The 51,361-nt window shown below is 40.0% G+C and overlaps 1 protein-coding gene across 2 annotated transcripts; it reads left to right on the forward strand.

The window, feature by feature from the left end:
• The first annotated feature begins 5,270 nt into the window (after positions 1 to 5,270).
• Positions 5,271 to 35,756, forward strand: LOC122641109 (potassium channel AKT1-like). 2 transcript variants are annotated; one of them, XM_043834430.1, is made up of 11 exons: positions 5,271 to 5,494; positions 10,053 to 10,415; positions 10,612 to 10,669; positions 10,762 to 11,079; positions 11,368 to 11,613; positions 11,706 to 11,804; positions 11,967 to 11,999; positions 12,121 to 12,306; positions 12,520 to 12,714; positions 12,822 to 12,897; positions 34,764 to 35,756. In XM_043834430.1, the coding sequence occupies exons 1-11, from the start codon at positions 5,307 to 5,309 to the stop codon at positions 35,612 to 35,614; spliced, it is 2,613 nt and encodes an 870-aa protein (XP_043690365.1). In that variant the 5' UTR covers positions 5,271 to 5,306; the 3' UTR covers positions 35,615 to 35,756. The 2 variants fall into 2 exon arrangements, with proteins under 2 accessions (XP_043690365.1, XP_043690366.1); XM_043834431.1 differs by lacking the exon at positions 5,271 to 5,494 and adding an exon at positions 9,080 to 9,303.
• Positions 35,757 to 51,361: the final 15,605 nt, after the last annotated feature.

Raw genomic sequence — 51,361 nt, forward strand, 5'->3', positions numbered from 1 at the left:
TGTATAGGTATATTTAGATGAGGGTGCAAGCATATTTTAATCAAGAAAGACAGGCCATTTCATATTTCACATCCTTTGTTCCAATAAACCTTGATATATATAGGCGTACTTTGTGCACAAGGCTCCCACCACTGCGGGTCTGGGAGGGTCATAATGTACGCAGCCTTACCCATGCTTTCACAAAGAGGGTATTTCCATATTCGAACTCGTCACCACTACGGTCGTCCAATCGCGAGGCCGCGTTTTTTCGAAACACTATGATCATATTTTCGTGATTTTTGGGGAATTCTCGTGTTCTGACTTTCTTCAAGGTTCATCCAATTTTGAGTGGGGTGTCGATGGTCGCCCATGTCCCGTTTATCGTCATCGTCGGGGATGATAATTTTTCAGCGTCTACAGGTACTTGAAGCATACTATTGACCATGGTCTCTACTTCAGCAAATCCACTGAACTAAATTTGTCAACCTTTTCTGATGCTGACTAGGCCAATTGCCCTTATGATCGACAGTCCACGAGTGGATATTGCATTTTTATGGGCCCCTACTTGGTGTCTTGGAGCTCCAAGACACCAAGTAGAGGCCCATAAAAATGCAATATCTCCAAGAAATAACACACTATTGCCTAATCTAGTATAGAGACCGAATACCGGGGTCTCTCCTTGGCTACCACTGAACTAACATGGATTCACAATCTCCTCAAAGAATTGCATTTTCAACAGCTTAAACCTCCTATTCTATGGTGTGACAATCTAGGGGGTACTCATCTCACTGTGAATCCTAATTTCATATACGTAGGAAGCACGTTGAACTGGATTTTTATATTGTGTGTGAAAATGTTTTGAAGGAGTTGGATGTCTGACTAATCTCCACCATCGATCAGCTGGCCGACATCATGACTAAACCGCTCTCCTCTACTAGATTTGTTGCACTTTGATCCAAACTCACAATGACGTTCTCGCTGTTTCGCATGTGGGCCGGGTGTGTTAAGGATAATGATGCTGACCATGTCAAACAGGATCACATCTCTTGTTGAACGGACTCTACTGATGTAAACATTATCACTTTGTAACTATTGTAACGAATTTGGATCCTCTACTGCCGAGCTAAATTCATATTCCTATACGTTGCAAGGGAATTAATTAAAAGGAAATGAAATTTTCAAACCTAAAAACGAAACTTTTATAATCATTACCCCACATAGTTATATCCCAAACTCTAAATCATTCCATATTTGGCTATTAAATTTCATTTTTATTTTGCATCCAAATCCCTTGGGTTTGAAAAGTAAAATAAAAATTACATCTAAAAAACATCACTATTAAAAATGATACAAATTTTAAGTAGTTTATAAAAGATAAAATTACTTGAACACCCCCTAGACTATGACCATTTTACTTATTCTCCCCAACTTTTTAAAGAATTACTTGAACACGCCTTTTAGTTTACCATTTCTTTCAAGTTGCCTGTGTGTTAGTCAGTCACTGTTATCATAGGTTAAATATTTTATAAATGCCTAAACTATCCTTAAAGGGTATTGAAGTGACCGATTTACCTTCTTCTTCTTCCAGCAACAAAAAAAAAAAAAAAAAAAACCTACAGCCATGGCTAACGGGTCTTGAACTTTTTTGCACGTTTCTGTTTTGGATTTTTATTAAAAATCTAACGGATCTTGGCATCACAGCAAGGGAAGCCGTAGAAATTGCTTCCGTGTTCGGTTTTTTTTCCCCCCTTTCCAGCGAGACCTCGTTCCATGACACTGAGTTATGATACAATTAATCAGGTAACTATATCTTGTCAATTTCTTTGTTATAATTTCAAAAACTTGTATATTGATCTGGATGAGTTAGGCATTATTCCCCATATTGCAAATCAGTTTTGGTTTACTTTTACTTTCCTGTAGTCCTAAATCTGTCCAAGTGTTTAAAACCTACTATTAATTCTTTTCTGGTAAACCTGCCTACTATTAATTCACTTAGCTAAAAAGTTTCTCTGAAATTCTCACTCTTCTTATATTCTATTACCATCAAAATATTTCATTCCTCGCTATGTTGCCATTCAAGCTTTTCAATTGCTGAGATGTTTTTTCATTCATTAAAAATCAACAATATACATCCAAAAAAAAAATTTTAAGTAAAATTTGATCATTAAACGCATCACATTTTCATAATACATGTTTAGAAGAATTGAAATGTGAAGGACTATATGAAACAAGTTTCTATGCTTCTTTTAATGTAATCACAAAAAATAAATAAATAAATAAAGTCTATTATTTATTTTAGAGGAGATACATCACTACATTAGTGGAAGGCAAAATTCAAAATTTACGGGTGACCCTTTAGAGGGAAAAGGAAAAATGCTGAAACAATTAAAATGCAAATAGAAATAGTTTATAACAAGGGTAGTAGGAACACCCCTCTCAATAATCAGGTATTGAAACATTACTTGAAGAATAATAGACAAACACGGAAAAAAAATCCTCTCCAATGCCCCAATGGTGCAGCATGGTGCAGTTTGGGGTGAAGAGGTCGATACCTGGCTGATGCGACATCCAATAGGGCCAAGTTCGAAAAAAAAAATGGATCAATAAGCTCGGACTGTTGGATGTGGCATTTGCCAGGTGTCGACCTCTCCACCCCAAGCTGCATCACACTACACCGTTGGGGAATTGGAAAGGATTTAAATCTGACAAACACAACCCAAGGAGGAGAAGGAGTGTGAGAGTGTAGTACATGGAATATTTGGCTGACTGTATACCGATTACTCTCGATTCTAGAGTAGAGCGACAAATATATTGAGTAGAATAGGGGCGACAGGTGCCTTGGAAGATTGTGGATATTCTCAATGATTGTAGAACTCTTTCTACCCATTTCATCAGTATTTCCTTCATTCATACCCTTCGTGAGGCGAATTGTGTGGCAAACCGTTTGGATACTTCAAGCGCATCGTCTCAAACTCATTGTATTTCGACTCTCTTCCCCGACCCCCTCGTGTATTTCTCTCTTGTTGTATATGACGATTCGTCTGGGACATTGTTCCAGCGTTAATAAATTAGTTTCATAAGAAAAAAAGAGATTGAGTATAGAATCAGATTGGCTGATTCCTTTTTGTTTATGTGATGTCATTTCCTTTTGTGGTTTTTTGGTAGAAGTGATGTCATTTCCTTTAATATCTACTATATAACACTTCTAAAGAATATTTACTTGAAAAAATATACACTTCTAAAGAATTACCAAAAAAAATATATACACTCTGATGTGCTAAATAGATGATAAATTAAACACGAAATTTTCATCAGGAGGGACCAATCTAAAGGTTACTTTATATATCTAATGATTAGAACTCGCCGCATCAACCCTCCATATTGAGGCTTGCCAAGAGTTAGGTCAGGGGATAACAACTGCTTGGTTGGTGCTTTATAGGTAGAGATGTAAATGGATCGAATTATGTTAGATGATAGCGATTATCATATTCGTATCCATTTATATTGGACGGATTCGATAATACCCTATAGCTTTTTAGACGGATTCGAATAGTTTCCGAATAGTGATTTTTTGAATACGGATTCTCTTAAATAGATATGAACGCGGATTGGATACGAATTTTCAACTATCCGTTGACATCTTCACCATTTTTATGATGAGGGTTAGGGTTGAGACTTGAGAGTTCAACAACTACCCTTTCTTCTACTCTTCTTAGTCTTTGATTTTTTTCACATAGATATGTGATTCTATGTATCACATTGCATAAACTATATACGGGAGAATGTTCTCTATGCCGCACCACAGCCTGCGGCTAGGCACATGGGCAGCCTGTGCAGGGGGTAGGATGGTCATTGCACCCACCCCCATGTGCCTAGGCGTAGGTTGCGTTGCGGCACAGAGAACATCACCCCACTATATATATATATATATATATATAAACCAATAGAAAATATAGAAAATAGTCACATTATCTTAATTTATAAAATTAGAAAAATAAGATAACAAAATCCAATAAGGTAACTTAAAAGGATAGACGGACACAAAGATATATTTCAGATATTTTATTACCGTTGGATTGCTAAACGAATTGGATAATAATCGGTCAGATAGGGGGATTATCATATTCGTATCGGATTAGTTTCGGATGGATTCGGATTCTCCTAAATGGATACAAACACGGATCGAATATAGATTTTCAAATATCTATTGACATCTCTACTTATCGGTATAGTGCGGACTCCTAAAAGAACATAGGTTGGATTCTCCGGCATAGTTTGAGGAATTAGTATCGGACCACTTGAAACAGCGATTCATATTGGAATTAACGGTCGAGACACCGATTTTATGGTGATCCCAAATCTGTGGATCCAAATGGACTAACGATATGGAAAAAAAAAAAACATTAATTTTTTTTTTTTAGAAATAAAGGTAAAGTCGTTCAATCCAACCCGATTGAAGGTTATATGGATTAATATCCGCCTATACCAATACCAAATACTATAACCATTCTTTCTCATTAAAAAAAAAAAATACTATAACCATTCAATCCAATCTTCACCTATGTCTTGTGCCATAAGATACCCTTTTCCCGTTCGTAACTTTTTCCCTCTTGTAGCTGTAGTTTTTTTTTTCGGTGAAAGCTGTAGTTAAAGTCTAATGATGCAGCTTAAGAGTGTCAAAACCTAACCCGAATTGATGAAATCGAGCTGAACTGTCCGAAATTGCTATGAGCTGATAAGATTGGGTTTTGTAAAACCAAACCGGACTGCACTGAAAACCGATGATATTGGACTGAACTTAAAAAACCGAACCAAAACTAATACCAGCCCAAAATTCATTAAAAATACACATTTTCTTCGTACTATTGAATATATTTACAAGGCAATCTGCTAGGAAACTGCTAAAATAAATCAAAATCAAATCAAACTAAAACTAATTCTCCTTTATTGGATCATGTTTTGGACTCACTCATTCTCACATCAAAACGGATGAAATCAAACCAAAATCGGTCCAAACCTATGGATTGACACCTCTAACTGCAACAAGACAAGTAGGCCCAATAAAATAAAAATAAAAACAAATAGAAGGGTAAAACTGTCATATAATATTTTGCCGAAAGAAAAACTACGAGACAGTCAAGAGAGTTGCGAAACAAGTGCAATGGATGTTTTGCAAGAAGAGAGGAGAAATTAATGCGGAGAGAACCAAAATGACGGAAGCGAAGTAGAGAGTCACAACGGCATTAGAAACAGGGGAAGAAAGGAACATATAGAACAGAGACCATCGGCATTGGGACTTGTTTGGCTGTTATAATTTTTTTTCAGCGATGAGGCCTAGGGGTAAAAATCGTGGAGTTTTCTGTATCTCTACCTGTAATCAGGAGATCGAGCAGCTATCAAGAGAAAGTAGCCGATACAGCCTCTCTAATGGGCTTCTTCCTTCACTTGGAGCCAAAAACAGTCGAAGTGTTAAGTTGCGTAGGTTCATTATTTCGCCTTATGACCATCGTTACAGGTGATGGGTCTCTTCCCTTTCATCCTATTCTCTTTCCTTTTGATTTTCTTGAAATGGGTTCTTTCTTTCATTTTTTAATGATTTGATGGCCTTGCTAAAAACCCAAATTTTCACCTGCTGTGTTGGTGGTTCTTTTTAGTAATATTTCTTTGTTGATTTTGGGTTATCACATTGGAGAGAATTTTTTATCTGTTGGAAATTTTCAAAAGAATGCTAATTTTAGATGTGTGATCTTTTATATGATTCTTTTTTTTTCTAGCGGAAGCTTCTCAGGTTTTTCTAAGTTCGTAAGGATTGTGTTTTGGGGTACTCAATGCTAAAAATCAAGATAGCGAACATGTTGTTGTTTGGATTTTGGTTGATTAATGGAGAGGAGAAATTTAAATTGTTTTGTAGTTGATTAACTTATTCTATTTAAATTATGTGACGAGTAAAGATTTGTGGCTTCTTGCTCGAGCTGCTTCATTGAGGGATTTGTTATTGTATATTGAGAAATGCATGATGAATTTTTTTGGTTTTGGGATGGGGGAGAAGGAAAAGGAAAACGTCAATAAGTCCTTCATCATAAATAAATAAAGTCTATTATTTATTTTAGAGGAGATACATCACTACATTAGTGGAAGGCAAAATTCAAAATTTACGGGTGACCCTTTAGAGGGAAAAGGAAAAATCGCTGAAACAATTAAAATGCAAATAGAAATAGTTTATAACAAGGGTAGTAGGAACACCCCTCTCAATAATCAGGTATTGAAACATTACTTGAAGAATAATAGACAAACACGGAAAAAAATCCTCTCAATGCCCCAATGGTGCAGCATGGTGCAGTTTGGGGTGAAGAGGTCGATACCGGCTGATGCGACATCCAATAGGGCCAAGTTCGAAAAAAAAATGGATCAATAAGCTCGGACTGTTGGATGTGGCATTTGCCAGTGTCGACCTCTCCACCCCAAGCTGCATCACACTACACCGTTGGGGAATTGGAAAGGATTTAAATCGACAAACACAACCCAAGGAGGAGAAGGAGTGTGAGAGTGTAGTACATGGAATATTTGGCTGACTGTATACCGATTACTCTCGATTCTAGAGTAGAGCGACAAATATATTGAGTAGAATAGGGGCGACAGGTGCCTTGGAAGATTGTGGATATTCTCAATGATTGTAGAACTCTTTCTACCCATTTCATCAGTATTTCCTTCATTCATACCCTTCGTGAGGCGAATTGTGTGGCAAACCGTTTGGATACTTCAAGCGCATCGTCTCAAACTCATTGTATTTCGACTCTCTTCCCCGACCCCCTCGTGTATTTCTCTCTTGTTGTATATGACGATTCGTCTGGGACATTGTTCCAGCGTTAATAAATTAGTTTCATAAGAAAAAAAGAGATTGAGTATAGAATCAGATTGGCTGATTCCTTTTTGTTTATGTGATGTCATTTCCTTTTGTGGTTTTTTGGTAGAAGTGATGTCATTTCCTTTAATATCTACTATATAACACTTCTAAAGAATATTTACTTGAAAAAAATATACACTTCTAAAGAATTACCAAAAAAAAATATATACACTACTGATGTGCTAAATAGATGATAAATTAAACACGAAATTTTCATCAGGAGGGACCAATCTAAAGGTTACTTTATATATCTAATGATTAGAACTCGCCGCATCAACCCTCCATATTGAGGCTTGCCAAGAGTTAGGTCAGGGGATAACAACTGCTTGGTTGGTGCTTTATAGGTAGAGATGTAAATGGATCGAATTATGTTAGATGATAGCAGTATCATATTCGTATCCATTTATATTCGGACGGATTCAGATAATACCCTATAGCTTTTTAGACGGATTCGAATAGTTTCCGAATAGTGATTTTTTGAATACGGATTCTCTTAAATAGATATGAACGCGGATTGGATACGAATTTTCAACTATCCGTTGACATCTTCACCATTTTTATGATGAGGGTTAGGGTTGAGACTTGAGAGTTCAACAACTACCCTTTCTTCTACTCTTCTTAGTCTTTGATTTTTTTCACATAGATATGTGATTCTATGTATCACATTGCATAAACTATATACGGGAGAATGTTCTCTATGCCGCACCACAGCCTGCGGCTAGGCACATGGGCAGCCTGTGCAGGGGGTAGGATGGTCATTGCACCCACCCCCATGTGCCTAGGCGTAGGTTGCGTTGCGGCACAGAGAACATCACCCCACTATATATATATATATATATAAACCAATAGAAAATATAGAAAATAGTCACATTATCTTAATTTATAAAATTAGAAAAATAAGATAACAAAATCCAATAAGGTAACTTAAAAGGATAGACGGACACAAAGATATATTTCAGATATTTTATTACCGTTGGATTGCTAAACGAATTGGATAATAATCGGTCAGATAGGGGGATTATCATATTCGTATCGGATTAGTTTCGGATGGATTCGGATTCTCCTAAATGGATACAAACACGGATCGAATATAGATTTTCAAATATCTATTGACATCTCTACTTATCGGTATAGTGCAGACTCCTAAAAGAACATAGGTTGGATTCTCCAGCATAGTTTGAGGAATTAGTATCGGACCACTTGAAACAGGCGATTCATATTGGAATTAACAGATCGAGACACCGATTTTATGGTGATCCCAAATCTGTGGATCCAAATGGACTAACGATATGGAAAAAAAAAAAACATTAATTTTTTTTTTTTAGAAATAAAGGTAAAGTCGTTCAATCCAACCCGATTGAAGGTTATATGGATTAATATCCGCCTATACCAATACCAAATACTATAACCATTCTTTCTCATTAAAAAAAAAAAATACTATAACCATTCAATCCAATCTTCACCTATGTCTTGTGCCATAAGATACCCTTTTCCCGTTCGTAACTTTTTCCCTCTTGTAGCTGTAGTTTTTTTTTTCGGTGAAAGCTGTAGTTAAAGTCTAATGATGCAGCTTAAGAGTGTCAAAACCTAACCCGAATTGATGAAATCGAGCTGAACTGTCCGAAATTGCTATGAGCTGATAAGATTGGGTTTTGTAAAAACCAAACCGGACTGCACTGAAAACCGATGATATTGGACTGAACTTAAAAAACCGAACCAAAACTAATACCAGCCCAAAATTCATTAAAAATACACATTTTCTTCGTACTATTGAATATATTTACAAGGCAATCTGCTAGGAAACTGCTAAAATAAATCAAAATCAAATCAAACTAAAACTAATTCTCCTTTATTGGATCATGTTTTGGACTCACTCATTCTCACATCAAAACGGATGAAATCAAACCAAAATCGGTCCAAACCTATGGATTGACACCTCTAACTGCAACAAGACAAGTAGGCCCAATAAAATAAAAATAAAAACAAATAGAAGGGTAAAACTGTCATATAATATTTTGCCGAAAGAAAAACTACGAGACAGTCAAGAGAGTTGCGAAACAAGTGCAATGGATGTTTTGCAAGAAGAGAGGAGAAATTAATGCGGAGAGAACCAAAATGACGGAAGCGAAGTAGAGAGTCACAACGGCATTAGAAACAGGGGAAGAAAGGAACATATAGAACAGAGACCATCGGCATTGGGACTTGTTTGGCTGTTATAATTTTTTTTCAGCGATGAGGCCTAGGGGTAAAAATCGTGGAGTTTTCTGTATCTCTACCTGTAATCAGGAGATCGAGCAGCTATCAAGAGAAAGTAGCCGATACAGCCTCTCTAATGGGCTTCTTCCTTCACTTGGAGCCAAAAACAGTCGAAGTGTTAAGTTGCGTAGGTTCATTATTTCGCCTTATGACCATCGTTACAGGTGATGGGTCTCTTCCCTTTCATCCTATTCTCTTTCCTTTTGATTTTCTTGAAATGGGTTCTTTCTTTCATTTTTTAATGATTTGATGGCCTTGCTAAAAACCCAAATTTTCACCTGCTGTGTTGGTGGTTCTTTTTAGTAATATTTCTTTGTTGATTTTGGGTTATCACATTGGAGAGAATTTTTTATCTGTTGGAAATTTTCAAAAGAATGCTAATTTTAGATGTGTGATCTTTTATATGATTCTTTTTTTTTCTAGCGGAAGCTTCTCAGGTTTTTCTAAGTTCGTAAGGATTGTGTTTTGGGGTACTCAATGCTAAAAATCAAGATAGCGAACATGTTGTTGTTTGGATTTTGGTTGATTAATGGAGAGGAGAAATTTAAATTGTTTTGTAGTTGATTAACTTATTCTATTTAAATTATGTGACGAGTAAAGATTTGTGGCTTCTTGCTCGAGCTGCTTCATTGAGGGATTTGTTATTGTATATTGAGAAATGCATGATGAATTTTTTTGGTTTTGGGATGGGGGAGAAGGAAAAGGAAAACGTCAATAAGTCCTTCATCATTGTTTTTCTACTCTTTTCTTTATCTGAAATAGAATTTTCTTGTTATTTATATAATCCTGATAAATCCAATTCGTGACCAAACTAATAATTTTTATTGGATGGTTTCAGAGTTTTCACACCCTAATAATAAAATTGAAATTTTCTTATTACTAAATTTATCCTTGATTGAATTAATACTTGCAGGGCCTGGGAGACTTTTCTGGTTGTTCTTGTTGTATATATTGCTTGGGTATCTCCATTTGAATTTGGATTCCTTAAAAAAGAGAGGGGACCTCTTGCAATTGCTGATAATGTAGTTAATGGGTTCTTCACTGTGGATATTGTGCTGTCATTTTTTGTCGCCTTCCTTGATAAAACTACTTATCTCCTCATTGATGACCATAAGCAAATTGCTTGGAAGTATGTGAGCACCTGGTTTGTCTTTGATGCCATATCCACAATCCCCTTGGAAGCGCAGAGTATTTTTCCTCCACCTCTTAATTCGTATGACTTCTTCAACATGCTTCGTCTCTGGAGACTCCGAAGAGTCAGTTCCCTTTTTTCTAGGTATGGTGGGTTTTGAAGCCCCTGAATGAACTGAACCACTCCCCTCCCCTTGCCCCCACCTCCCCCCCCAAAAAAAAAAAAAAAAAAAAGAAGAGAAGAAAAAGAAAAGAACTGGCTTATTTTGGTACCAGAATACTAGAATTGTGAACTTTGATATCTGGACCATAATTGTCCACCTTGCACTTTATTTTAGCAGATTGGAGAAAGACAGGCATTTCAATTACTTCTGGGTTCGATGTGCAAAACTAGTATCTGTGAGTTTCTATCATAGATCTGTGTCTGTTTTATAAAGGGTAGCAGCTCTTTAGCAATTAGCTAAGTTACCAGGTTTTGAATGTTCTTGCAGGTAACACTCTTTGCAGTTCACTGTGCTGGGTGCTTCTACTATCTTCTTGCTGCACGTAACCATAACCCAAAGTCTACATGGATTGGAGCTTCTTATGAAAATTTTCTTGATTCAAGCATCTGGGTACGTTATGTGACATCATTGTATTGGTCCATCACTACGCTCACAACTGTTGGCTATGGTGATTTGCATGCTCAAAATACAAAGGAGATGATCTTTGAGATCTTCTACATGCTTTTCAACCTTGGATTAACAGCATATCTTATTGGAAATATGACCAACTTGGTTGTCCATTGGACCAGTAGAACTAGAAAATTTGTGAGTGATATTTTCTTCTTTTGCCTATATCCAATATCTGCTAAGAAGTCTAGACTGATGAAAGTTGCAAACACAATTCTCCATTCATATGTTCAGTGTTAATATGATAATGTATTGTATACTGGATATTGAACATTCTTTCTTGTTGCAACCTATTGACAAGTTATTATGGTATTGAGGAGTATTTGAGTATAAGAATGATTTGTTTGGTCTTGACTTTTGATTCTGCGGGGTGAGCTCTTTTCTTATCCTCCTTTCATTGTTTATTATGTCTTCATGGACTGATAGAGGGATACTATTCAAGCGGCATCGGGTTTTGCACAACGGCACCAACTACCAATACGCCTGCAAGAGCAGATGCTTGCCCACTTGTGTTTGAAGTTCAGAGCAGACTCGGAGGGACTGCAGCAGCAAGAGATTCTTGATACCCTGCCTAAAGCTATCCGATCAAGTATATCTCATTTTCTCTTTTACTCTCTAGTCGACAAGGTCTACTTGTTCCATGGAGTGTCAAATGATTTGCTTTTTCAGCTGGTAACATATTAATAACACTCACTAAACTTATCAAATTTGTGATTAATGTGTTTTTTCTTACCTTATCATCTACTATTCTATAAAATTTTCAGGTCTCCGAGATGAAAGCCGAGTATTTCCCCCCCAGGGAAGATGTGATCTTGCAGAATGAAGCACCAACAGACTTCTACATACTGGTTACTGGTGCTGTGGTGACTACTTTACTTCTGTTATGCTTTTGTCTTCTTATATCTGACTCTCAAAATTAAATTGATGCAACGATTAATGGATTATTATCAGTCTATGATTGGGATATTTTACCCCTCTTTGAATTCTTCCAAATAATGGCTTCTGATGTTGGAATTGCCCTCCAGGATCTTGTGATACTCAAGAATGGAATGGAACAGGCAAGTGTGATTACCAAAAGCCTTCTTGATAAATATATCATAGCAGAAAATTTCTTAAAAGGAAAATAGAATTGTAGTTCTAATAAATAAAAGACTGAGATGGACCAATGAATGAATACAGGTTGTTGGGGAGGCAAAGATTGGGGATGTCTTTGGTGAGGTGGGCGTACTCTGTTACAGGCCACAACTGTTCACGGTCCGCACTAAACGATTGAGTCAGCTGCTGCGTTTGAATCGTACTGCATTCTTGAATATAGTCCAGGCTAGTGTTGGAGACGGGACCATAATTATGAACAATGTCCTTCAGGTTTGTAGAGCTGGCAGCCGTGATGATAATGTTGTTCTATTTAGATGGTTACAAAATGAAACCCATCTAGAGATAGAAGTATATGGGCTCTCATAGAAATACTATTGTGTGACATCAAAATAAGCTAGTAAGAGGTTTTTGGTATAATATTTTGTTTGTGCATAGTTGTGACGTATATATGTGGTATTCATATTTCATTTATGGGTGGCGCAGTATTTGAAGGAGCTGAAGGACCCAGAGATGCAACGAATTCTAACAGAGACAGAGGACATGCTAGCTCAAGGTAGAATGGACCTTCCACTCAGTCTATGCTTTGCAGTGTCTAGAGGAGACGATCTATTGTTGCATCAATTACTAAGAAGGGGCTTGGATCCCAATGAATCTAACAACAGTGGGCGCCCTGCTCTGGTCCATATTATTACTTTTGCTTCTACAATTGATTTAAGTATTTCATGTTTCTCTATAAAACTCTTATGTGGAACCCCTTTTTTTTTATTTATTTTATGTATAACCAGCATTTAGCAGCATCCAAAGGATATGAAAACTGCGTCCTACTTCTACTAGACTATGGAGCAAATCCCAACAGCAGAGGTATGTTAAGCTGACAATCAATTAGTAGATGGGCCCATTTATGTTAGCGAAATGCAGTCGATGCCCTCCCTCCCTACTGTCTGGACTTGCCTGCCCTTGTATTCTGAAAGGGAATTCTAAGGCAACCCTGGAGTTTCTTTAGGATGCATTAATTAATTTTAAATGTTGAGCAGGAAAGTGAAGAAAATTCCCTCATGTTAAAATCAAGTCCCCTCTATATTCTTCTCCTCACACTTTGTTCCTCGCTGGACTGTTTTTAATATTTTGACATTGTTATAATATCAGAAAATAATTAACCAGACCAGAGGTAGAAGAAGAAGAAAGAAGAAGAGAAGAGAGGAAGAAATCCACGCAAACCCCAATAGGGAAAAGGGCCTGCGGTAGAACTGAATGTTCTATCTTAGGTCATTGACTGAATTTATTATGTTAAAACAATAATACTGATGGGACAGAATTGCCCCTTACATAAACCGATATAGTAAAAGGCAGAAATAAATAGGAGTAGAAAGACTTATTTGCCCCTATAAACATTTATTTTAACTAACATTAGTTTATTTCTTTTGTCTGTTTGCTTGTTTAATCAAGATAGTGAATTTTTGTTTTCACATCTTTTTAACACTTTCATCTCCTCATGTTCACTCTTGTGGGTGGGGTAGTGCTGCTGTTACAAACACAGATTCACTAGTCTTTTTGTACCTTTATGGCTCTCTATTTCTTCTAATTGGTTCTTGCATAACTTCCTGAAATTGTAGAGAGAAAAGGAGGGTTGGGTTGGGGTGGGGGTGGGAATGGGTTAATTCATGCTTTGGATATAGATATCAAGAGTTGGTGTGCTAATAGAAGCTTTGTTAGTCCACCTTATAATCTTTATCAACAGCTGCAAGTCTAACACAATACCCTTCCTAGACTCTCTAGTGGGGACTTCTACAATCTTCTACATCAGTTTAGGGTTTATTTAGATTTTGTGCTTATTAATGTGATCTTTAGAAGGAAGGTTGTGCTTGGCGCGTTGGTCAAGTATTCACTTGCTGAATTCTTGGTTACGGGTTCAAGTCCTGGAAACAGCCTCTCTGGAAACAGGGGTAAGGCTGCGTACATTTGACCCTCCCCAGACCCTGCTAAACATGGGAGCCTTGTGCATTGGGTACGGCCCTTTTTTTTTTTAATTTAATCTTTAGAAGCATATTAAGAGTTTTAGAATTTCAGTTGAGAAGAAGAGTTGAGAGAATAGATTGGTTTGTCAATAGTGATAATGCCGTTTGTTATTTATAAGTTGAATAAAGGTAATGTAGTCCTAGATAGACAAAGGTCTACTAGGAGCCAGGCAAGTTAGGATCTTCTAAAACAGCTGGCCGATTGGGCAGAATTGTAGTTTTAGGTAGCCGATTGGGCAGAATTGTAGTTTTAGGTAAAAAACTAGGTTATGTTTAGGGTAGTGAGGTTGAAACTTATTTTGTAATGATAGGCCGGTCTAGGGGAAGCTAATAGTGAAGGTTGGAATGATGTTTAAATAAAAAAATTAAAATTCAGAAATTTAGGGTTAGGGTTTCGAGTTTTGGGAGACAAGGGGGTGATGGATTTTAGGGTTTAGAGTGAGAGATATGGACTGGGGTTTGGATCGAGTACTAGGGACAGTGTGGGGGAGATTCGGTTGTAGTTTGGAAGGTTTTGGCTGGTTGAATAGTTCTAGACAGATTTTGGGCTTTTGGGTTTTAATGGGGATGAGGGGGGATTAGGGTTTAGTTGAAGGTTTGGGGTAGAAGCTAGGATCGAGTGTAGGTAGGACTGTGAAGGTACTGTGATTGAAATTTGAGTGTAAATTGATGGGGGGGGGGGGGGAATTGGGCTGCACAGGAATTTTAGGGTTTATGGAGTTAGGGTTTAGTGGGAATCGATTGGGGAAATGTAGGTTTAGGTTGGAGGATTAGGAGAAGAAGGATAGTTGCAGGAAAATTAAATTAACTTACTGGATTTTGGGTTCTTCAATGGCAGCTTGAAGATGAACTTGAGCAGGACCTCCCGATCTTAATAGATGCAAGGAGTCGATCGGAGTCCACCAATCCCTTTCACCTTGATATGATTCACAAGGCCTCCTTGATATTACCCACAGGGAACATTCTCAAAGAGCTGAACAGCAGCAGCAGCAATGGAAAACGATTTTTTTTAAGTTTGAATAATTCTGTGGGGGAGCCTCCCACGTTTTATTAATATAATAGGCCTAAGGGCCTGATTCCTAAAACATATCTGATTCCCGCTCTCTTCAGAAATTGTGGAGAGGTGGGAATAAACAACTTAAAAGCAATTAAAACGCCTAAAATCTAAAAGATTCCTAAGTAGCCAATAGGATATAAGATCCTAACAGCCAATAGGAACATTTCACTTAAATTGAACCAAGTATGAACTGTTTCAATTAAGTTTACAATTAAACAAAAAAAAACTAAGTATAGAATGCAGAAAATTAAAACTAAGGCTAAAATAACTAAGCATAAAACTATTCTAAGGCTCCAACACTAGGCCCTATGATTAGGGCATCTTGACTTCCTTGCAGATGCTTGGATCTGCATCAGCTCTCCCCGTCTTAAAAACATTCATCTCCGATGAATGGGTGAACTTCTTGCAACCATCTGCAGGATTCCAAGTGCTGTCCTGGATTGAAGAAATCTGACCTCGAACTTTATGTTGATGAGGGGGAAACAACATGTGATTAGCAGCTTTAACACTTCCTGGACAGAATTCTGGTGAGGCTAGAGCAGTAGGAATAAAGTTTTCAACTCGTGGAGCCTTCTCTTCAAAGAACCAAGGTGGCATAACAAACTCTATGTGTTCAACCTCCATAGAGCCTTTAGTGTTAATAACCTTCTCATCGAGCTCCACCTCTTCAAGAACAGCATCTTGAATGTTATTGTCTTCCTATGGAATGCCCTCAACCACCTCTTCATCTTCTGCCACTTCAATCCATCAATACTTGAGTAATAACATGAATACCTTGAGTATCATCACCCAAATCTTCATAGTAACAAACTTCGTTATCATCATCGGATGGGGGATAAGCATGTAAACCTGGTTCATCATTATCATCGGGGGTTTCATCTGCTTTTGCAGCCACATTGACATGTTTATGCTTTTATGGGCATTCCCTGGCATAGTGTCCATATTCATTGTAGTGGAAACACTTGTGAGGATCACTATTGTCCACGGGGGCTTTACCCTTATGATCAACATGTGGAGGAGTTGTAGGGCGGGAAGAACTACCAACATAATAGCCTGATTGAGTAGAATCAGCAGCAGAATTTCCAACTCGAGTGTGACCATTGGTAGTAGACTTGAATGCTGGAAAAGCTTTGTTGGTGTCTTTAGTAGAGGAATCAAATCTTCTATTTCCAGCCAATAATTCTTCAGCCTTCAATGCCTTCTCAAAACAGTCCCAAATATCTCTAACATCAGCTTCTCCAATACCTCTGACAATATCAGCCCTCAATCCCAGTCGAAACCGAGATAACATCTGAGTAGTACTCTCTCTCTTGCCAATGCGAGAAGATAGAGCATCGAAGTTTTGCATGTACTCAGATACAATCATGATCCCTTGGCGTAGGAGTTGAATTGATCTTGTACCTGTGCTTTGTAATGCCTGGGCAAGTATTTCTCCCTCAAATCATATCTCATATCAGCCCATGTAGTGGGAGTATGATCATCATGTTCCATGTCCCTTTCTGCAGTTTGCCACCATTCTTGGGCAGGGCCAACCAACTTGGTACGTGCCAATCTCATCTTCTTGTCTTCAGGCAAGTCATACCAATCAAAATAGTCATCAAGGGCAACAAGCCAATCATAAAATACCTAAGGATCATGGTTCCCATCAAACTCTTTCAACTCGAGCTTCACCTTCTGGGTGTCATACCTTCGATTAGGAACTTCATCACTAGTGAAATAGGATCTCATGTACTCTTCAAAGTTCGGTCTTCTAGGTTCTTCTCAGTTTCTGTTCCTGTCTTCTCTATGCCCATCTCTGTCATTCCTATCATATCTGCGTCTATCCCTGTGATATCTGTCATCTCTGGAGTAATCTTTGTGATATCTGGAATGATCTCTGTGATCTCTGGAATGATCTATGTAATCTCTGGGTTGATCTCTATGAACTCTGGAGTGATCTCTGTGATCTCTGGATTGATCTCTGTGATGCCTTTCTCTTCCCAGAGTTCCATGCTCTTCGGATTGAACTTGAAATCTGTCCTCTAATAGGGGATCATTGCTGTCCCTAAGAGGTGCAATCTGTTTTTGCTTAATTACTTGCAGCCTTTCAGTGATAGTTTTAATCTCTTCAGTAAAGGTCTTCTGATCAACAGTAAATTTCTGAAACATCTCTAACATTGCTGCCATAGGATCGGTGGGGGGGGGGGGGTGTGGCAATACTGTATTTAGAATTGGATTGCCATGTTGATCCATGGCTCTGATACCAATTAATGTAGTTAGGATCTTCTAAAAGAGCTGGCAGACTGGGCAGAATTGTAGTTTTAGGTAAAAAACTAGGGTTATGTTTAGGGTAGTGAGGTTGGATCTTATTTGGTAATGATAGGTAGGTCTAGGGGAAGCTAATAGTGAAGGTTTGAATGGTGTTTAAATAAAAAATTAAAATTCAAAAATTTAGGGTTAGGGTCTCGGGTTTTGGGAGAGAAGGGGGTGATGGAATTTAGGGTTTAGAGTGAGAGATTTGGACAGGGGTTTGGGTCGAGTAATAGGGACAGTGTGGGGGAGATTCAGTTGTAGTTTGGACTTTGGAAGGTTTTGGCTGGTTGAATAGTTCTAGACAGATTTTGGGCTTTTGGGTTTTAATGGGGATGAGGGGAATTAGGGTTTAGTTGAAGGTTTGGGGGTAAAAGCTAGGATCGAGTGTAGGTAGGACTATGAGGGTACTGTGATTGAAATTCGAGTGCAAATTGATTTTGGGGGGGGGGGGAATTGGGCTGCCCAGGAATTTTAGGGTTTATGGAGTTGGGGTTTAGTGGGAATCAATTGGGGGAATGTAGGTTTAGGTTGGAGGATTAGGGGAAGAAGGATAGGACAATTAAATTAAGGGTAAAATACACGTACCCCCCTATAATGCACCCAATATTCCTCGTACCCCCCTAAGCAGCTCAATATTCCACGTACCACCCTTCAATATTCCACGTACCACCCCTGCTTTGCACCCCAAATGCCAGATAGGTCCAATCCGTTAAATACCACCATTAGATTCCAAAATTTTGACCATTTTACCCTTTGCTCCATTTTCTTAAATCTGAAAAGACTTAATTACCCTCACTTCTTTGTTGCCCTAAACTAATTGAAAATGACCATTTTACCCTTTGTTTTATTTTTATAAATGAAAAGACCTAATTGCCCTCAGTTATGTATTACCCTAACCTAATTTGAAAAGACTATTTTAACCCTATATATTTGTTCCTAAAAACCCCAAAATGCCCTCATCTTCCCCAAATCATCATCTTCTTTTACATACCCACCACCATCTTCTTCTTCTTCTTCTTCCGCCGCCAATCCTGCTGGAGCACAACCCACCCCACTTCTTATTCTTCTTCTATCATCCACTCCCATTTCATGAATCCTACTGGAGATAGGAGGAGGACGAAGCGTTGGCATCATAACGAGAAGGGCTTGGGAAGGAAGAAGAAGCTGGGCTTGCATGGTAAGAAGGAACAGGGCTTGGGAATGAAGAAGATGCTGGGCTTGGTTGGTGCGAAGAACATGGACTGATGTTGGTTGAAATGCCTGCGGCTTCAATTTGGGGTGGCTTGCATCCCTGTTCAAGAAGAAAAAAAAAACAGAAATTTAAGCAATGTTGTGAGAAGAATAGCATGAATGACTGAATGGATTGTTCAAATGGGTTCATTGATTCCTCCCTTCTTCAGTCCCAAATCCTATTAAACTTGGGAAGGAACCAGAGATCACAGACTTTCAATTCCGGCCAAGATTGTTGTCAGATCCAAAACAGAACACCAAAAAGGGGGAAAAATCATCGGAATTTTCAATACCATCCATTTCAGCTCACAAAACGGACAGCAAAATAGGGATTTTGTTTTCAAGAGCCAAAATATACAAGATCTCCTGAAAACGATAAGTTTGCTAGCGATTTCCAAACACCAAAGCCGAAAAATTCGAAGAACATAGGGAGGAAATGTTAAAAAGGGGGAAATTTTCCAACCTCCATACGAAAACCAATAAGAGATTGGCCAGAAACCATTTCATGTTCCCAAATTCGAATTACGTCTAAGACCTTACATATACACTAATATGTTTTTGCGGATCGGAGTATCCGACTCCTCTACTGTTGATTCTGGCAGATGGGTCAGCTTCCAAACAGCAGCATCACCACCTTTTGCAACTCTGGCGTCTCCTACGTTCAATCTGGTGAAGCCCCTTGTGGCTCAGATGAACTCGACCCATTACGACCCCGCTACAGAGCGTGGAGGGATAAGTTGGAAGTGAGGACCGGAGTTCGAGTTTGAGGGCATTTGTCTTAGAACCCAAAGCCAATGGTGGGTGGTGGTGGTGGTGGGTATGTAAAAGAAGATGATGATTTGGGGAAGATGAGGGCATTTTGGGGTTTTTAGGAACAAATATTTAGGGGTAAAATAGTCTTTTCAAATTAGGTTAGAGTAATACATAAATGAGGGCAATTAGGTCTTTTCATTTATAAAAATAAAACAAAGGGTAAAATAGTCATTTTCAATTAGTTTAGGGCAACAAATAAGTGAGGGTAATTAAGTCTTTTCAGATTTAAGAAAATGGAGCAAAGGGTAAAATGGTCAAAATATTGGCATCTAATGGTGGTATTTAACGGATTGGACCTATTTGGCATTTGGGGTGTAAAGCAGGGGTGGTACGTGGAATATTGAAGGGTGGTACATGGAATATTGAGCCGCTTAGGGGGGTACGAGGAATATTGGGTGCATTATAGGGGGGTATGTGTACTTTACCCTTAAATTAACTTACTGGATTTTAGGTTCTTCAATGGCAGCTTGAATATGAGCTTGAGCAGGCCCTCCCGATCTGATGCAGGACAAACCCTAGAAGCTAGGGAATCTCACAATAGAACAGGTTCACAGGTGTAACACCCTAGTGGAGACTTAAGACAAGGGCTGGAATTCGCACAACGCCACATTCAACATGAGACATAAAAGAGCAGAATTTACTAATGGCAATCATCAATAGAAATCACATGAATGAACACCAATAGGTCTTAGGAATCAATTCTAGCAACCTATATGGTTAATTCCACAAGGCTAGGCAAGTAAATTCATGGCATTACATTCAAGGATTCAGTAAGCATGCGTGGCAGTCCATATAAGATAAGAAGCCATTGATAATGAGCATTAGAAACATACACAAAACCAAAACAGCACAACTAGGGTAAAATAAATACTGTTTCAGGTCTGAAATTAGTGAGAAAGTCATGCAAAGATTATCAAAATAAAGTTCTGTTCTAGGTTTAAAGAAAGGGTGGGTTGTAGGGGTTAGGTTGGGGTTAGGGTTTCAAGGAGAAGTCTGGAAATGGGGAAGGGATGGTTAGGGACTGGTTTAGGAAGGGGAAACAAAGGGTTTTGGCTAATAGGAAGGAGGGGAATGGAGGGATTAATTTTTAATGGGGCTGGGGTGCTTCAGTTACAAGTACAGGGAGGGGAAAAGGACTCTCGACAGCAAGGGGAAGGGGGGTGAAAAAGGGCCACGACAGCAGCAGGGTGGGAGGGAATGATCTCACGACAGCAGGGGGGGGGGAATGGTCTCACGACAGCAGCAGGGTGGGGGAAATAGTCTCACGACAGCATCTGGGGGGAAATAGGGACCACGACAGCAGGGAAAAAGAAAGAAGAGAAAGGGGAGACGTGGGGGAAAGGGAAGAGAAAGAAAGAAAGAGGAAGAGATGAGAGGGAGAGAGTTCGTACCTTTGAGAGGGAGAGAAGTCGTAAAGAGGAGAGGGAGGGAGTCACAGCAACTGCTTGCAACCTTTCTTTTCTTCATTCGTTTTTTTTTCCAAACATAGTTTCAATACACTTAAATAGAAACTAAAACAGTCATATGCCTAAACTACCCTTACTTAAGTTACAAGACTGAAACAAAAAAAAAAAAAAAAAAAAAAACTTCAGGAATAAATAAATAAAAGTACTAAAACACCCTTCACTTATTTAACATAAGTACTAAGGTAAAAGACCAAAATAACCCTAGGAGTCTAAACAGCCCCGTGCTAGCCTGTAGCCTCTGAAAGCATCATCGAACCATAGTAACTGGCTCCGTGGTAGTCTCCTGCGCCTCTGGTAGTGGTGCACAAAGGGTCTCCGGTAGTGGTGCGGCATGATGTCCCCATCACGATCTTAACAGATGCAAGGAGTTGATTGGAGTCCACCAATGTCTTCCACCTTGATATGACTCACAAGGCCTCCTTGATATTACCTACAAGGAACACTCTCAAAGACCTGAACAGCAGCAACAATGGCAGCAACATAAAAAACGATTTTTTTTTTGAGTTTAAATAATTCTGTTGGGGAGCCTTCCATGTTTTATTAATATAATAGCCCTAAGGGCTTGATTCCTAAAACAAATCTAATTCCCTCTCTCTTCAGAAATCATGGAGAGGTGGGAATAAACAACTTAAAAGCAATTAAAACACCTAAAATCTAAAAGATTCCTAAGTAGCCAATAGGATACAAGATCCTAATAGCCAATAGGAACATTTCACTTAAATTGAACCAAGTATGAACGGGTTCAATTAAGTTTACAATTAAACCAAAAAAAAAAACAAAAAAAAACCAAGTATAGAATGCAGAAAATTAAAACTAAGGCTAAAATAACTAAGTATAAAACTAGTCTAAGGCTCCAACACTAGGCCCTATGATTAGGACAGCTTGTCTTCCTTGTGGATGCTTGGATCTGCATCAAAAGGTTACAAATATAGTATGCTGAGTCACAATACAGTCAACCCTACATATATCGAATCTAGACGGTTACATTACCCTTATACTCAATACTCCCCCTCAAGTTGGTACATGGATATCCTTCATGCCCAACTTGGGTACAATAGGATGAAATAATTTAGATGTTAACCCCTTGGTGAATACATCAGCTAGCTGCTCCTCTAACGAAAGGAATACAAATCAGGCCTTCTTCAAGTTTTTCTTTGATGAAATGTCTTTTAATTTCAATGTGTTTGGTCCTATTATGTTGAATTGGATTATGGGCTATACTGATTGTAGCCTTGTTGTCACAGTAAAGACGCATAGCATAGTTGTCAAGGCGTCACCTAGGCGTATTGGATGCCTTGTTGGTGTTGCCTTGATTTTGGACCTTCTCCAACGCCTTGGGTCACCTAGACGCCGTGACAACTTTGACGCATAGGCCTTTCATAAGTCAACCCTTGATCAGCATGTAATAACTTGAGCCAAATAAGCTCATAGACACCTTGTGCCATTTCTTTGTACTCTGCTTTAGCACTTGATTTGGACACTACAGATTGCTTTTTACTACACCATGTGACCAAATTCCCTCCAAGAAAAGGTTGAGAGGCGATCATCTACTGAGCTTGTCTAATCGGCATCAGTAAAGGATTCCAACTTGAGATTACCATTGTTCAAGAATAAAATGCCTTTTCCTGGGGAAGATTTTAAATACCTCAAGATCTTGCATACGATCTCAAGATGAGTTGTCCATGGATCATGTAAGAACGGGCTTACAACTCCCACACCATAGGCCACGTCTAGACGAGTATGAGAAGGTATATCAATCTCCCCACAAGACGTTGATACCTCTCCTTGTCCACTGGATCACCTCCCTCACTGCTCAGTTGATGATTCACCTCAATAGATGAGTCTATAGGCTTGCACCCAAGCATCCCGGTCTCCTCTAGAAGATTTAGAACAAACTTCCTTTGAGAAATGAAGATACCCGCGTTAGATCGGGCTACTTCAATTCTCAGGAAATATCTGAGCGGACTTAAATCTTTGGTTCCAAATTCAGTTGCCAGCTGAGTCTTCAACGCACAGATCTTTGTGTCATCATTGCCAGTTATGACTATATCATCAACATAGACTATGAGGGTAGTGATCTTGCCTTCCTTGTGTTTGGTAAACAGGGTATGATCAACATCACTCTGTTTGTATCCCAATTTCTGCATTGCTCTTTGAAACCTGCCAAACCATGCCCGATAATATTACTTGAGACCATGGAGAGATTTTTTCAGTTTACAAACTTCCCCAACTGTGGATGGTGAGTCAATTCCAGGAGGAACATCCATATATACCTCTTCAAGATCTCCATTGAGGAAAGCATTCTTTACATCTAACTATTGAAGATTCCATCCAAAATTTTCTGCACAGTATGACAATGCTTGAGCGAAATTCATCTTTGCAACAGGGGCAAAGATGTCCTGGTAGTCTATGCCATATATTTGGGTGAAGCCCTTGACAACCAGTCTTGCCTTGTATCTTTCAACGGTCCCATCTGCTTTTTGTTTTATGGTGAATACCCACTTGCACCCTACCGATTACTTTCCTTCGGGACAAGGAACAAGCTCCTAGGTATTATTTATCTTCAAGGCCTGCAGTTCGTCTACCATAGCATTCTTCCATTTCTGATCTGTAATAGCAACCCTTTGGAATGGATATAGAAGAAAGAGAAGAAACAAAGGCATGGTAGGAGGGAGATAATGACTCATAGGAGATAAAGTTTGAATAATGACGGATAGATTTGAAAGCTTCAAATAATCCCAGGACAGGATCTTAAACCAGGGAATGAATAACACTTAAGAGATACTCAGGCTGTAGTAAAGCTGATGGAAAAGGGTATGAAACAAAATAGGAGAAAGTCAGGCTGTTAGGTACAAGTTTTAAAGTATCGGTATCGGGTATCGTATCGGTCGGGTGATTTTAAGAGACGTATCGTAACGTATCGAACGGTATCGAAACGCATGAAAATGGTCAAAATACACATTGGAATATACTTTTGGATGCAAAAAACAATATAAACAAGCAATATATAGCATACATCATGCATAAACACTAAAATGGAGAATAATGTATAACCAGACAAGTGCGTTAAATTGAAATTGTTATAAAAGATGATGTTTCTTACACGTTGTAATCGTCTTTAGGCTCTATAGCCATGAAGAGTATTGGATGATGCAAAGGATGATGTTGTAGCATTCCTTGATTCATTTTTGAGTCCAAAAATGTGAAAAACCAAGATTAACTGCAAGATTTTAGTCTCTTGGTTGAGAGTTTTCCTTCAGTTTTTCTTTTAGAATAGGAGTTGTATCGAGTCTATGAGTGAAAATTGCTTTTCTATGGAATGTATCGGTATGTATCGGTATGTATCAAGCTGTATCGGTCGATACGTATTAAACCACCCACAAACCCTTTACTGGACATAGCTATATGTATCAATATGTATCGGTCGTATCGTATTGTATCGGCCCATATTGGGCGATACAATCCGAGACAGTTCATTTAAAAAACAAAAAAGAGACGTATCGGTATTGACCGATAACGATACGTATCGGCTGATATGATATGTACCGATACTTTAAACCATAGTTAGGTAGCAGTTTAGGGACCTGGAACAGAACAGGGGTATATGGGTTTGGGTCTGAAATATGGCAGAGGCTAATAACACGGGTTATTAAGTAATCAGCAGGCTAGAACACTCCTACAGTCCTACCGATTTCATAAACTGGCTGAAAACTGCAGGAATCGATCTCAGGGATAGGCTGAGTGAGCCAAGGTGATATCCGCTGATCCACTGGTCCAAAGGACCTGAAAATTGGATCGAGTGATCTTCTCACAGGGGGTGAAACTCGATCAGAAGATGGGAGGAAGTTGATGGCTGGATTGGGCTGAGGGTTGAGGTGATGGAATTAGAAGGTAGAGGACAAAATTAGAAACTAACTAGAACTTATGTCTGAACTTGCAACAGTGAAGAACAATTGTTGAAGATAACGCTCCATCAACTTTAGAGTGATGTAGGGATGAAGAACACAATAGATATTGGCCTCCCGGGATTCCAACCGCAAGGAGTCGACTAGATGGATCAAACACCAGCCCCTTCCTCCTCAGATCAAACACGAAGGAATCTCCATTGGGAGCAAGCAAGCATGCAAACAACATCAACTTGTGCCCTCTTGGGTTGCTTTGTAGAATAATAGAAGGGAGCAGCAGGGGTCCAAAATTAGAAGTTTCCCAAATTAGGAAGCTTCCAATTGGTCCCCCTTTGCTTGGAGTACGAGGCACAATCAGTTTTCAAACTGATGCAAACTAATTGTTGAAAATTACTAATAAATAAAATAGAAAGGAAAAGCAAGTGACATCAACTAGATCACTTGACTGGACCACAACTTAAACTGAACCAACTGGTTCGTACAAAGACATAAGGAATTAAATTAAGGCAAAATAACTCAAACAACCCAACACCAAAAACGTGGCTGCTAGGCAGCAGCCTTCTTCTTCTTTCTTTAATACATCTTCAGATCTGCATTAACTCTCCCTAGCTTGAAAACATTGGTCCCCGACGAATGGATGAAGGACATAGCGCTCGTACAAGTCGGGATCAAGCTTTTTGAAGTCATTGGCATAAATCCAAGTGCTATCATGTCATGGGCGACCCTTCCATTTGACGAGAAAGGTTTTGTAACCGGTGCCACAACGAGTGGTTTTGTAGGTGTCGTCTAAAACCTCCTCGATAATATCTTCTTGTTGGATATATGTGTCCATCAAACCCGGTTCATACCGTTTCAACCCAGTTTACTATGTATTGAATATTTCATACATTTTGGTTTAGTATGATTACATGCGATATAAACTTTTTGAGCAATTTATATCCATAAGTTGCACTTTAAATTGGTAGTCACGACTAAGGTTTGGGCTGGGCACCCTTATCATATGGTCTTCGCATTGGGTATGCCTAGCCATGATGGTAGGGTACGAATGCGAGTACACACATGGGTGTGTATTGGCGAAGAATCTTAATTTGTTGATTCCCTCATGTATTACTGCAAGATTTAGGTTTGGAATAGACATGTGGCACTGAGGCCTAGTATCTGAGAGGGCCTGGTCACTGCATAATGTGAACGTATTCTTTGGTCCACTAATGATTGAGGTTCAAGAGAACTAAAGCTAGTGTTTTGGGAATGCGTGAATATTATGTGAGTGAAAGAGTTACTCAACATGGTCTCCACTGCTCGATTGAGGAACATCAAGGGGAGTTAGTTTGTGGATGGTTGGATCAGAATTAGGATCCTGTACCGTTTTGTAAATAGTTTTGCAAAACATATTTTCACATAAAATGATGTATTGTATTTATGTTTTTTGTTAAAAGTTTTAATCGTGTTTGGCAGATTCCAATCACTTACACAGACACTCTGATATGGACATGTACCATGGAATGGAGTTTGGCAGTACTAGTTTTTACATGACCTAGATTCCATGATGATGATGTTGTTTAGTGGAGGGTTGGTGCATAATTGTTATGCAACGGTATTTCTGGGATTTGCTAATTAAGAATTAATTTATTTAATCATAAATGGGCTTGATGCAAATAATAATTAATGGCCCATTAAAGATTAAAATTTTAATTATTTTATTCCCCTGTTAGGTTCTGCTTCTTCACTAATTAGAAGCCCATCAAGGAAGCCCATCAGGGTTTAAGTTAAGCAGGAGAGATAGTGTCAAACTCTCACTGGGAATAAAGGAGGATGCTCTTTAGAGCCCCATCTATTTAAACACACAAGGGGGGAAGACCAGCACTTCCTTGGACGAATTTTCTCTCCCCCCTTGTGGAACCCGAATTCTCTCTCCTCTCTCTTCTTTCTTGCTCTCTTGAGTGCTGAAACTGGTTAGGGTTTTTGGAAACCCTAGTTTTCTAGGTTGGATCCGGTTCTTGGAGAAGAGGTTTTGGTTTGGCTCGTTGATCTTCTGTTGCATCAAGGAGATTCAAGTTAGAGTTTCTTAAAGTGCTTGTTAGACGAAGAATCATTATCTGGAGGAGGAGCAACACTTGAGGCTCTATAGGTTAGCAGATCTTGATGTTTATTTTATGCACTAAGTTTTATTAATTATTTGGTAGCCATAGGATGTGGAAAAAACCAGAATCGATCTTTTTCCGCTAGACATTCGGGTATGGGATGGTTTCCTTTTTTTCATAGGATGGAAAAAGGGTGTTCTTTCTCTTCTTGTTTTTATAGGATACAAAAAGAGATGGTTTGATAAATTTTTATTGTACCACAAATTTCCTATGATTGATTTCCCATGGGCAACCATGGAATTGATCCTATGACTACACCAACACTTCTGTAGGTGGCTTACGTTGGGGCAGCCTTAGCAGTTGTTCAGTGTCACCTTCATCAGAGTGATGCGCCACATAAAGGTGTAAATCAGCCACGTTGAAGATATTGCTTATGCTCATATCATCAGGTAGGTCGAGCACATAAACGTTTGGTCCGATTTGTTTCAGTACCTTGTAAGGACCCATCTTCTTTGGGTGGAGTTTAGTGTTGACACCCGGTTGGAACCTTTCAAGATTGACATGAGCCATCACTATGTCTCCCGGTTGAAACTCCACATATCATCGATGATGATCAGTTGTAGCCTTGTAGACATTGTTGCTAAGAGCAATTCGTCATTGAACATCAACATGCACCTTTGTGATATGGTGCAAAAACTCATCAGCTTCAATGCTAATGCGGGCTTGTAGTGGTACTGGAACGAGGTCAATAAGTCGCCGTGGTTGCATTCCAAGTAAAATTGAGGAGTACAACCTGTCGTTCGATTCATTGAGCCATTGTAAGCAAATCAGCGATGTCGATTATGGCTAGCCGCATCTTCTCATAGTCTCTAACTAAACACCTTATGGAATTCCATGAATACTGGCTTGAGTCAGAGTGACTACGACCATCTTTATTTATAATAAAGAGAAGAACATTCTAGAATGAGTACAAGGACAAAAATAACCTTATGACTATTCTACCCCTGAACCCATATTACAATACTCCCCCTCAAGTTGATGCATACATATCAAACATGCCGAACTTGCTAATTATAGGAAGAAATCTCTTAATACTGATTCCTTTGGTAAGGACATCAGCCAGTTGTTCACTAGATTGAATAAATGGGATACAAATTATTCCTTGTTCTAGCTTCTCTTTGATGAAGTGCCGGTCAATCTCAACATGTTTAGTATGATCATGTTGAACCGGGTTGTGAGCAATGCTGATTATGGACTTGCTATCACAGTAGAGCAGCATAGGAAGATCAGCATTCATCCGCAAATCTTGAAGAAGCCCCTTGAGCCAAAGAAGCTCACAAATACCCTGTGCCATAGCTCGGAACTCAGCTTCAGCACTAGACCGAGCCACATCAGCTTGCTTTTTGCTTCTCCACGTAGTTAAGTTTCCTCTAACAAATGTGAATACCCAGATGTGGACTTCCTGTCATTAGGACTGCCAACCCAATCTGCATTAGTGTATGCTTCTATCTGGAGATGACTATGTGGAGAGAACAAGACTCCTTTCCTCGGAGATGACTTGAGGTAACGGAGAATTCTGTATGCTGCTTCTAAGTGAGAAGAGTGAGGATCATACATGTATTGGCTGACAAGGTTTACAGCAAATGTGATATCTGGCCGAGTATGTGAGAGGTAGATCAGTTGACGAACTAACCTCTGAGAACTGCCTTTGTACACCGGGTTACCTTCCTTACTCTTCAAATGTGTGTTGGGCTCCAGACAAGGTTCGAAAACTCTGGTCTCGGTGCCAACTCGAACCCTTGAAAAACCGAGTTGAGCCGAGATCTCGCCAAGTTGGTGCACTTTTTTTTTCTCGACTCGAAGCCTCATCTCGGTGGGTTTTAGACCTAGTTTGGGTTTGAAACTTGGTATTCAGCCTATTTTAGGCCATTTAAACACCATGACACTATCAGATTTTGCAAAAACAAAGTCCAAATAGGAGTTTCAGTTAGTGGGAAAGCAGTACAGACACTTATGCTAGAAACCAGGACAGGCACAGGACAAACACACTTATTTATGCCTAATATCATTTAAGTAAATGCTTTTGTATTTGTATTATTATTCATAAATAAGCAAATACCCCCTATTTGAATCCAATAAAAATAGTTACAAAATCAAATTCAAAAAGGAAAAAAAGTCAACCCCCCAGTTCAAGAACAAAAGCTGGATTTTTGGCGGTAGGTGCAATTTTCAACTTTCTAATGCTGGGGCTTTTCTCAAATCTAAAAATTCCATAAATCTTAATATGGTAAAACATTGCTAAAAACCAAAAGTGCGGTAAAATATTCATTTGTTTTGATGTCCAAAAATATATTTTCATTCAGAGCGATTTTGACGGCATTCGTGCACATCGAATTAAGTTTGACCGGTGCATAACTCTTTCAATATAAATCAGATTTTAGCAATCTTGGACTTGTTGGAAAGCTTTGTTTAGATTTTGACAGCATTCGCACACATCAAATTAAGTTTGACCGCTACATAACTCCTTCAATATAAATCAGATTTAAGCAATCTTGGACTTGTTGGAAAGCTTTGTTTTGAAAGCTTTCCAACAAGTCCAAGATTGCTAAAATTTGATTTATATTGAAAGAGTTATGCACCGGTCAAACTTAATTCGGTGTGCACGAATGCTGTCAAAATCACTCTGAATGAAAATAGTTTTTTGGACATCAAAACAAATGAATATTTTACCGCACTTTTGGTTTTTAGCAATGTTTTACCATAATAAGTTTATGGAATTTTTAGATTTCAGAAAAACCCTAGCATTAGAAAGTTGAAAATTGCACCTACCGCCGAAAATCTAGTTTTTGTTCTTGAACTAGGGGGTTGACTTTTTTTTCTTTTGGAATTTATTTTGTAACTATTTTTATTGGATTCAAATAGGGGGGTATTTGCTTATTTATGAATAATATCTTAAATAAATGATATTAGGCATAAATAAGTGTCGGTCTTGTCTGTCTTGGTTCCTAGCATAGATAGGTGTCTGTATACCAAGAATTTCCAGCAAGATCTCGAGATCTGGCATTCATATAAAGGACGTATATGGGCATTTTCCTATGTCGGACCGAGATCTCTCCCGACCGAGATCCGAGATCTCGGCGAGATATTGACATTTTGAGACTCGTAGGCAATCTCGTCTCGGGATTTCGAAAAACCGAGAAACTCGGCGAGATCTCGCGAGTTCTCGAACTATGGCTCCAGAGGGGTATCTGCTGGTTTATACCCAAGCATCCTTATTTCTTTCAATAAATCCAAGGTATATTTCCTTCGAGAGAGAGATATGCCCTTAGCTGAATATGCAACCTAAATCCATAGGAAGTACCTTAATCTACCCAAGTCTTGTTAAGAAAACAATGCCTAGAATGGCGATTTGCAGAAGAAAAACAAACAGAGAAGAACAAGCAACACACAACACCAGAAATTTACGTGGTTCATCCCCAAGATGGGAAGCTAGATCCACGTCCGAGCAATAGAACGAATTTCACTATTCTTTGGAAATGTTACAAAACCACTCTTACAGCCCTCTCAGAGATAAGAACATTATATAGAGAAGCCCTAACCTGAGGAAGTATAAGAATACCCCTGGACCTAGAAATTGCCAAACCGGATAGGGTCGGACCAAAACATAACGTATATCCAAAATATACCGTTTCGAAGATCTCGACGAGCCTAATAGAAGACAAAGAGCCTCAGTATGATTTTTGGGAATGGTAGTAGCTGAGAGGGACAACGCAAAATTGTGAACAGAAGACAGAAGGTGGGAAATAGACACATACTTATCAATGGAATAGACAACATTAGACTTTTAAGTGCAAGAGCGAATACCTTTGCGCTAGGCAATTGGCAAGTCATTAGAGGATGAGGAAATCGGAACTTCACTAGAGGAAGGAGCTGGTGGAGGTAGAGAAACCGTTGGAGCTGGAGGAATCTCGGCTTGTGGAGCTGCTCGTTCTCGCTGCTGATAAATCTGTAATGGTGCTTTGGGAGCATCAGGGAAAGGAACTAGGACAGAGACAGGTAGAGGAGTAAACACATGCCAATCATCCACAGACATGGAGGGAGTCGAAGGATAATAAGTACTCCCTTCAAAGAAAGTAACATCAGCACTGACAAAGTACCCATGGGTCATAGGGTCGTAACACTTATACCCTTTCTGGTTAGTGGAATAACCAAGAAAAATACACTTAGTGGACCGAGGTGGCAATTTGTTAGTGGTAACATGCAAATTGTGAACAAAACAAATGCAGCAAAAAACACGAGGTGGTAACCGAAAAGCAGGTTGCCCGGGAAAAAGATGATTTATCAGCAAGAACAGACATAGGCATGCGATTAATCAAGTAACACGCAGTGAGCACTCCTTCACACCAAAAGTGCTTCAGAACATGCATATGCATCATTATAGTCTGAGCTACCTCAAATAAATGCCTATTCTTCCATTCGGCCACCCCATTCTGTTGTGGAGTGTATGAACAACTAGTTTGATGAATAATACCATGGGCAACACAAAAATCTCATTTTGCACAAATTCTAAGGCATTATCATAACGAAATACTTTAATAAACATATCAAATTAATTTTTTATTTCAGTAACAAAATTCTGGAATATAGAGGGAAACTCAGAGCGACCTTCAAGAGGGACAACCGTATAAGACTCGAGTTATCGTCAACAAAAGTAACAAAGTACGCAAATCCACTCCTATTCCTGACATGACACGGACCCCAAATGTTCGAATGGACTAAGGAAAATAAAGATGAACTACGAGCCACAGAGCGAGAAGGGAAAGAAGCATGATGATGCTTACCCAACTCGAAGGCTTCACACTTAATTTTAGACAAAGACTTAAAAGTAGGAAACAATTACTTCAACCTAGCTAAGGACAAATGACCTAACCGACAGTGCCACTGGAAAGGAGTAACACCATCAACAAAAGCAGCAGTAGCAGAAGACACAACAGCAACACCACAATCCAGATAATATAGTCCATCCTTTTCACCCCCTCCACCAATCGTCTTCCTCATGTGAAGATCCTAAAAAACACAATGAGTAGGAAAAAAGGTTACCGAGCAATGTAAAGCCTTAGTTAATGTACTTACAGATAGAAGAGTCAACGGTAATTGAGGAACATGTAACACAGAGGAGAGAGTAAGAGAGGAGGAAGGTGATACTGTACCATGCCCAGACACCGGGGTAGAAGAACCATTAGCTAGGATAACTGGTGAAGATTGAGTATTATGGGAAAAGGATTTAAATAACGAAGACTTACCAGTCACGTGAGAGGAAACCCCAGAGTCAAAGATCCGAGGCGTGGAAGTGGTGGAAAAGAAGGCTGGTGTACCTGCATGAGCCAGAGTAGCAGAGGAAGAAGGTCCAGTGGATGTGTGAGTGGAAGCCTCTAGACTCTGCAATCGCCGTAGTAACTGAGAAAATTAATCACGAGTAGGAGTTGCAGTAGAGCTGCTACCTGTTACTGTACCTTGTGAAGCATCACCAGGAGAGACACCATCAAGACTACCCATCTGTCACTACATGATTGGCTGACGGAGCTGCCCAATCTGCTTTACCATGTGTATCCCAACAATAATCAACAGTGTGACCATTCTTCCCACAATGAGTGCACTTCCTAAGGGGTTTGTCACTTGAGAACCCACCAGAGAAGCCACCAGGGCCACTAGTACCTCTACCACCACCACCATGGCCTCCCCTTGAGCCACAGCCACGGCCTCTACCACGACTAGCAGTAAAGGCAGAATTGTCTTTGGGAGAGGATTCAGCCTCCACAGGAGCAGCAATACGCTGAAGGCGAGAAAGAGTATCGGCAAGGATAGGCACGGTTTCTTCAGCAAGAATATGGCCCTTCACATTTTGCAGATCAGAATCCAAGCCAGCCAAAAATTTAGAAACAAAAAGCTCATTCCGCTGTGCCTTGAGTTTGCCAATATCAGTTGTGAGAGGCTGAAAAACATTTAACTCCTCAACAAGACCTTTAAAGGAACTATAATAGTCTTGAAGAGGTTTACCAGACTGACGAAGCTGAAACAACTTCTAATAAAGGTCATATACCCGATGCATATTTTTCTCTTGGGAATAGGTGTCCTTCAGATCATCTCAAACACCCTTGCCTAGAGTATGAAACATCACATTCGCAGCAATATCAGGTTCCATGCTGTTCACAGCCATATCAGAATCACTGCATTTTCTTGCATCCAATCTTCATAATCATGAGCATCTGGACCAGGAGGATCTGTGGTAATATACTAATATATTTGAGCTTCTTTTTAGCCATGATATACACCTTCACTGCCTGAGACCATAATAAATAATTGGAACTGCCCTTGAGTTTGATAGAGGTAATGGTAACATTCACCTTATCAGTCGAAGAAGTAGCTGCAGTGGTAGCTACAGTCAAAACCTTATCTTTATCCCCAGGCATGGTCACAATATCAACACCAGCAGTAAAAACAATACGAACAGTCCTCCAACAATCCCCCCAAGAAAATCCCAACACCAAGTACCCGATTTGATCACAGAACTGAAAAGACCCAAATCGAGAAAGAAAAATTGCAACAAGAAGAGCACCACCAAATCAGCAACCAATAATCCTCAGGAGAGAGACCACTACCAATCCTAGGATGTGAAACACAGTGGAGAAGACTTCCACAAACCACCCACAAGCAGTAGCACTTGGATAACACCACAAAAAAAAATCGATTACAGGGTGTTACAAAACCCTGACAATAATCGATTTCTCAAACATGGGGAGATAAAACTTGAATTTTGCCGGAGTTAAACTCACCATTAATTAGGCATGATAAACTCTCGTCAACAGAACCAGAGCAAGCAGCAATATGAAGCATACGATCAGCAATCCACATGGCAGCAGCAACAATCAAAAAACCAGAGCAGAAAAAAAAAAATTGATCTCCAGTAAAGAAGAGATCTTTGAAGCTTAACCAGAACTTTACATAGCACCAATAGGAACACAGCCAAGAACTAATTCAGTACTCCATTCATCAATACAGGAGTCTCTAATCCATCAAAACAAAACCGCAGCAACAGAGGCTGCAGACCACAAAAAAAAAATACAAAAAAAACTGGAAAGCGAAAGAAGAGATCAGCAGAAGAGGATTAGGGGATCTCTTCTACTGATTAGTATGGCTATGATACCATGTTACAAACCAGGACCTAACTAATCAGTAGAAAAGAGAAGAAAGAAGAAGTAGAAGAAGAGAAGAGAGAGCACACACTGCCGATGGTAGAAAGGAGAAGGCAGCATGCGATAGAAATTTCAGAATTCTCTATCGCAGGCACCTCCCTCAAATATATATATTCCTGATATGAGAGAAAATAAGTTAGAGGTTTTCAGAATTACCCCTAACCTATTACACATAACACCCTTACAACTAAGCACAAGAATATAATGAAAATACATAAAAACCCCAAACCCCAAAATTGTAAGACAAAAATACCCATAATTCTTAACATTTGGGAAAAAACTTCCCCACCCTGTCATAGTGCAATTTCCCTCTCACATGGATTTTTTTTTTATTATTTTCTCTCTCTTGCTCTGAATATGTGGGTCCCATGTAGATGATGGCTTTTTCAGGACACCCATTTGTATGGTGTGCAGATTCCTCCCCACATTGGCAGCATGGGGAACACTCTCCCATTTTCTTTTTTAGGAATTTTATGTATTTAGAATTTGTTTTATGGACAAATTGTCAGAAAACTTCATGTACATACAAAGGTTTTCAGACTATTGAACTTATTGAAGGGCTTCAGCAAAATATATATATTTTTTCTTTTTTAATAAGTTTTGAGATCCTTGCAGATTCAGAAGGAAGTGTTCCACTATGGGAGGCAGTACTGGAGAAAAATGAATCGATTATAAAACTTCTGGTGGACAATGGCGCAAACATCTATTCTGGTGATGTAGGTCTGTTTACATGTATTGCTGCAGAACAAAATGACCTGAACTTGCTCAAGGACATTATATATTATGGAGGGGATGTGAAACTGCCCAATAGCAATGGAACGACTGCACTTCATGTTGCAGTTTGTGAGGGGAATGCTGAAATAGTTAAGTTCCTGTTGGACCATGGAGCTCACATTGATAGACCTGATGCTCAGGGCTGGACCCCAAGGGGTCTAGCAGATCAGCAGGGCCATGAAGAGATAAAAGTGCTATTCCAATCCAGACAAGAGATCGGTGGCCAAACCTCCTTTCGAGTTACAGAGCAGCCAAGGGTGCGCAACCTCGGTAGATTTACAAGCGAGCCAACTCTCCGCCCCTTGTCTGAGGAAGGTATAGCCACTCCAACTGATGTGCCAGGGAGGGATAATCATCGGAGACGCAATTCTAACAACTTCCACAACTCACTGTTTGGGATCATGTCAGCTGCCCATGCAAGTGAAAGAGTCGTACATTCACCTGTTGGCCATGTTCCATTTAACAATAGTTCTCAGTATTACCCTGCCCGAGTTATAATTAGTTGCCCAGGACTTGATGTCATCGGGAAGCTCATTCACCTGCCAGATTCCTTTCCAAAGTTGCTCGGGATCTGCACTCAGAAATTCGGGTTCAAACCCACAAAAATTCTAACTAGAGATGGTGCTGAAATTGATGAGATAGAGGTCATTAGAGATGGTGATCATCTTGTTCTTGTTAGTGAGGACAGCTAAACCCTTTATGTCTTCCTCTACCTGGCTGAGGCTGAAGTGTGATGTATAACCACATGGCACCCTGTGGATTGCTATGTAGAATTCTTGGGGTTCGGTTGGACAATAGATTGTGGCAGAAAAGGGGGACAGAGGAAGCAGGAAAGGTAAAAGATAGTACTTGCTGTCAACAGTCATTTATGGCTGGGGAGAAACTTCCATGATCCAGTCAATGGTTGAACACCAAAGATTATATCGTGTAGAGGGAAGCTTGTACCTTCCAGGAATGTGGTTTATAGACATAGAAGGTTAGTAGTTTTCTTGGGCTTTTGTATATTGCTTACACCACTTTATGTCTAGCCTTCTTTGCTGCTAACAGTGGCCCTTCAGTACATTGGCTGTGGAATCTGATGGGTTTTAAGGAACCAAGTGGTTATGGGCCTTGGATGTATTTCCATGAGCCTCAGGGTTTCTGGTGTATATTTGATGTTCATACTTATTGATTATCTCTATGATTCATTTGGTTCTCTTCGAGTCTCCATTGCACCAATTCAACTGGCCTGCCCTTGGCTGTTCCCCGGAGTTATCTTGTCTTCACTGTATCACAAATGGATTCGTTTCCCATCTCAAAGGTGCGAAGATGCGCCGGACACGAATATCTCCTTTGAATTATTTTGCACAATTCCTCATGTTAGGGTGATAAAAATCTGTGAATATGTAAGGAGCAGTACGATGGTTACTACAAATATTGCAAGTCCAGATGAACTGGAAACAGTTTGGATCCTGTATAAACTAACTGGCTGGCTAGTTTGGAAACCCAGGCCTTGTCAGTTAGGGTTGAGGCCCAAGTGAAGCCAAGTGGATTAGGCATGAGCATCTGGGCGTTACAAGATGGGTTATATAGTTGGCATTGACTCATTAATTATACATAGGGATCCCTTTAACTTGAAGGCCTTTGGTCCTTATGATGCTTACAATTTCTTTGGGCTCTATTTGTTTACCGGTATCTGTTGCACTGGTGGACTTGAAAGGCCTTCATCATCTCACTCCAGGCGCCTTCTCTCAAAACTAATTTAAGGAAAAAACTACACTTCACACTACTTCTTTAGTATCAATCTGCCACATGGAAGTATAAGTGGGGCTATGTGGCAGATAGTGAAGCCCAAGAGACCCTTATGGAAAAACTATACTTCACTGTAGCTAGTGAATTTATGTTTCAATATCCTCGTTATATTTACACAATTCTACATTATTTTTTATGAAAATAAATTAAGTAGATTAGTTTAAAAGAGAAACTATAGAATTAAGTATGTCCTTATCCAACCCAAAATCCCAATTACCAACCCTAGCTTTTTGAACCATAAAGCTAGCAATCCCCATCAATTCATAATTACAGTATATAAACTAAAGGATTAAGTTTCCCTCCACCCATAGAGGATGGTTCACTCACCATTCTAGGTTCACAAATCCCTCCTAGGGTTTTGTAATGTTCCAAAATACCCTCCCGATACCCTTTCCCGCCCTCTCATGCCTTGCGATCCCATTCACCATAGGTGGAGGGAAACTCGGTCCTAAGTTTAAATGATGTGGAGGAGATATCGGATGAGTTCGTGAACCGGTTGAACCAGGAGAAGTCCACCCGGACTTGTTGGAGGTATTAAGCAAAATAGGACGAATTATATATCAAATCGAAGATCTCGTTAAGCTCTTTAGTATGCTCTTTTTGGCCATTTTTGTGCGTTTCGAAGGCGGAAGAGCCCGCCGAAGTTTTCGGAATATGCAGTTTCAATTTTAAATTTCGAACTTTTATTTCAAGCAAGCCTCTCTATCTAAGGACTTAAAATTTTCCATTGTAAGCAGCTTACATTTTGAACAGAAGAAGTCTTCCAATTTCCTCTACTTGTGGATTCAAGGTTCGTCTTCCTCCATGCACCCTTGAAGCCCTACCATCGCAGGCTTAGAAGGACTAGGTCTAGAAATGAACAAGCTAGCCTCTGCATGCTGAGATTATTGCAACTGCCAATAAATCTCTTTCCATTCCTCACGTTCCAGTTTCATGGAGGGCTCCTAATAGTTTTTTCTCAACTGGTTCTACTACTAATGTTTCTAATCTTTCCTTGTTTCTGAGCTCTTAACCGATGCAAGCGGAGGCTATAGCTCTAAATCCATTAAATGTTCCTAATATTTCTACCTATCCTATGGATGTTGAACTTTTGAAGGTGCTTGTGGAGGGCAGTGGCGCCTCCTTTTAGCATATTGGTGAGACTGTTCATACCTGTAAACTCCCCGGATCTTGGCTAGAAGAATTTGTGACCTTGCTCCAAGAAGAAATCGACTCATACGGGGGAGGCTGATGGTTGCACTACCAAGGAAAATGGATAAAATGAGAATCTTGTTCCACAAACAACTGACAACATCCTATGTGGTCGAGTTCAATGTACACATGTATGTATATCACACTAATGTATCAAAATCAACATTTCTGCGAGTACACAGTGTAATGACTATATGAACTGGAATGCTCAATTATGTCTCTAGTCGTGAACAATTTTAGGTTAAGACCTATGGAAAACCAAAATCATTAATCTTGATGTGTTCGATACATTCAACGCATAAGGTGAGTGATCAAGAGAACCTTAGATTTATAGTTCATGTGAGCTAACTTTTTTGCAACAATATAACATCTTTTTTTTTTTTGTTTGAATAGATGATGATCACTAAAGATGGCTATTGCAAGTATGGGTGGCCACAAGAAATTTGAAATGGCCAACCATATATACTATGATACAAAATAACCTATTAATATTTATATCTTAAAATATTAAGCCAGTTTAGGCTAATCCTATTTTCATATATAAGGTGTTGGTATACATCATTTTCCCCTTTCTTTATTAAATATTCTAAGATCATCTTCCTCATCTTACCCTTCTCGTCTCTTGTTTAACTATATTCTCAGAATCACTTTTCATAAAAAAAAATTTAAGAGTTCTACTTAACTGATGGTTGTCGCGATGGCCAAATACCACTTTACACTTTAGATTGATTATCTTAATTAAATTTTCTAGGATCACATTTCTCATCTCACCCTTATTGTCTCTTACATGAATATTAGTTGGGCCCATGCCCGACCCGACCTTGACTCAGGGCCAGAAAAATCCAACTTTGACCCAATTTCAGGGTCAAGCCGGACTGACCCTGATTGGCCCTGACTATTGGGGGGGGGAGATGCATGGGCTGGCCCAGCTAAGAAGAAGAAGAAGAATAGGTAGAAGCAGAAGATAGGATCAGGTTGGGCCGGTCCAGGCTCAACTTTTTTCAAAGACCGGCCCAACCCAAGGCCTCAGGCCTGACCTAGCCTAGCCCTGAGTCAGGGCCAGAAATTCCCAACCCTAACATGCCATCAGGGCCAAAGTATCTGAACCCAAGCCCTGTTTGGGCTCAAGGCGGGCTAGGGTGGGCTCCGTCCGTCAAGGCCAAACTTGCACCCCTATCATGTAAGATGGATTGGGGTTTGATAGTATTTATTTACATGCCCTATAGTCTATCATGAGATATTGTTTAGTGAAGGGTACTATATGCAAATTAAAGAGTTTCATTATGCATTACATTTAATTGGGAAAATAAAATAGGTTATTGAACTTTTAATTATAGCATTTTATTTGATAAAATATTCAATTATAATTAAAGAGATCATAAAATCCCTATTAGATTCTACCTCTTCCAAGTTGGACTACAAATCAAGTTTTTTCATCCGCAAGTTTCTAATTCACTTTAGGAAAATGAATATTGGAATCCACCTCAACCTACGGGATTGAGGATTATATATGCACACCACATGGGGGGACGTAAAAGCCTTGCTGGCCGATTTTGCACCCTCCCCCCTCCCCCTCCACTTGGCCGAACTTAGTCTCTCTCTCTCTCTCTCCTTTCTCTTTTCTATCTTTTAGATTGGTGGTGTGTGGTTTTGAGTTTATGAAATCCTAGTGCCGTTGGTGAATGATTCGTGTTGATTTCGCATTGGATTGAAGCATCAAGAGTTGGTGATCATCAATCCTCATTACTGCTTAAGTATGGAAGAACTATTATCGAAGGAAGAACTACACTTGCGGTTCTAACGTAACCTATGTTTCCCATTTATTTTTGTTATGAAAAGAGATCTCAAACTTGAATGCAAATATTAATACCCAATCCAATTCCGTTGTGTATTTGGGTAACTCAGTTGTTTCCGAACACCAAGTTTGACAATTTGCTGTTGGCTTGGCTCTAGCGAAGATGACAGTCGAAGATGAAACGCAGAAGAAAGAAGATCAGCACAAGGGCAGGACTTAAATGCATGAAGTTGAAAGTAGTGGACAGCCCCAAAGAGATCTATTGTAATTGTTTTACAGCCTTCATGTTTTCACTGAGATCATGAGAGGCATATGACCCTCCTTACTACATGATGCAAATCACAACACTATGTAACATTTAGCTTAAGCCTTTTATTAAATAGATTTTACGATATCATCAACTCATTAGCTCATGTTGGGGGTATGATGCCTTCTATTTCGTTGCTTGATTTGGAAAATCTTTTTAAGGACTATATGGGTATTTCGGTAAAATTCCTATACAAGGTTTCGCTATAAATATGTAGCGAGCGTTCTTTCTCTAAAAACGTAATCTGACAGAAGTGTGAGGATGAGCGGTTGTAACCTAATTCTCCATTGATAGTGAAACAGATCTCATCTCACCGTGGACGTAGGCAATATTATTGAACCATGTAAATTCTTATGTTCATTGTGTGATTGTTGTTTGCGATTTCCATTCTTTTCTATATCGTTTTAGGATTCATTTTTCAATAGCTCATCTATTGGTTGAAGAACATTCAACAAAAGTAATCGACTGATTGAAGTAAAAATATCAAAGAAATTTGAGGATTGTAAATACTAGCTCCATCGTCTTTGGATAATGCCTCCTACTTCTATCTTCGGTATCTATTCTAACTAGTGATGCTTTGACACGAAGTTTCTTTCGGGAAAATTACATCAACAGCCATTCAAATACTTATGAAAAAAAGTAGAGAATTTGGCTATCTATTCTAAACTTTCATTTTCTGTGGTGTTGAGAGCTTTGTTCATGACTTGAAGTTAAGGACCAGGGTGATGTTAATCTCAAGTAGTGATGTAAACGGTGTCAACCTAAATCTTTTGAGGTTTGTCATGTTTATTACTAATGCAAACATAAAATTTAGAATAAGTGCAAGTAATATACTACAAGAAAACAGGGCTTTACCACTCAAAGGTAAAAAATAAAAATAAAAAATCTCTTCTAAATCCTTTGCCAATAGGGTTTTTTTTCTCTTGAAAATCTAACGCTAAACATGAGATAGTTTTTGATATGCAGTGATATTAGCTATTGCCATTGTATGCAACTTTAAGCAGCAGTAATTTTTTTTTAGTAAACAAGTAATTTTACCACCTCTAAAAACTAAAAAGAACACTTTTAGTGGTGGTAAATTTAGAAAATGTATTTATAATAAGTGCAAGTAAAATACTACCAAAAAACAGGGCTTTACCAGTGGGGGGGTTTTTTTTTTCCTTGAAAATCTGACGCTAAATGTGCGATAGCTTTTGATATGTAGTGATATTAGCTATTGCCATTGTATGCAACTTTAAGCGTTTATATATTAAAGAAAAGGGAAAAGTTTTCATACACGGTCGTGTAAACCGTGTATGTGAGAGGGTGGGAGTTTCAAGGCATTAATTAATGGGGTAGAGATTTATGACTTTTCCAACTCTTTGTGAGAGACTCTCACATACACGGTTTACACGACCGTGTATGAAACCTTTCCCCTAAAGAAAAAAAATTAAATAGTGGCGGACAAAGAGGGATCTATAAGTCCAAGGGGAACATTACTACCACTTTCTTAATTCACATTTCCATTAGTTTTCATTGGATTCCACTTTTCTTGATTACCGCGTTTAGTGGGGTATACCAAAGACTACTTCTTCTAAGCATACTCATCGAGAGAAACTTTTTGCCATTTGAATGGCTTAATTTGTGTGATTACTCATTTGGTTTTCTTCTTATAATAATTTCTACTAAACACTCTCTTTCACCTAAAAAAAAAAAAACACAAAAATAAAACGCACTTTTGACAAAATGATGGGTCAAATCTCTCCTTTTACAAAAGTAAAATCACATGTATTCCTATAATTTGTGATGGTAGTTTCTTACAAGACTCCGGTCAAGCAGGATGGGCTTGTATAACTATTTTAAATCATTCTTTAATTTTGGCTTCTATGGACTTTGGTTTCACAGAAACAATATAGGAAGCACATAGGAACAATACAGGAAGCAGAGGTAAGAGGTCTTCTCTCAGACTTAGAACTCACCAAAGGCTTGACCGATAAAGGCTTGGAGATCTGGACAGATTGTGAAGATATGGTTCGTTGGCTTATAGTGGAGGTTTTGAAATGGCCCTGGGAGATCTTTACCTTTCTGCGGCATATTCAGTCTTCTCTTAAAGTTCTTTCCTTTTGTAAATATTGTTAAGAAAGATAGAGTACTTATTTCTATGGCACATGATCTTGCAATCTCTGCCCGGCATAACCGGCAGAATACGGTTGTAACAAACAAAGTATTTTCTTTTTTTTTTTTTAATTAAATCTTTTCTTTTCCAAAAAAAAAAAAAAAAAAAAAAAACCACATGCATTCCATGAATGGTGAGATTTATGTAAGGGGGCACTCCATGTGGATAGAGAATATGGACTAGTGTAGGACCTTATCATACCTTTCACTCCCTCCTCCAACCACCCTCTCCCCGTATTACACGTGTATCAATGCAATTTTGCATAAAATAATTTTGAAAAAAAATATATATATATTATAATAATATTTATAGATACATGTGTTATACATATGGACAAGAGATTACTGTCTGGGCTTCTAACGCCTGCACCAACGTGCGGGGGCAAGAGATGACATTTTTTATTTCATGGGGGGAAGGAGGTAGGACGGTGTTTTCGCCCACTACTGTGTTCAGGTGCAGCAGCCACGCAACAGAGGTAGCTTTCTTTAACCAAATATATAATAAAAGATTCTAATGATTACACAAGACAAGGGATCTTTATGGTTGCAACAAAGAAAGGGAAATATTTATTTTCTTATTTCCATACTGCTAAGTGCCAATTCGACAGGTAGGGAGAGAGAAAAATGTTTTTCTACCATGATCTACAAGATTTTTGAAAAAAATATATATATAAACTCTAAAAAATAATAGATATGTGTTTCCATGAAATCTATGTTTCAAATTCCTTTACTTTGTGAAGTCGTTGGGTTTACATCCGGTCGGTGACTTGACAGAGATGTCTTCCAAGCGAGTTGGGTCTGAGAATTATTAAGGTTCTGTGAGTCTACCTCTTGGTTACATTTTTTTTTGTTTTTGTTTTATGAGAAAGAAAATATATTAAAAAAACTACTTGGAAAACATATACATGGATTTTGAAGAGTTGGCTGACTTAGCCAAGTTAACAGCTATTGCCAAACAAAAAGGATCTCCCTTAGGAACGAAGTAGCTATCAGGTCCTATATTGTTTACATACAATAAGTCTTTTAGAGAGTCTAAGGCCAAGGATTAGAGGTTGGAGATGGAAGAAAATCAGCGATCCGATGATTTGAGCACCACACTTCTTTAATCTTCAACCCTAAACTCATGGAAAGGTCAAAAGCTGTTCTAATACTGAATAGTTCAGGTTCTAAGTCACTGGTGGCCTTAATATAACTTGCAACAAATAACGTGAATCTACCTTCTATAAAAAAGATACAAGACCATCCCGCAGAGTTTACACCTAGTTCTTGGTATCTTGCACAGATTAAAATAGGATATTTGAATTTCGGAAGACAAGTAAAAGTAGATAATAAAACCTCCTCAGTCAGACCCATATTTACATAATGGGATGTAACAGGGGGTGGGGATATATCCTAATCAGACAACCATATATTTGTCTGCTTAAAAATCCAAGTTGGATCAGGTTTTTCTAAACTGATCAAAACTTTGTTTCTCGCAGTCCAAATGAAATAACATTTAATAATAAAAACCTCAAAAACCAAATTAAAGAGAGCTTATCTAATTTTTTTATTAAACAAAGTATCCATGCAAAAATTTTCCAAAGAGGAATGTCACAACTGCTCCGTTCTTAGCCCAAGCGGACCAGCAGCCCAGATGTCTTTAGTCCAATCACAAGAAATGAATAAGTGCCAATAGGATTCGGCATAATTGCCACAGAAAGCACAAGTGGGATCGATCTGAAGTCATTTAGATAGGATCGCCTTGGTTAGAAGATACAAAAAGATCCACTACCCTACACTTTAGCTGAGGCTCTAACCAAGTCTTGCAACTCAAACCTCCCTCTGTCATCCCTCACAAAGGACTTCCCATGTTAGGCCACCTGCCTACAAATCGTAAAACAAATTAATAACTCATCAAAAGATGGAGCACTAGTCAATTTTATGCAAACTGAAAATCATGAATCATATGTATTGGGAATCAAGTGCCATTTGCATTGATCTTAGGTGCCTTAGAAAAATGAGTCTTATAGATTTTGTTGTCTCAGAAATATGAAATTTGGAGAATGAACAGAGTTATAGTAGCCACTTTATTTCATCAAAATCATATCCAAAGTGTATAATTCAGCCTCTGCTGAAGGGAGAAGCGGAGACTCAAGCCTCATGCAAGCAATTTTGCAGTGGAATATATCAAGATCCTACATCACAACGGTGTTAAGTATTACAAATTTGTCATCTCATCTTTTCCGTATAAGTTTCCCTGGTAGTGTACCTGCTCTTTAACTCAGAATTTCGCAACCAACCACAATGTACTGTTCAGGAAAAGAAAGATTGAGCAAATGAGAATTCTAACCAGTAATATATTTGGATACACATCAAGATACAATGTAGAGAGACTCAAATGTGAGAACATAAGATTGTTTAACAGAACCTGCACCATCATTTGTTCAAACCACACACCAAAGAAAAGCCCTTCTGTTCCTGTTTGCTGCTACCAGACCCCACTCTATCGGCACACTAAAAACAACTGGAACAGATGCCTACAGACAATCAATCCAAAGAATCAAACGTAAGTCAGTATAAGAACAGAAATATAGCTTTGAACTCACCGCAAGTTCTGGCTACTTGGGGTCACAAAGCTGGGCAACATTGTATCAAGAGAACATAACTTACAACAAATGATAGACAATTCAAGCATCACATAATTGCTCAATTTATAGAGGGGGTGAAACAAGCAGAATTTTATCACATCTCTTAAATAATTGAATAGATAATTTCATAGATAGGTAGGATATGATGAAACTGTGGAACTACTCCAATATATTCATCACATCCAATTGAATGGTGCCAGAAAGAGAGAGATTAATACAGAGATTAATACATTTCAGCTTGTGAAATTCAAGAAACTCATTACCTGTACAATAAGTTACAGAAAATTGTAATTAAATAGCTATAGAGATAGCTACATTGTTATAGTTCATCATTACCGGAATTAATTGAATCTTGTGAGCTTCTATTCATCACGAGTTGTGTAAGATTGTTCAGTTGTGATTGCATACTGGAAACAACTGTTGCATTCTTCCATCTCTGGCTTCATCCGGTTTTTTCCTTCTGCCAACTCTTCCTTCATTTGGTTTCTTTCTTCTTTCATCTTCTTTCATCTTCTTTCTTCAACTCTGCCACTTGACACTGAAACTTTGTGTTATGGCACATTTTTGTTAGCATAAAGGCCTTTAGGGTTACTCGAACTTTGAGTATATAGGTTCACTCGACCATGGGTATCATTGCCCCTTACCTTGGTGAAGATGGCTTCTTAGAGTGCTTTGTCATTTCTTATTCCCTTGGGCAGCTGATTCAACTCCTATATGAACGTTGAGGAAGTATTCATATATCATTTGTGTCCATAATGTCAAACTTTCTCAAAGCATGCTATGGAGATAAATCCTATGCTTTTTATGTATGAAACCTACACATTCAAAATATGAGCATGTTGTGATTTATGAAGTTGCAGATCTTAAATACAACATCAAATTGTGCTAAAGGGAGTCTACATATTACACAGTAAGGTGAACAATGAGCAAGGTACGAACTTGCAGAAAGGCAGGTTGAGCAGAAAACTCACTACACAACTCCTGCTAAATAGGATGCTGACAAGGGTAGTTTTGCCTGAAAAATGATTCAGGATATATAGGTGTTGCGGGTGAAAACCTCCGATGCTCGGTTCGCCCACGGATGAGCCTGCAAAAACCAAGCGATGAGCACAAGAGAGCCGGTGTGGCTCCGGCCAAGGACTCTCCAATGCTCAAGTCAGGTCTCCAATGCAACAGCGTAACTGCATAGTGAAAGCAAGATCAGGAATGGTGCTCCATACCTGGGTATTATAGAGTGAGGATGAGATGAGGCGGTTGGGAGAGTCCTAGTATGGTAGAAGTCCTTCTTTTGGAAGGCTCTCTCGCGTAGAGCGGAGTGGAGAGCTATTTTCGGGGTCGGGCTCTTATTAAGGTAAGAGTCCATGTAAAGTGTGATTTCGTATTGCGCTGGGATCGTGGCTCGATCCTTATCCCGTGATTCTTGGGATGTACTGACGTGGCCCTGCGTTCCCCGGTGGGGCGCTATGGTAGCTTCTATGGAGGAGGGCTCGGCCTCGGAGGTCGGCCTGGTAGGTCGGTCTTGGCAGTCACCTCGGCCTGAGAGGTCGGCCTGTTAGGTCGGTCTTAGCAGTCAGCTCGGCCTAGGCTGTCCTGTGTATGCTCGGTCAGGAGTTTATGGCTGACTTGTGTGAGCTCGGTCTCAGCCTCGGCTGACTTGTGTGAGCTCGGCTCTGTCAAGTGACCTATTGGAGACCGGGTCGGCCCGGTTTCCTGCTCAGCTCAGTTCGGCCACGTGGCAGCTTCTAATTGGTGAGGTGATTTTATGCCCTATCATGGCTTCAGTGCTCGGCCTCGGCCTTTGCTTCAGTGCTCGGCCTCGGCCTTGGCCTCGGTCTCAGTGCTCGACCTCGGATTCAGTTCCAGTACGTTTATGTGGTAGCTTTTGGTTGGTTGGGGGATTCTATGATGCATCAATAGGAGAGAAAAGGTTGTGAGTAGTGAGTACAACAGGTTCAATAAGCAATATCTCAATCACACCATATATGAGGAAGTTCAGAAATACCAACAACCATGGACTCCAGATTACTATGTACAATCTCAACCAAATCTGTTTGTCCCCAGTTGCTTTCAAACTTCAAGACAAGTTGATTCTATTATATGGTCTATAGATTAAACTCAACAACAGATCACTCAACTTTCCTTGACGACGTGTGATGCGTCATAGAATCCCCCAACCAATCAAAAGCTACCACATAAACGTACTGGAACTGAAGCTGAGGCCGAGCACTGAGACCGAGACCGAGGTCGAGGCCGAGCACTGAAGCCGAAGCTGAGGCTGAGGTCGAGCACTGAGACCGAGGCCGAGGCCGAGCACTGAAGCAGAAGCCGAGGCCGAGCACTGAAGCCGAGGCCGAGTCCGAGCACTGAAGCCATGATAGGGCATAAAATAACTTCACCAATTAGAAGCTGCCACGTGGCCGACCTGAGGTCAGTCCAAGAACCAAACTGAGCTGAACAGGAAACCGGGTCTACCCGATCTCCGATAGGTCACCTGACAAAGCCGAGCTCACACAAGTCAGCCGGGGCTGAGGTCAAGCTCTGAGCCGAGCTCACACAAGTTAGCCATAAACTCCTGACCGAGCATACACAGGACAGCCTAGGCTGAGCTGACTGCCGAGACCGACCTCTCAGGCCGACCTCCCAGGCTGAGGTGACTGCCAAGACCGACCTACCAGGCCGACCTCCGAGGCCGAGCCCTCCTCCACAGAAGCTACCATAGCACCCCACCGGGGATCGCGGGGCCACGTCAGTACATCCCCAGAATCACGGGATAAGGATGGAGCCACGATCCCAACGCAATACGAAATCACACTTTACATGGACTCTTACCTTAATAAGAGCCCGACCCCAAAAATAGCTCTCCACTCTGCTCTACGCGAGAGAACCTTCCAAAAGAAGGACTCCTACCATACTTGGACTCTCCCAACCGCCTCATCTCATCCTCACTCTATAAATACCCAGGTATGGAGCACCATTCCTCATCTCGCTTTTTACTAGCTGTTACGCTGTTGCACTGGTGATCTAACTTGAGCATCGGAGAGTCCTAGGTCGGAGCCACATCGGCCCTCTTGTGCTTATCACTTGGTCCTTGCAGGCTCATCCGTGGGTGAACCAAGCGTCGAAGATTTCCACACGCAACAGATTTGGCGCCATTTGTGGGAACGACATCAACAAGTCATCGTCGTTTCTACCAACCTCAAGAGCAGCAACAATGGTGCACACGAGATCAGGTCAACATGGCTCAACCTCTCGAGGAGATGAGCTGCAACCTAATAGGCAGGCGAGACAATTGCCACCCCCAGAGACGTCTCGGCAAGGGGCGGCAGGAAGACCCCCTCGAGGGGAAGATGCTTCGCGCAATGCTGGTACCGCTATCAATCCCACGCTACCAGTGAACGAGGGCAATGGGGGAAGTGTACTAGACACGACGACAGTAGACCAGACTCAGGCCGAGCCGAATGGGCTGAACTTGCCGCCGCCAACACCTTTGTTGGAGAGTTTGGATCCTGAAGGGCCGGCAAATAATTGGCAGGTCATGGATTTGCAACTGCAGATGCTTCAAACTAACGAGATGCTGCGAACCTTCATGACTCAAATGGCTCAGGGTGGGCTGATGGGATGCTACGAACATCCTACAAATTTCCCGATCATTAACCCATACGATGTCTTCCCAACGACGGCATCCTCCATCACAAAGAAATTCAGGACCATCCTCTCCCCAAAAAAGACCCCAGGTTTAAGAGAATATGTTCAAGCACCTCCTTTCTCCTAGAATCAGATTACTGCTTCCGGCAAAGAGCAATATTTTCCGATCGAGATCAGTCCAGATCTCATCAGGCAATGGATCGCTCTTGGATATACCCATCTCCACCTTGGAGCTGTAAAGATTACCATCACCTTTCATGGTCGCAAAGGACTACCTGTAGCTATGAGGCTTAACCTTCTTGACACCCATTTCAGGAATTTCCCTCATGCTACCATCACTGATGTCCAGTCCACTCTCAATGATGGAACTGTGTTTTACACAGTATACCCCAATTATAATGTCTCCTTGTTGGACCCCAACCTTTCAGATGCCTGGCAGTTTCTGGTGCAACTCACAGGTGCTCCTCAGAAGGAATCCGCAATAGCAGCAACTCTTCACTACCAGATCTGCTACCGGCTCCAGAACCATGCGATGAATCTCAACACAGGCTATTCTAGTAATGATTCAGCCTTGTTTGTCCGGATCAATGACAACAAGATACCCACCATCACTCATGTACCCTGCCAGATTAGTCGTACTGAGTTAATCAAGTTGATTCCCGAGTCATGGATCACTGCTTATGAATCCACTCATGTTGCTCTTGCTACTCCTCGGCCACAAACCCTGTGTGCACCAGTCTAGATGATGGCAAGACTATGGTCACTTATCCTCGTCCAGCTGATCTCTGCACTGCTGTTCCTATTTACCCTCAAGATCTCCCTGGACAGCTACCCCATGTTCCCATTGAATCTTTTGATAGTGACGGCACACCTATCTACCAGTTTTTTGGCCCAACTGGCCATACTTGGTTTGATGTCTGCAACTGTTCTGACTGCAATCATTCTGACAATGAAGCTGATTTTCCCAGATCAAGAAAGTCTAAGAAAAAGAAGAGTAATGGCCCTGACCCTCTTTGGCAAAGGTACCAAGCAGGCTGTCCTAATGTTGGTCCTTTAGGAGAAGATAGTGGCTGCTACCAGTTCATCGTTGAATACGGAACAAGCAAACCCTGCTCATTAGGGTGTTGCTCCCCAGCTTCCCCAGAGCCGTCTTTTTAAGCACCAGCTCCACCCACATGCAAGCAAGATCTGCCCCCAGCACCACCGACTCCACCGGTATCACCACCACTAATGCTATGGTAGCAACAAGCACAGTAACCTATCCCTTGTTTCATGGCCTCTGGTTCAGAAGGGATCAGCAGAAATTTCCCTGGCACAGCAGTAATCTGATATTTGGTATCAGAGCCATGCTTGGCTAAAAACTTTTTGTATTTTATCCATTGAAGCTTTGCCCTTCGTCTTCATCCTTGATGTGGTGTTGTGTTTTCTTCCAAGCCATAGTATGCTCTGCAATTGCCATCTTTGATGGATCCTCTGCATCAGAAACCCCAGGCTTGATAGGTGTAGTATACAGTACTCTCCTGGGACTCAGGTTGATAAAAGGTCCTTGAGCAAGGTGTGGGTTACAGGCCTTGACCGCTATAAATCCTGGCACGCTCGGATTACCTTCGCCTTGAGCCCTAAGAGACGCTGTCTCCTATTAGTTATATTTTCAGAACAAAACACCCATCTCTGGATGATTATGGTGAGCGACTCTTCTGGACAAGATACACTCTCTCTCACTCTTACTAAACAACGATGAGTTTACAACCTCCTTCTTCTGGTGTTAGTCACAAGACATCTCATGCATCCAAAGTGGATTATCTGTATGAACTCAGCTATACTCCGGCTGATCAACAGATCCATCCCACCAACTTCCCCATCATCAACCCTTATGATGTTTTCCCTAAGGCATCATCTTCCTTTACAAAGAAGTTCCGAACTATCCTTTCTCCTAAAAAGATACCCGATCTCAAGGAGTATGTCCAAGCTCCGCCCTTCTCCCAAAACCAGATTACTGCGAGTGGCAAGGAACAATATTTTCTGATAGAGATCAGTCTTGATCTCATCAGGCAGTGGATCGCTCTTGGCTACACTCACCTCCATCTTGGTGCTGTGAAGATTACAGCCACCTTTCATGGTCGCAAAGGGCTCCCCGTGGTGATGCGTCTTAATCTTCTTGATACAAGATTCTGTAATTTCCCCCATGCCACGATCACAGTCGTCCAGACCATATTGAACGATGGCACGGTCTTCTATATAGTGTATTCCAATTATAATGTCTCTCTGCAAGACCCCAACCTCCTGGATGCCTGGCAATTCCTTGTCTAGCTCACTGGTGCTCCTCAGAAAGAATCAGCTATTGCGGCTACTCTTCACTACCAAATCTATTATAGGCTTCAGAATCATGCCATGAACCTTAATACTGGCTTCTCCAGCAATGATTCTACCGTATTTGTTTAGATCGGTGAAGATCACATCCCTACGATCACTCATGTCCCCCGATAAAGCGACCGTGCTGAGCTGATCAAGCTAATCCCAGAATCATGGATCACGGCGCATGAATCCACGTATAACGTCACAGCAGTAACTCCTCTCACGATAACCAATCCTATCTACAAGCCTCTTGATGACGGCCGAACTATGGTAACTTATCCCAGGCCAGCTGATCTCTGTATAGCTGTCCCGATCTACCCCAAAGATCTACCAGAATAACTGCCTCATGTTCCCATTGGGGCATTTGACAGTGACGGTGCCCCAGTCTATCAGTTCTCTGGCCCGACTAGCCATAAATGGTTTGATATCTGTGACTGCCCTGATTGTGCTCATTCAGAAGCAGAAAATGAACCCGAGCCTCCTCCAAAGCCTAAGAAGAAGAAGAAAGGCCCTGACCCTCTCTGGCTTAGGTACCAAGCAGGCTGCCCTAACGTTGGCCCCCTTGGCGAAGATA

The sequence above is a fragment of the Telopea speciosissima genome, chromosome 9, assembly GCF_018873765.1.
Source record: "Telopea speciosissima isolate NSW1024214 ecotype Mountain lineage chromosome 9, Tspe_v1, whole genome shotgun sequence".
NCBI lineage: Eukaryota > Viridiplantae > Streptophyta > Magnoliopsida > Proteales > Proteaceae > Telopea > Telopea speciosissima.

What these genes read in the sequence shown, in the direction of transcription:
- LOC122641109 (XM_043834430.1), top strand. Translation starts at nt 5,307, where the DNA reads ATGAGGCCTAGGGGTAAAAATCGTGGAGTTTTCTGTATCTCTACCTGT. An exon ending in TCAAGAATGGAATGGAACAG is followed by an intron (nt 12,000 to 12,120) that starts GCAAGTGTGATT and finishes GAATGAATACAG; the next exon opens with GTTGTTGGGGAGGCAAAGAT. An exon ending in TTATGAACAATGTCCTTCAG is followed by an intron (nt 12,307 to 12,519) that starts GTTTGTAGAGCT and finishes TGGGTGGCGCAG; the next exon opens with TATTTGAAGGAGCTGAAGGA.